The sequence below is a fragment of the Anomaloglossus baeobatrachus genome, chromosome 12 (assembly GCF_048569485.1).
Source record: "Anomaloglossus baeobatrachus isolate aAnoBae1 chromosome 12, aAnoBae1.hap1, whole genome shotgun sequence".
Taxonomy (NCBI): Eukaryota; Metazoa; Chordata; class Amphibia; order Anura; family Aromobatidae; genus Anomaloglossus; species Anomaloglossus baeobatrachus.
In genome coordinates this window covers 133,527,567-133,599,655 of record NC_134364.1, presented here as the reverse complement: position 1 = coordinate 133,599,655, position 72,089 = coordinate 133,527,567, and positions in this window count along the sequence as shown.

The window sequence follows — 72,089 nt, the reverse complement described above, 5'->3', positions numbered from 1 at the left end:
TATCACAAGAGGAATCCTTCAAGCAACTGAAGACGGCCCTAACTGGAGAAGAGATCCTGGCCTATCCTGTTCCTGAGGAACTGTAGCACCTCCTTAACCGTGGTGGGCTGCGGCCAACTCTGGATGGCAGTGATCTTCTCAGGGTCCTGGGCCACACCTTCGGCACTCACCACATGTCCGAGGTACTGCACTCTGGGCTTCAACAGGTGGCACTTAGAGGGCTTCAATTTCATCCCGTACTTGGAGAGGGCGTCAAACACTTCCGCGAGGTGTTCTAGATGGGCTTCATAAATCTTGGAGTAGACAATAACGTCATCCAGGTACAACAAGACTGTCTCGAAGTTGCGATGTCCCAAACAGCACTCCATGAGCCTCTGAAAGGTTCCCGGGGCATTACACAGCCCAAAAGGCATGCTGTTGAATTCGCAGAGTCCCATCAGGGTAGCAAACGCAGTCTTCTTGCGGTCTTCCTCCGCAACCGACACCTGCCAGTAGCCACTAGTGAGGTCAAGAGTAGAGAAATAATTAGCTGTCTTCAATGTGGCCAACGACTCTTCAATGCGGGGGAGAGGGTACGCATCTTTATGCGTTATCTGATTAATTTTTCGGTAATCCACACACATTCTCATAGTGCCATCCTTCTTCTTCACCAGGACCAACGGAGCTACCCAGGGACTACAACTATCACGGATGACCCCTGCTTCCTTCATGTTTCTCAACATATCTTTGACGCACTGGTAGTGTGCAGGTGGGATTGGCCTGTACCTCTCCTTGATAGGTGGGTGTGTGCCGGTGGGAATATGGTGCTGAACCCCCTTAATCCTCCCAAAATCTAACGGGTGTTTGCTAAATAGCTGCTCATACTCTTGCACTAACCTGTACACCCCTTCCTTGTGATGTGTGGGTGTGCATTCGGTGCCTACATGTAACTCCTGGCACCACTCTTCTAGCTGTCTGGAATGGGTATCACCGCCTGGCTGGGGTGCGGTCATAATGGAGGTTGCTGCGTGAATGGCATCTGCATCTACAGTGAATAACTTAGCAATGGTAGTGTAGCGGGGTAGCCTGACCTCTTCCTCTCCGCAGTTCATCACTCTCACGGGCACCCGTCCTTTCTTGACATCAATCACCCCTCTGGCTACCATCACTGTGGGCCAATGCTCGGAAGGCAGAGATTCCTCCACTGCCAGGTAATCCTGTCCACGGGGTCCCACTGCCACTCTACACCAGATCATCATCTCGCTCCGCGGAGGCACCACTAGAGGCGCCACAACCATCACTCGCACACCACCAATCTCTCCACCTGACATGTTCACTTGCTGCCGCTGCAGTAGGGCCCGGATTTCACATTGTAAAGCCCTCTGCTGCCCCCCTCCTGCTGTGACGGACAGATGTTGCAATAGTTGCAGCAATTCTCCCAGTTCTCGATCACGTTGGTCCTTAGAACCATTTTTGGGGTACGGTCACTAGGGTCATTTTGCACCACAATTGGTCCTTCAGCTCTACCCGCCCCACCTTAAAGGTTACCTCCTTAAACCCCACCTGGGTCATAGGGAGTCAAACTGCAATGATGGTCAAACTGGGGTCCGGGGGGGTGAGCTCACTATCGGACCAGTATTGCTTGTACAGTATATAAGGCATAGTTGTTACCTGCGAACCGGTGTCAACAAGAAGGGCGTAGGTCGGGATACCGTCCACAGATGATGGGGCGGCCCCCAACGTATCAATCACGCCAGTCGGCTGGGCCTTGAGGGTCTATTCCTGAGGATTGGCCCATGGCCTCAGGGGTTGCTCGTTTAAAGGGCACCGGCGAGAGTAGGGACCAGTCTTGTTACACTTGTAGCAGACGGGTGGTCCATACCATCTGTCATTGTTCCTCTTCCGCTGCATCCACGGGACGTCCTCCGGGCTGTCGGCGAGCTGTATCTTCTCCGCTGGCTTGGCTTTCGGTGGTAGCTGTAAGGCGGCGAGGATCCTGGCGACGTCATCACTCAGGCGCTGTACTGGCAATGACAGGTCCTTTGAGGTCCCGGCTGCTGCTGCTCAAGGAGCCGGCAGGACCAAAAGGGGGGCGCTACCGAGACGGGACCGGTGTCAGCCGGCCAGGGTAGCGGGTCAGCGGCACTAGCATCGACCGTCTGCAGCGGTTTAATGGCTCTTTCTTTTAGAACCGCAAAGCTCAAGTCCGCGTGTTCCAGAGACCACCGCCGTAGTTGTTTACGATCTTCGGCGGACCCCAGTCCTTACAGGAACTGTTCCACCAGCATTTTGTTGTTCTCGGCCTCATTAATAGGGTCCACCTGCTTCAGGGTGCGTAGGGCCGTCTGCAGCTTCAGGGCGTAGTCTCGGATGCTGTCCTGCGGGCGCTGTCGGCAATTATAAAACTGCACCCGCAGCTCCGCTTCAGTACGGGTCTCAAAAGCGACTTGCAGTTTGTCGAAAATGGCGGTTACCGAGACCCAGTCGGCGTCTGCCCAGGTCTCCACCTCCTGCTCAGCGGCGCCGGTCAGCTGCCCGAGTACCACAGATGCATGCTGCTTGCCGGTCATGGCATACAAATCGAAGATAGTACAAATTTTCTTCCTGAACATCTGCAGGGCATCGGGCTTCCCGTCATACTGGGGTAGCCAGGCAGCACCGGGCACGTATGGCAAGGAGATCAGCATTACCTGTGTGACCGCCGGGGCCACAGCTCCCCCCGCTCCTGCAACCGGAGCGAGAGACGCCACATTTCCGTCAGCTGCCCCATCCGCGGGTGCCGCCACGCCAGCGGCCGGCGCCATTCCGCCATCAGGGTTAGGCGCGGACATCTTCCCGCTGCTCCCCCTTGGTCTTTTGCTGGCACTTCTCTTTCAGGCCTGCTAGTTTCGTTTTGCGACTTTCGGCCTCGCTTTCCAGCCGCGTTCCCAGGGAGCCGGGCTTCGGCTTTCGCTCCCTTTTTGCGGGGAAGAAGACACTGAGCTGTAGTTTTTCGTGCCAAAATGGCGACCAAAATGGCGACTTCTGAAAATTTGGCAACGGATCACCGCTGACTGTCCAATACAAGGCGCACTTCCACAAGGTAAGTGGATGGGTTAGTATCCTGTTCGTAAACGCCAAGTTTCGGGGTGTGTCGCCCCCGTGCCAGCAGCCGACGCTGCTCAAATCCGGGCCTTCAGGGGTGGTGGCTCGAGGGTCTCCGGACCCGGGGGTCTCGCGGACACGCCGAATAAATGGGGGGACGTATATGTACGGGCTGGGCCGTATTAAGTTTGTGACGCCACCCACGGTGTGTAGTGAGGTGGGACACCACTGCTGCTGTTACGGGGCACCCGGGGGAGATGTTGTGCAGCAAGTTGTTAACCCCTCTGTGGGCAGGGATGGTGGCCCCCGGGACCCGGTTAATGCGTGCAGGGGATGGTGACCGCAGGGGGTGCTGGTGTACTCACTGTCAGTAAAACACACAAGTCTCTGGTAAACCAAGGTGATGGTTGCCGGTGCCGTGGACGGTTGCGTTCGGGATCCCCCATCTGGCTGGTGGTCTCTATCCTTTGCTTGCACTGTTGTGTTAGGTGGACTTTCCTAGTGTGAAACTCAGGAGTTCGCTCCCGGCTGGATGTAGCCTAAGGAGCCGTGCCCGCAGACGCTGGCCCGTGGGCCTTTGGCGGTGACCTCTTATCCCTAATCGGTGGGCTGTTGTCTTCTATGAGGTACTTTGGGTGGGACAGGACCTTTAGTCCTGGCCTCAATCGGTTAATTAACCAGTTCCACTTGTTTCTGGTTCCTGGCTTCAGGGTCCGAGTACCACCCTTTGTGCTATGGTTTCCGGGTCGGTTCCCCGTGTCGGTACCAGCGGGCTCCAACCCTGGCCCGGTCCACCTCGGTTCCACTGAGCTATCTTCCCGTTTCCTGCTGATGGAGAGCACCGTCTGCCTCCTATACAGTGGCACCAGGGCTCCTACCCTGGTACCGTTCAACTTGGACTTCACTGCTGGAGCTACTCCTAGCTCCAGCCCGCACTCCTCTCCAAACTGAACTCCAAAGCTTGTCTGCTCTTTTTCCTGCCCCGGGCTGTCTAATCGCCTGGGTGGGCGTGTTCCAACTGCCTGGTCACACCCACTGGTGTGTCTGTTTGTCCCTAAGGGGGGTGACTAGGGTTTTCTGGTTGGCTGTGTGCTTCCTAATGAGGGAAGGTGTCATGCGGGGGCCTATTTGTGGCCACCTCTTTTTGCCAGGGCATCACATAAAGCATCTGGGATCATGCCAGGAGCATGATTTCAGATGCCTCTGTGAGTGCTGCACTGACAGCTATACTGTATTGCAATGATAGAGAATGGCAATATTGTGTATCTACAAACAGAGCAGTAAAAGCTAATGTCCCATATAGGAACAAAGTAAAAAAAACATGGTAAAAAACAAAAAATAAAAAATAAATGAACCCCTCCAGTGAACACGGTAAAAAAATAATTAAAAAAAATAGCAAAAGCTATTTATTCATCATACAGCTTACAAGAAAGTGTAAAATGTGAACATACACACACAGTATATATATATATATATATATATATATATATATATATACTATATAAATGGATAGCTATAGATAGATAGATATATAAAGTACAGACCAGAAGTTTGGACACACCTTCTCATCTCTAGAACAACTGTTAAGAGGAGACTTTGTGCAGCAGCCTTCCTGGTAAAATAGCTGCTAGGAAACCCCTGCTAAGGACAGGCAACAAGCAGAAGAGACTTGTTTGGGTAAAGAACACAAGGAATGGACATTAGACCAGTGGAAATCTGTGCTTTGGTCTTATGAGTCCAAATTTGAGATCTTTGGATCTAACCACGGTGTGTTTGTAGAAAAGGTGAACGGATGGACTCTACATGGCTGGTTCCCACCGTGAAGCATGGAGGAGGAGGTGTGATGGTGTGGAGGGGGCTTTGCTGGTGACACTGTTGAGGATTTATTCAAAATTGAAGGCATACTGAACCAGCATGTCTACCACAGCATCTTGCAGCGGCGTGCTATTCCATCCGGTTTGCGTTTAGGTGGACCATCATTTATTTTTCAACGGGACAATGACCCCAAACACACCTCCAGGCTGTGTAAGGGCTATTTTACTAAGGCCCCCTTCACATGTCAGTGATTCTGGTACATATGTGCTTTTTTTATACGTGCTCGTCGGTGGATGGCTCGAGCTCCTCATGGACCCGGCGTCACGTCGCTCTGAAAGGGGGTTGGCGCTACACGTAGGGACTTCGGTGGGGAGGTCCACAGCCGGAGCTGCGGTTGTATGTAGGGGGATTTGAGTTCGTGACGCCACCCACGGGTTGTGGTGAATGGATGGACACCACCGCTGCCGTTGACTAGGCTCCCGGGGACGGTGTTGCGCAGCTTGGTGTTGACCCCTCCTTTGGTAGGGGGTAGGGGGGATGATGGTCCCGGGGGCCCGAGGGAGGTGCTGAGGCGGGGGAATGGGCGATGCTGCAGGCGTGTCGGTGCGGTGTGGCGCGATGCACGACCCAAAGGCACTAATGTACTCACTATTACAAACACGCTGGAGTCTCTGGTAAACCAAACAAAATGGTGAACGGTGCCCACAGCCGGCTGCGCTTTTCCCCTTTGTAGGTTGGTGGTTTCCGCCTTTCTCCTGCACTTCACTTTTGTAGAAATGATGACTCCTATGCCTGAGCAACGGTAGTCCGCTCCCCAGCCTATTGTGTGCCGGTAGAACCCTTTTGCCCACAGATGCTGGCCCGTCGGGTCTCGATGCCTGGGCGGTGGCTTTCTACCCCTATGGTTGGGCTGTTGTCTTCAGTCGGGTCTTAGGTGGGAAAGGGCTTAAAGTCCAGTCCTCAATCAGTTGATTTGACTCGGCCCAGTTGTTTCTAGGCCTCGTACTGGGTCTGAGTACCCTTGCTGGTGCTCCGGTTTCCAATCGGTTCCCCGGTTCGGTACCGGCGTGCCACCACCCGTCCCCGGTCCTTACATTTCCACTGGCTGTAGTCCCGGCTTTTGCAGGCGACCACCACCGTCTGCCTCCTTGCCAGAGGTGACTGGGCTCCAACCCAGACACCTGGTGTTAGACTCTAGCAGACCTGGGCACAGGTCTGCACTTGAACTCCACTCCACGCCGCTGTCAAAACTAATCTACACGTTTTTCCTGCCTCAGGGCCTGTGTACTCCTCGGTGGGCGTGGCCAACCACCTGGCTCCGCCCCCTGGTGTGAACATCAAACCCTGAGGGAGGTGACAAGGTTTTGTAGGTTGGCTACTGTCACCTTATTAAAGGGGGGAGGTGTTTGTGTAAGGGACTACCTGTGACTACCTGGCTAGTCCAGGGCGTCACAAGTAATGTCCATTTGCAATCACGGATCACGGATTGCACATGGACAACCCACGTGTGCCGTGAATCACTGAACACGGAGGGACATGTACGTGTTTTACACGTCAGTGAAAAACGTCAGTGTTTTTCACTGACGTGTGAAGGGGGCCTAAGAAGGAGAGTGATGGGATGCTACGCCAGATGACCTGGCCTCCACAGTCACCAGACCTAAACCCAATCGAGATGGTTTGGGGGGAGCTGGACCGCAGAGTGAAGGCAAAAGGGCCAATGTAAGGGGGTAGTCGGACCCCCGAGCAGTAAAAGAGAATATTCCCCTGAAGACGCCACCCGGTGTGGTAGTGAATGTTTGTTAAATGTATAACAGTAATGATAAAATGTTATCTGCTGTGTTAGGTAACAGATTCCCCGCTAGGTGTCAGTAGAGAGTGGTTGGTTCCCCTGGTAACAGTGGCAGGGAGGGAGGAGTTGTGTAGCCTAGTTGGGAGATGGGCTGGGAAAGTAGTTCAGTCAGACGTGACAGAGAGTCAGTGTGGGAGCTAATTAGAGAAGTGAAGGTAATACGGGAACGCCTGTAAGCAGAGAAGAGACCTTCGGGAAACAGAAACACCTGTAACCAGCAAACAGAGTAGACCTTTGAGAAAGGTTGGAAAACTTGGAACTTATCCTGAACCGGTAGTATGTACTGGATCCACTCCATAGTCTGAGAAACCCCTGGGATAGGGCTTGACTAAAACCGGGTCGGAGTGCAGCTATCAGGGGGTAACACTTGGCCTCTGCAGGTGAAGGAAAGTGTCCAGAAGAAAGTGTTTAAGGCAGTGAGAAAAGGAAACCGTCAGTAAGACGTGGGCTGTAAAGAGAACCTGTAACGTTAGACTTGTGGTACTGAAGTAAACCTGCTGCAAGCAAAGCATGGAAACCTTGTACAATAAACTGTTGTTTACTTTATCAGCCGCCTGTCAACGACTCTTTCCTGTGAGTGATAAAGGAACCGGCGAGCCGAAGGAGAAAGGCGCTGCTGAGAGCCAAGGTGCTGATATGAATGTGTCCCTGCCACTCACACTCTGCCCACCAAACACTCCTGCTTTACTAGTGACGGTCGGGCCAGGGGTCGGCCTGTCGCCCTTAGGGCAGGAGACCACGACTACACCCCCTGAGGCACCCCCTGCCCCCGTTACACCAACAAGTGCTAAGCATTTCTGGGAACTCCTTGAAGACTGTTGGAAGACCATTTCCGGTGACTACCTCTTGAAGCTCATCAAGAGAATGCCAAGAGTGTGCAAAGCAGTAATCAAAGCAAAAGGCGGCGACTGAAGAACCTAGAATATAAGACATATTTTTCAGTTGTTTCACACTTTAAGTATTTCATTCCACATGTTTTCATTCATAGTTATTTATATATATTTATTTATATGTATATATACAGTACAGACCAAAAGTTTGGACACACCTTCTCATTCAAAGAGTTTTCTTTATTTTCATGACTCTAAAAATTGTAGATTCACATTGAAGATATCAAGTCTTCAATGTAAATCTACAATTTTTAGAGTCATGAAAATAAAGAAAACTCTTTGAATGAGAAGGTGTGTCCAAACTTTTGGTCTGTACTGTATATATACATATAAATAAATAGTGTATATATATATATATATATATATATATATATATATATATATATATATATAAATAAAAAAAAAAATATATATATATATATATATATATATATATATATATATATATATATATATATATATATAAAAATGAAATCAGTGAAAACATCATTTTGTCCCACCAAAAACAAGCCAACATACAGCTCCATCAGCCAAAAAATTAAAGGGAACCTGTCAGGTGCAATATACACCCAGAAACATGAGTAGTTCTGGGTGCATATTGCTAATCCCTCACACACCGTACCTGTATCCAGTAGCATAGATAAAGAGATCTATAGAAAAAGTATTTCTAAAGATCTTTTAAATTATGCTAATGAGTGAGGGGACTAGTCACAACAGCGATATTCCCCCAACTAGCCACCCTCTCAGCATGGTAGTATGCCCACAGGGGCCACAGGGGTGTGCTAACATGCTATTCAATGCAGCGTCACCAGCGGTGCCACGCGTACCTGTGTCTGTGGTGAGCACTGAGCTGAATGCCGTGAACTTGCGCAGTATGAAGCCACGCGTATGTGATGCCCCTGGACTATCAGGTCGTCACAGGGTATTGTACACTCTGCCCTCCCGTGTAGTATCCACCTCCTTCTTGGTTATGGGTCCCCAACTACATGGTGTGGCCTACATCAGCTAGTAAAATCCTAGGTACTCTCTGCACCTCACCCACCAGACACACCAGTGGATGGCCTGAGTGGAATAGGGCCGCGCACTTGGGGGGTTGGCTAAGGGGAGGTCAGGAGTGTCAGGAGTAGAAGAGTGAAGTGTTGGAAGCGAAGGAGAGATGAGGTCAGGAGCCAGGCTGCTTGGAAGCATGTAGGTAGCAGACGGTGGTCTGGGCCTAGTAGGAGCTGGACCACCGGTTGCAGGGGATCGTGAAAAGGGGTACAATCCCCTGTAAATACCCCCCTTCATTTGAGTGGCCGCATGACTCCCGGGTCCGGACACCCCTCGAGCCACCGCGGATCCGGATCCGAGCAGCCCGGCTGCTGGCACGGGGGTGGCACATGTACACGTCCCAGATTCAGAGAGGTTTAGTGCGCATGACCTGAAGTGTGGGACATTTACCTCAGCATTCACCACAGACACAGGTACGCGTAGCACCGCTGGTGACACTGCATTAAATAGCATGTTAGCAGGCCCCTGTGGATGTACTACTATGCTGAGAGGGGGGGCTAGTTGGGGGTAGTAACGCCCTCACAACTAGTCCCTGGCCTCATTAGCATATTATAAAGAATCTTTAGAAATCCTTTTTCTATAGATCTCTTTATCTATGCTAGTGTATACAGGGACAGTTATATACAGGGACGTTTAGGCGGGGATTAGTAATATACACAGAATTGCTCGTGGTCCTGGCTGCATATTGCACCTGACAGGTTCCCTTTAAAAAGCTATAGCGCTCAGAATACAGCACTACAAAAACTTTTTTTCTATAAAACGTTTTTTATGGTGCAAAAGTGGCAAAACATAAAATAATTTATAAATGTGGTATTCCTGTAATGGTACCGACCCGTATATGAACTCCCAGAGGGGTGTAATTTTCAAAATTGTATAATTTGATGGGGTTTCTGTTGTTCTGGCAATTAGGGGCTCTGCAAATGGAGTCTGTAGAGTTTTCTAGGCAATGACATGGGTGATTCCTTACTATCCTTTATTTTTCCATTTGGAATGCCTACCTTGTACTAATATGTTGGACTCATTACTTGTTTTCTTTGTAGCTTTTGGTAGGTTTTTTACTTCGCATGTATAACTCCCAGAATCCTCCAACTGAACGGACTGAACTTCATATTCATTAGATGATGTGAATTCCCGAACCTTCTGTCCATCTCTGTAGAAAGCAAATTGCACTTCTGTAGGGTTTATGTATGGATTCAGAGTCGTATCACACGTCAGGGTCATGGTGTCTCCTTCAACCACTACTTTGTTGGTCCCAGTAATATTCGGATGTGAGAATAGCTCTAAAATGGAAGAGACAAAGGGTAAAGTAGACAGAATAATTTAAAATTTATTCACAGCTAAATTTATCCACTGGTTATGTAATATGTATAATCTCCATCCATTGTCGCCTTCTATCTGGATCGCTTGTCCTTCACTTTTCTTCCTTACTCTTCCATCTATAGTTTCTCCTTCACATACATATTTCCCAGAATCCTTCTGCTGTACAATGTACATCTCATAGATATCAGTGCCACCAAATCCCTGGATAATCATTTTTTCTCCATAAAAAGTAAATCACAGCTGTGTGTTCAGTGTGGAAGGATGCAGACTTGTCCCACATTTTAGGGTCATGTTATAATTAAAACAATGTCTGTGGGGTTGTTTTAATTGTTGGAATCGTGAAAAGCTTTAAAAAAGTAACATAGTGATTTACTGTGCCGATTAAATAGAAGGTAGTGGCATATAGAAATTGTATAGGTATATGAGAATGAGAGAAATAAGTCTATACAAAATATAAATTAAAGGGGTTGAATCACCAGTATGAGATCATCAGGGATCTAACACCTGCCACCCCCACCGATCAGATGAAAGCCACTCAATCGGTGGCAATGTACTGGCAAAACAATGATTGTCATACGTTGTTCAGTTAACTGGTTGCTGCGGCAAGTAAGCAATTTCTGTTGCTGCTGTGTTTCACCCTATAGATCACTCATCCACTGCTGGATTGGATTTCAACTGATTGATAAAGGTGCCAGATTTTAGACCCCTCTATCTTAGGCCCCTTTCACACGTCAGTGATTCTGGTACGTTTGTGCTTTTTTTTATACGTACCAGAATCACTGACATACGCAGACCCATTATAATAAATGGGTCTGCTCACACATCAGTGATTTTTCACTGAACGTGTCTCCGTGCAGCGTGCACCCTTGGCCGTGATTCTGCACGGAGACATGTCAGTTTTTGTCTGGCATCACTGATGACCCAGGGACCACACTATGGTGTGATCCGTGTGTAAATCAGTGAAACACGTACAAGAAAATCACGGACATATTAAATATTAAAAATTTTCAACTTACCTTGCCTGCGATTCGCTGTGCAACCTCTGCTTTCGGCAGCTCCTGCCTGGCTCATGAATATTCATGAAAGCAGGAACTGCCGACCAGGAAGTAGGTGCTGAGAGCGGTGGGCGGTCGCTGCAGAGCCAGAGACTTCAGCACCATGGACAGCAGCAGTGAAGGCAGGTGAGTAATGTCCATGTGCAATCACGGGATCACGGCTTACGGATTGCACATGGACAGCCCACGTGTGCCGTGAATCACGGAACACGGAGGGACATGTGTGTGTTTTACACGTCAGTGAAGAACGTCTGTGTTTTTCACTGACGTGTGAAACGGGCCTAAGGCCTCTTTCACACGTCCGTGAAAACCACGCACATTTTGCATGGATGTGTAAAAGGTGTGTATGGCCCTCCGTGTGCTGTGGTTTTGGCACATGAGTGTTCTCCGTGTGCTGTCCATGATAACACACAGAGAACAGGATCTTTCTGCTCACCTGTCCTTGCTGCTGCTGTCCATGGTGCTGATGTCTGCCGCTCTGCGGCCCTGCTGACTCCCCGCTGCTGCTGCTTCCGGTCCTCAGTGCAGTGAATATGCAATGAGCATAATGAGCGGGGGGTTGGAAGCAAGTGACAGCAGTGTCAGAGACAGCAGGGCTGGAGAAGGTGAATACAGAAATTCTTTTTATATCACAGACACGTGTGTTTTCTCCAGGACGTGTCACACTGATGTCACATGAATCACATCCGTGCGGTCCTTGTAACACCAGTGCTGCAGGAGAATAACGGACATGTCTACATGTGGAGTACATGGATACACCTATACTCCACACAGACACGGTCCATGGGAAAATACACACATGTTCTGCAAACCCATTGATTTTTATGGGTCTACGTGTGTCAATGTCTCCGGTATGTGTGAAAACGGACGTCATACGTACCGGAGACACGGATGTGTGAAGGGGGCCTTAAGGAAATGTGGCGCCCTGGACTGGCCAGGTCGTCACAGGTACTACAACCGACACCCCCACCCCGAGATAGGCACATCAGCCAGACACCAAATCCCTGTTGCCTCCCTCCAGGGGCTGATGTCCACACCAGGTGGGGTGGAGCCAGGCGGTTGGCCCCACCCACTGAGGAGTTAACAGTCCTGGAGGCGGGAAAAGGAAGGCAGATCAGTTAGGGAAGTGGAAGAGTGAAGTAGCAGTAGAGGAGCAATCTGACAGTGTCCGGGTACGTGGCCCGGGCACTAGTGCAAGGTTGGCAGACGGTGGTGGCCGTCTGCAGGAGAGGCAGATCAACGCGGAACCGTAGGACCGGGGATGGGCGGTGGCCCTCCGGTACCGAACCGGGAAGCGAAGTGAAGCCAGCACAAACCGGCAGGGCCTGCGGACCCCGACCAGGCTTGGAATCGCCGTTAAACAAGTCAAATCCATCAGCGACCGGAACCCCAGGGGTTTCCTAACAGCCAAGACCCGATTGAAGGCAACCGTCCAACCAGCAAAAGGGAAATACAGCTACCGCCACAGCTAGAGTTCCCAGGGCCAGAGCCTGCAGGCAAAAGGGCTCCTCCGGCACATATACACGCTGGGGAGCGGGTTACCGGTGGGAAGCCATCGGGACCGAACATACACAAAAGGTGCAGGGAAAGGCAGCCACCACCAACCGTCCGGGAGAAACCACAGCAGCCGGCTGCGGGACCCGTCCATCCAGCCGTTTGGTTTACCAGAGACTTTGCATCCATTAGTGGCTGAGTGAGTACTACTGTGCCATCCGGCACCGCGCTGCACAGTCCAAGCGACCCTGCACCTTGCCAACCCTGCCTCCCCGTCACTCCGGCTGGGCCCGTCCCCCACACCGGCTGACCTGGAGCGGCGGCCATGGCAGCTGTGCCCTAAGACTGCTGCTTGGAGAAAAAGGATGTGGCAGCGGTCCCTCTGTGGCCCCGTTGGGACCACCAGTACCGTTACCTGTTAAATAAAAGTAATCAAACCGAAGTTTTTACCTGATTGGCACTGTGATTGATCCGGCCGTTGCCGGCAAGTAGTCCCCGTAGGGACCCTTTGTACCGTTGCATAAGAAACTGCTTATGGACATGCCTGAGAACTAGCAGGGCACCTACAAGCTAGTGGAAATGTAAATATGTTGGGCATGTTTCCGTTGCTGCCTCCGGAGAGGGTGATTTGGAGGATGGTCCTGGAGGAAAGAGATGGCCCAGGCCTGCCACTACCGCAACCGGTGGCGATCCTCCGGGGGTCAGGGGTCCCCCATGGACGTGGGGTCCCCTGAAGTGACTGTAGGGTACGAGACACCGTACCCGTTCCCGCTCGGGCAGCCTGGATCTGGACTGGGGTCAAGGGGTGCTGCCCACTTCTTAGGGGCAGCATCAGGGCCAGGTTGTTTGGGTGGGAGAGCGGAAGCCGACCGTTATTAATAAAAATGTGTTTGTAACGTTAAAGTACCGTGCCTCTCGTTAAGGGAAGATTCATAAATATGCTTTTGTTGAATGTTTTCATATGTTTTCTACCTTTTACAGTTGAAAAATAAAACCGGTGATGGACGGGCAGCCCGCGGACGGTCTGCATTTAACCAAGGGGGAATGTGGCGCCCTGGACTGGCCATGTCGTCACAGGTACTACAACATGACACCCCCACCCTGAGATAGGCACATCAGCCAGACACCAAATCCTTGTTGCCTCCCTCCAGGGGCTGATGTCCACACCAGGTGGGGTGGAGCCAGGCGGTTGGGCCCACCCACTGAGGAGTTAACAGTCCTGGAGGCGGGAAAAGGAAGGCAGATCAGTTAGGGAAGTGGAAGAGTGAAGTAGCAGTAGAAGAGCAATCTGACCGTGTCCGGGTACGTGGCCCGGGCACTTGAGCAAGGTTGGCAGACGGTGGTGGCCGTCTGCAGGAGAGGCAGATCAAAGCGGAACCGTAGGACCGGGGATGGGCGGTGGCCCACCGGTACCGAACCGGGGAGCAAAGTGAAGCCAGCACAAACTGGCAGGGCCTGCAGACCCCGACAATGCTTGGAGTCGCCGTTAAACAGGTCAAATCCGTCAGTGACCGGAACCCCAGGGGTTTCCTAACAGCCAAGACCCGATTGAAGGCAACCGTCCAACCAGCAAAAGGGAAATACAGCTACCGCCACAGCTAGAGTTCCCAGGGCCAGAGCCTGCGGGCAAAAGGGCTCCTCCGGCACATATACACGCTGGGGAGCGGGTTACCGGTGGGAAGCCATCGGGACCGAACATACACAAAAGGTGCAGGGAAAGGCAGTCACCACCAACCGTCCAGGAGAAACCACAGCAGCCGGCTGCGGGACCCGTCCATCCAGCCGTTTGGTTTACCAGAGACTTTGCATCCATTTGTGGCTGAGTGAGTACTACCGTGCCATCCGGCACCGCGCTGCGCAGTCCAAGCGACCCTGCACCTTGCCAACCCTGCCTCCCCGTCACCTCACCGGGCCCCGGGACCGCCAACCCCGCTACCCACGGAGGGGAGAGAAACATCCCAGCTGCTCCATGCCATCGCTCCCGGGATCCCCGTCAATAGTAGCGGTGGTGCCCCAACCTCACTACAAACCGTGGGTGGCGTCACGAACCAAATCCCCAAACCAAACTACCCCCTTTCACTCACGGGCGAGGAGCGCCGCTCGAGTCCCCGGATCCGGCCCACCGCTCGAGCCACCGAGCAGCAGCAGCAGCGCCGGACCCAAGCGTGGTGAGCGCAGCGCCCCGCTGCCCGCGACAGATAGTCTATCATTATAGCAGTTGTTTGCAAGCCCTTTAAAAAGGTACACTAACGTCCCACAAAAATCCTATCAATATTTCTCATGACTTTCCATGCTCAGGTTCTCAGTACTCCTTAACCCCATCACCCCGGGTGATTTTCCGTTTTTCATTTTTGTTTTTTACTCTCCTTCCTCCGAGAGCCATAACTTTTTTATTTTTTGTCAAGCTTGCCATATGAGGGTTTGTGTTTTGCGGGACAAGTTGTTCTTTTGATGGAAACCATGAGTTTTGCCATATAGTGTACTGAAAAACACGAAAAAAAATCCAAGTGTGGTGAAATTGCAAAAAAGTGTGATTGCACGATTGTTTTTGGGATATTTTATTCACCATGTTCACTATATGGTAAAACTGATGTTAGTGTGATGTCTCAGGTCGGATCGGATAGACAGATTGCTGGGTGGGGCTGGGGAAAACCCGGTGGTCATGGTGCACATTGGTACTAATGACAAAGTTAGAGGCAGATGGAAGGTCCTTAAAAATGATTACAGGGAACTAGGAGAGAAGCTGAAGTCCAGGACCTCCAAGGGGGTGTTTTCAGGAATTTTACCGGTGCCACGAGTGTCACTAGAAAGACAGCGGGAGCTTAGGGAGATAAATACGTGGCTTAGAAATTGGTGCAGGAAGGAAGGGTTCGGGTTCATGGAGAACTGGGCCGACTTCTCAGTTGGCTACAGGCTCTACGGTAGGGACCGGCTGCACCTCAATGGGGAGGGTGCAGCTGTGCTGGGGGAGAAAATGGTCAGACGGATGGAGGAGCTTTTAAACTAGGATCTGGGGGGAGGGAGGGTAGTGGAGCAAATAAGGGGATAGATAGGGCAGATAGAGACAGTGAGACGGTAGGGGTCAATGAAGGATTAGGGGGGCTGGGACATGCAAGGAACGTAGGGAGGCTAGGAGTAATAAAGGTGTTAAAAGTATTAAATGTCTACTGGCAAATGCAAGAAGTCTTGCAAACAAAATGAATGAATTGGAGACTCTTATGTCAACCATGAATTATGATGTGGTGGGCATTACAGAAACCTGGCTGGATGAAAGCCATGACTGGGTGACAAACATACAGGGTTATAGTACATTTAGGAAGGACAGGAAAGACAAAAAAGGTGGTGGGGTGTGTATATTTATCAAATCTAACCTAAAACCTGGGCTGAATGATGACATTGGGGGGAACTGCAACAATGTAGAGTCAGTATGGGTACATGTACATGGGGAGGATAATAATGGAAAAATGCTAATTGGAGTTTGCTATAAGCCTCCTAACATACCTGAACAAATAGAGGGTGAAATGCTGGAACAAATTGAAAAGGCAGCTAATAATAATAATTGGGTTCTTATTATGGGGGATTTCAACTATCCACACATACAGTGGGACATATAATCTTCTGGTTGTGCTAAAAGCTGTAAGTTTTCATCTACTATTCAAGACCATTTCCTCTCTCAGATGGTAGATGAACCGACGAGGGGAGATAATCTGCTAGATTTGGTCCTGTCAAATAGACCGGATACAATTTCAGATCTACAGGTCCGGGAGCACTTGGGCACCAGCGATCATAATATGGTAAGCTTCAACATAATATTCAATAGAACATTTCAAAGGGGAAATGCTAAAACCTGGAATTTTAGGAAAGCTGATTTCAACAAATTAAGGGAAGAGCTTAAAGGTGTAGATAGGGACAAAGTCATGGTAACTGGGGATACCGAACATAAATGGGGTAAGTTTAAGGATATACTCCTAAAGTCCTGTAAAAAAAACTTATACCCTCTGGTAATAAAATGTCCAGGAACAAAAAGAAAGCACTATGGATAAATAAGACTGTACAAAGTATAATAAAACAAAAACAAAGGGCGTTTAAAATCTTGAAGGCTGAGAATACAGAAATAGCATTTCATGAGTATAAAGATATCAATAGGAAATGCAAAAAAGAAATCATGCAAGCAAAACTAGCTACTGAAACAAAAATCGCCAAGGACATTAAAATAAATCCCAAAATCGTTTATAAATACATTAATGCCAAAAGGAAAACAAAGGATAGTATCGGCCCCTTAAAATATAATAAGTTAGTTATAGAGGACAAACAAAAGACTAAGATATTAAATAGGCATTTCTCATCTGTGTTCACCAAGGAACTGACTGTTCCAGGGATCATTCAACAAGTGAAAAATCAAAGTCCACCACCCGATATAATTAATTTAACACAAGAAGAAGTACGCCTACGTCTGAGTAAATTAAACATTGACAAATCCCCAGGGCCAGATGGCATTCATCCACGAATATTGAGGGAATTGAGCTCCGTAATCGGCAGACCGCTGTATCTCATCTTTTTAGACTCGCTTGTAACAGGGTTGGTGCCTCAGGATTGGAGGATTGCTTATGTGGTACCGATATTTAAGAAAGGTAACAGGGTGGATCCAGGCAACTACCGTCCAGTAAGTCTGACATCAGTAGTATGCATAGTTTTTGAGGGCATTTTAAGGGATGACATGAAAAAATATATTGCAGAAAATAATATAATAACTGGCAGACAGCATGGATTCATGAAAGATAAGTCGTGTCTAACCAACCTGTTGGGGTTCTATGAGGGGGTAAGTGCAAACCTGGATATTGGTAATGCAGCTGATGTGATTTATTTGGACTTTGCAAAGGCATTTGATACTGTACCACACAATAGCCTTATACTAAAGCTACAGAAGCAAGGACTAGGGGACACAATATGCAACTGGGTAAGGAATTGGCTAAAAGATAGGAAACAAAGAGTAGTCATAAATGGTACATTCTCTAAATGGGCTATAGTCAGCAGTGGGGGCCGCAGGGATCTGTACTGGGAGCAGTGAGGGTTCTTGATGGTCCCTTTGCTGTGCAGGTGTTAACAGGCCTGCTTGGAGCTTCTCCCTGTCCTAGGGTCCTGTACCCTGTTGGTGCATAGTTCTGGGAATACTCCACCGTACTCCACCGGCAACTACCCTCCTGGGCACCTTGTTACTGCTCACTCCAAGTCAATCCGTCTCTTCACCTCCACCTTCACTACTTCACTCTCTCACACCGACTGCTCAGACTCCCTCCTGTATGCTCACTTTCTCTGTCTCCTCTCCTTCTTTCAACTGTCTTCCTGTGTTCTGTCTGTCTCCAGTCTGCCCCTCCCACCTTGTCAACTAGTGGACTGGATTAGCTCCACCTCTAGGCGGCCATCCATTCGTCTGACCCTGGCCCTGTACTATTGTATGCGGGATTGTTGGGGAAAACTGGGATTTTGTGAAGTGTTTGGTGTTACCAGCACTGGTCTTCCGTGGCCCTAGGGGATAGGCCCTGCATCCTGGTGGGGATACATAACCTTGTAGCTCCCTGATGGCTTCAGGGGTGCTACAATAGCACTTATACAAGATGAAGGGAAGTATGCAAGATGGAACAGAGCTTACTAATCACCTACACTCTCATGGATGCTTCCTAACCTCAAGTCCTCATATAGAGCTGCTATCTATTCTGTCTTGTTGAGTACCTTCCTATGCCTCAAGACTGTCACAGGGGCTTCTTCCATACTAATTATGTTGCTGCTATGACGTGCTCCTATCTCAGGCTTATGATACCAAGAGGAAGTCAAAAGTAATTGTCGCGGGCGGGGAGGGCGCTGCGCTCACCCACTGCTTGGGTCCGGCTGCTGCTGCTGCTCACTCGGTCGGTGGCTCGAGCGATGGGCCGGATCCCGGGGATTCGAGCGGCGCTCCTCGCCCGTGAGTGAAAAAGGTGGTTTGGTTTAGGGATATTGTCCGTGAAGCCACCCACGGTTTGTGGTGAGGTTGGGACACCACGCTGCTCTGTACGGGGATCCCGGGAGCGTTGAAAGGAAGCAGCTGAGATGTTTTCACCCCTCCGTGGGTAGGGAGGTTTTGGTGGTCCCGGGGCCCGGTGGTGGAGGTCGGAAGGTGGGTTGCGGGGCCTGGCCGGGTGCAGGGTCGCGGGGTAGCGCAGTGCCAGACGGCACGGTGGTACTTACTCAGCCAGTAACGCACACGGAGTCTCTGGTAAAACAAACGGCTGGATGGACGACTCCCACAGACGGCTGCTGCGGTCACTCCCGGTAGGTTGGCGGTAACTGTCTCTCCCTGCACCGGTGTTCTGTTCTCGGCCCCAATGGCTTCCCACTGATAGCCAACATACCGCTGGGGAGCGGGCTAAGGGAGCCCTTCCTTTGCCCGCAGGCTCTGGCCCTGGGAGCTCTAGCTCTGGCGGTAGCTTTATCTCCCTCACGGTTTGGACGGTTGCCTTCAGTCGGGTCTTTACTGCTGGGAAACTCCGGAGGTTCCCGTCGCTGACGGATTTGACCGGTTTAACGGCGACTCCAAGCCTGGTCGGGGTCCGTAGGCCCTGCCGAATGGTGCTGGCCTCTCTTCGCTCCCCGGTTCGGTACCGGCGGGCCACCGCCCGACCCCGGTCCTACGGTTCCGCGTCGATCGGCCTCGCCTGCAGACGGTCACCACCATCTGCCAACCTTGCTCTCCGGTGCCCGGGCCACATACCCGTACACGGTCAGTCTGCTCCAGCTCCTCAACTCCTACTTCCCTGACTCTCACTCTCTACACTCCAAACTGTTCTCCCTTCCTTTTCCCGCCTCCTTGACTGTGAACTCCTCGGTGGGGGGAGCCAACCGCCTGGCTCCGCCCCACCTGGTGTGGACATCAGCCCCTGGAGGGAGGCAACAAGAAGGGCAGTGAGCCCCATAGGGGTGAACGGACCCCATGACGATCGGGAGGGTGCAGGGTAGGAAGGGGTTAAGTGGTTTAGTTGGGACAGGGGATATATGGGCTCATAGGATTGGTGGAAAAGAGCTGTAGGGGGGATTGGAGGAGAGCAGGAAAGGGGTGGGGGTGTTGTAGGAGGTATAAGAGAGGTGGTGACCTGGTTACCTCCCTTTTGTCGCCGGAAATTTTGTGTCCCCAGGACGTGTGTGCTGCCTGCTGCGATGTCTGACCTGCATGAGCTGCTGGAGATGGTGCGTGGGGCCTCTGAGGTCCTAGGCGTGGACGCTCTGTGGCAGCAGCTGGCGGCGGTCTGTGGGGCTGGAGCGGCTCTGCCTGCTGCTCCTGCGCCCGGGCCGCTGCTACGTGCTCGGCGGGCGCGACCGCCGGAGCGCTACTCCCCCAGCTGGAGGGGAAGAATGAGATCCAGGAGCCCCTGCGGGGACCCTTCGGGGCAGCGGAGCCCTGCAACTTACCAAGTGGAGCTGCCGGCCGCCGGGAGGAATCCTCATCGGAGATCCCGCGGGTCGGGGGTGGGCGGAGCTTCGGCGAGGCCCACTTCCGGTCCGCGGCCTGCACAGCCCCAGACCAGATCAGTGGTAACGGCAGCCCCCAGTGAAGTGCCGGCCGGGGGTGGAGCCCAGCGTCCAAGACAAACGGAGGAGACTCCCTGCAGGCCGCAGGGGAGAGCTACAGGACAGAGGGCAGGTGCGGATGGGAGCGGCGACTTGAGGAGATCGGAGGAGGGGTACGGTGGCCCGCAGGCACGGATGAGGTCCACAATTACGGTCCCCCCCAGCGAGGATCGGGCTGGGGGGTGTTCCCAGCGAGGGTCAAATTCAGGACGGCCTTCCTGCAGTCGGCAGGGAGGGAGCCCACTGAGATCAGAGGGAGAAGCGTCGGCGCAGCAGTCGGACATGAGAACGGCGAGGAGGGATGGCGGCAGGGCGCCACGTCGCGCAAAAAGGAAGAGGCCTAGCAGGAGTCGCACGGAGGAGCAGGGTGCGGTGACTGTGGGGGTTGACGGCCGCCAGGTGCGGGCTGTCCCCTCGCTGGTCCCCCCTGAGGACTTCGGCAGCACGTCAGACTCCGGCGAGGAAGAAGGGTCGATGGCAGCGGCGGGTCGGACGAAGCGGCAGCAGGAAGATCGTGGTACGGCTGTTCCAACTTCAGTTCAACGGCAGCCTGGTGAGCGGACGACAGAAATGTTTAATGCTGTGGGTAGTGCGGGCGGGGATTCCTCTGCGGGGAGTGTTTTGCAGGGGGCGGGTGTGGTCGGACAGTCAGGTTTACCGGGCCCGGAGTTTTGGGGGCAGCTTTTGGGGGTGTTGCAGGCGTTGTCTGCAGAGCGGGTGAGTCGGAGTGGGCCTGGGGCTCCGGTGGGGGCGTGGGTGGGCCCTTCGGAGGTGGTGCAGACAGGGGCGGTGGTGCGCGAGGTCGCGGTGCTGGCTCCTACCTCGGCGGTAGGTGCGGAACAGGCGGTCAGTGGGGCGGCTGAAGTGGGTGTGAGTAAGGAGGCGGAAAAGGAAAAAGAAAAGGAGGATGAGGTTGTGCGGTTGGACGATAGGGCGCGGAGTGAAATTTACGTGTGTTTTGAAAGTCCATTAGGGGTCCATTTGAAAAAGGAGGTGAGGGAAAAGATATGGAAAGGGGAGTATGTGGAGATTTTTTCCCTGCTTCCCTTGGAGAAGTTTAATTTGGATAAAGTGAAGCCCAGTGATTCAAAAAAGGAGAAAGAGGACGAAGAAAAACGAAGGTAAGGGTTGATCCCGAGGACGTTTACTAACTGGCTACAGGCCTTTGCGATCTTAGCCAGCGTGATTGGGGAGAAGGAGCCGGAGCATTGTTCCGCCCTATTTGGATATATGGACGCGATAGGGGAGGCGTATAGAGGGTACGGAGGTCTAGGGTGGTTGAGGTACGACGAGCAGTTCCGGCAACGGAAGGCTCTGCGGCCTGGTGTCTGGTGGGATCACAAGGATATTTCCTTGTGGATGCGGTTAATGACGGCTCAGCCCTTTCGAGGGGGTGCCGGGAGCCCGGGTGCGAGTGGCGGGTCCCCGGCTGGGCAGAAAAAAGGGGCTTGTTGGCAGTATAATGGGGGACAGTGTAAGTTTGGGGCCTCATGTCGGTTTAAACATGAGTGTTCCGGATGTGGAGGTTCCCACTCCTTGGCCAGGTGCTTCAAAAAAGGTAAAGGAAAGGCGGGGGAGGGGACTGGAAAGAGGGAGGACGCTAGTGAGGGTAGAGGCGATGCTTCCCTATTTAAATAGATACCCGGATGTCCGGGCGGCAGAGTTGTTGGCAAGTGGTTTTTCAGTTGGTTTTCGGATTCCGTTTGAATCTGAGGCACCGGTGTTTCGCCCGGGGAATTTGAGGTCCGCAAGAGAACATCCGGAGGTGGTGAAGGAAAAGCTGCAAAAGGAGGTGGTGTTGGGGAGAATGGCGGGCCCATTCCAGGACCCGCCATTCTCCAACTTACGGATTTCCCCCCTGGGGGTGGTACCTAAGAAGGAGCCGAACAAATTTCGGCTCATTCATCATTTATCTTATCCTGCAGGGTTGTCAGTGAATGATGGGATATCACCCGAGTTGTCGGCGGTCTGTTATGACAAGGCCTTGGAGTTGGTACGGGTAGCGGGGTGGGTGTGGCTGATGGCAACGGCGGATGTGGAAGCAGCTTTTCGTTTACTCCCGGTGCATCCAGAGAGCCTTCATCTCTTAGGGTGTATGTGGGATGGTGAATACTATGTGTATCGTTGCCTGCCGATGGGCTGTTCCATTTCGTGTGCTTATTTTGAGGCATTCAGTACTTTTGTGGAATGGGTAGTCAAGGAGGTGGCAGGAGTTCATTCAGTGATTCACTATTTGGATGATTTCTTTTGCGTGGGTCCGGCGGGCTCTTCGGTTTGCTCCTTGTTGTTATTCACGTTAGAGTGTATCGCGGGGAGCCTCGGCATTCCCTTGGCGAAAGAAAAAACGGAAGGGCTGGTGACGGCCCTGTGTTTCTTAGGTATCGAAATTGTTACACTGGCGATGGAATGCCGGTTGCCGGAGGGGAAGCTTTTGGATTTGAAGGCGTCGGTGCGGTTTTTGTCTCGGGCTAAGAAGGTGCGGTTGCGGGAGTTGCAGTCAGTGCTCGGAAAATTGAATTTCGCTTGTCGCATTATGCCGATGGGGCGGATACTTAATAGGAGACTGGCGAGCGCAACCGCGGGGGTAAAAGCGCCGAATCACTTTGTCAGAGTGACTAAGGTGATGAAGGGGGATTTGTTGGTTTGGGAGGATTTTTTGGACCGGTATAACAGGCGGACCCTTTGGATGAGCAGGGCATTATCCAATCGCCAGTTGGAATTGTTTACTGATGCAGCTGGCGCTACGGGTTTTGGAGCAATTTTTCAGATGCACTGGTGTGTGGGAAAGTGGCCGCAGCTTTGGGTGGAAAAAGGTTTGGTAAAGAATTTGGCGCTGCTAGAACTGTTTCCCATTATTGTGGCGGTGGAGTTGTGGGGCCCCGTTTTTTCCGTAAGACGGGTTTGCATGCATTGTGACAACATGGCGGTGGTGCATTGCATCAATGCGTTGTCGGCAAAATCTCCACCGGTGGTGGGGTACTTAAGGCATCTGGTGTTGCGCTGCTTGGAGTTAAACATTTGCGTGGTTGCTCGGCATGTGCCCGGAGTTCAAAACGAGGTGGCTGACGCGCTATCATGGTTTCAGTTTTGCAGGTTCAGGAGGCTGGTGCCGGGAGCAGACGTGGATGGAGAACCCTACCCGGAATGGCTGTGGGGCCTGGCATCGGTATAGCATTTGAAGGAATTAGGAGATCGGTGACCGAAGCTACTTGGTGCAGATACCAGGCGGTTTGGGAGGAATGAGCAGAGTTGGAAAGTGGGGACTTTATGGAGTCAGGTTATAGGGGCCGAGTGTTGGGGGTCCTGACGTTAATTAGTGGGGATTTTTCGGCAGGTCGGTCCGTTTCGGTGATTGGTTACAAGTTGGCGGCGTTGGCCTTCTTGTTTCAGATGCAAGGGGTCAGGGATGCGACTAAGGATTTTTTGGTGCGGCAGGCAATGAACGGTTTTCGAAAAGGGGCTCAGTCGCGTGACATGAGGCGGCCGGTGTCATTGCCATTGTTGGTTCGTTTAGTGGGGTGTTTAAGGGAGTTGTGTTCGTCCCCTTATGAGCGGGTGTTGTTTTCGGTAGCTTTTGTATTGGCGTTTTGTGGGGCCTTTCGCATTGGTGAATTGGTCAACCCGACTAAGCAAGCGATAGGTGGTTTGCTGATGGAGGATGTAATGCTGGGGGAGGACAGGGTGGAATGTCGGCTTTGTTTTTCAAAGACGGATCAGAGGGGCCGGGGGCGTTTAGTAGTGTTGTTTGCATTACCGGGACACCAGTTATGCCCGGTGGTACAGGTTGCGGAGTTTTTAAGGGTGCGCGGTGGTTACCCCGGCGTTTTCCTGAGGCATATAGATGGATCTGCTTTATCACGTTACCAATTCATTGCGGTGCTGAAGACGGCTTTAGCACGGGTTGGGGAGGAGCCAAGTGAGTACGGGTCTCACTCCTTCCGGATCGGGGCGGCGACGGAAGCCGCTAGGTGGGGTTTGAGCGAGGATTGTATCCGGCGGATTGGGAGGTGGGAATCTTCCAGGTTTCGCTTGTACATTAGGCCTCACTTGGTCAGGTGAGGGTTTGTGGGGTGGGGGTTTCCTTGTTTGTGTTTTATTTTGGTATGCGATATATTTTTCTTGTTCTGTTGCTGTTTTTATTCGTGGTCTTTGTGTGACGCCCTGGGCAAGCCAGGGGTCACAGGTCATCACACCACCACACCCTACACCCCAGTTAGGAACACCAAGGCTACCAAAATCCTTGTTGCCTTCCTCCAGGGGCTGATGTTCACACCAGGGGGTGGGCCAGGCATTTGGCTCCGCCCACCGAGGAGTCCACAGCCCTGGAGGCGGGAGAACCAGGCAGATTAGCTCAGGGGGAGCTTGAGTGAGGAGCTAAGTGAACAGATATAGAGTTTGGAGGAGGAAGAGAAAGGAGTTGAAGTCTAGCTGAGGGCTAGAGAAGAGTCAAGTTAGGGAAGTGAAGGAGTAAACAGTGAGAGTAGAGACAGAGAGAAGGAAACAGTAAGAAAGCCTGAAGTTGGTCCGGGTGTGTGCCCCGGACAGTGACAGCAAGGTCAGCAGATGGCGGTGATAGTCTGGAGGGGGACTGCTCGGAGGTTGCTGGAAGGACCGCGGACGGGTGGTGGCCCGGCGGTCTGGAGCAGTATACGAAGAACAGTCAGCACCAGGGCAGGGGCCTTTCGGATCCCGGCAAGGCTAGGAGTCACCATAATTTGCCATATCCGTCAGTGAAGGGGACGTCTGTCTCCTAACAACCAAGACCCGATTGAAGGCAACAGTCCAACCGTAACAGAGAGACACCGCCACCGCCAGGGCACCAGTTTCTCAGGGCCAGCGCCTGCGGGCAAAGTAGGGCTCCTCCGGCCCATATCCAAGCCGGGGAGCGGGTTACCGGTGGGAACCCATCGCAACCAATATCCACTTAGGTGCAGGACAGAGAGACCGTCACCGTCACCTACTGGGGAAAGCAAGTGCAGCCGTCCGTGGGAACCGTCTTTCCAGCCGTGTGTTTTACCGAGAACTGTGTCATCGTCTCAGGCTGAGTGAGTACCACAGTGCCGCAAGGCACAGCACTGCCCCCGCGTCCCTGCGCCCACCAAGCCCTGCATCTCCCACCTCATCACTGGGCCCCGGGATCACCAACCCCTACCCACGGAGGGGCAACACAACAACTAGCTGCTCCATACCATCCCTCCCGGGATCCCCATACTAAGCAGCGGTGGTGTCAACAAATCACCACAACCGTGGGTGGTGTCACGGACAATAAACAACCCCCACACCCAAAAACCCCCTTTCACTCACGGGCGAGGAGCGCCGCTCGAGCCACCGAGCAGCGGCAGCAGCAGGCCGCAGTGCCCGCCGGACCCGAGCAGAGGGAGAGCGCGGCGTCCCCTCCACCGCCCGCGACATTTGTATTTTGTAGGTCCATGCCTTGTGTGGATCCTCGGGCACTCCTATGTGTATTGGGGAGCGTTGCGGGCGGATGTTCATCGCGACGGTCGGCAGCTTGGAGTGGCGGTGACGGAAGCCCGAGTAAAATGGCTTGGAATTCGGGGCATGACCTGGGGTAGAGTGCGCCCCGAGGTGGCTTATTATAGCCGCATGGATCGTGACCCGGATGTGTTAATTTTACATGTGGGAGGGAATAATTTGGGAGTGAGGTCGGCGAGGGAATTAAAAAGGGACATAAAGCTGGACCTGTTACATTTGTGGAGGGCGTTCCCGGGCATTGTTATTGTTTGGTCGGACATCATAGCTCGGACGCAGTGGCGTTTTGGTAGGTCGGTGGACCGTATTAATAGGGCTCGGAGCAAGCTGAACCGGGCAATTGGTATGCTTGTGGCGCGGAATGGTGGTTTGGTGGTGCGGCATAGAGAATTGGAGGAGTCCACTGAACAGTATCTACGGCGAGATGGGGTCCATCTCACGGATGTGGGTTTAGATTTGTGGATGCTGGGGTTGAGGGATTGCCTGGAGCAAGCGCTGTGGGTGTGGAGGGCCCGGGCCAAGTAAGGTGTCACTTGGCCGGTCTGTGGCGGGGTGATAGGTCCGTCTGAGAGGTTGGGAGTACCGACAGTCGGTTTGTTGGTTCGAAGTCGCTCAAGGGGAGTGGCTTCGGATTGGATGGGAACTTGTGGGCGGAGGTCCCGCAGGTTCTGGGTAGGGGTAATTAACGATGGAACGTTGTTACCCCTCACCTTGGGCCGGGTGGTCACGGCCGAGGTGGTCCTCTGGGCCGGTTGGAGGTTACGGCCGGGGGGTTAGGAATGATGGTTGGCCTCTCGGACGGATCTATCGGTGGTTTTGGTTATACGGGTATATATGTACAGTTAGGTCCAGAAATATTTGGACAGTGACACAATTTTCGCGAGTTGGGCTCTGCATGCCACCACATTGGATTTGAAATGAAACCTCTACAACAGAATTCAAGTGCAGATTGTAACGCTTAATTTGAAGGTTTGAACAAAAATATCTGATAGAAATTGTAGGAATTGTCACATTTCTTTACAAACACTCCACATTTTAGGAGGTCAAAAGTAATTGGACAAATAAACCAAACCCAAACAAAATATTTTTATTTTCAATATTTTGTTGCGAATCCTTTGGAGGCAATCACTGCCTTAAGTCTGGAACCCATGGACATCACCAAACGCTGGGTTTCCTCCTTCTTAATGCTTTGCCAGGCCTTTACAGCCGCAGCCTTCAGGTCTTGCTTGTTTGTGGGTCTTTCCGTCTTAAGTCTGGATTTGAGCAAGTGAAATGCATGCTCAATTGGGTTAACCCCTTCACCCCCGGCCACTAAAACACCCTAATGACCGGGCCATTTTTTGCAATTCTGACCAGTGTCACTTTGACAGGTTATAACTCTGGGACGCTTCAACGGATCCTGGCGATTCTGAGATTGTTTTTTCGTGACATATTGTACTTCATGTCAGTGGTAAATTTAGGCCGATATTTTTTGCGTTTATTTGTGAAAATTTAGGAAATTTGGCGAAAATTTTGAAAATTTCGCAATTTTCAAACTTTGAAAATTTATGCCCATAAATCTGAGAAATATGTCACACAAAATAGTTACTAAATAACATTTCCCACTTGTCTACTTTACATCAGCGCAATTTTCGAAACAAATTTTTTTTTCGTTAGGAAGTTAGAAGGGGTCAAAGTTCATCAGCAATTTCTCATTTTTCCAACAAAATTTAGAAAATAATTTTTTTTAGGGACCACATCACATTTGAGGTGACTTTGAGAGACCGAGGTGACAGAAAATACCCAAAAGTGACCCCATTCTAAAAACTGCACCCCTCACTCTGCTCAAAACCACATCCAAAAAGTTTATTAACCCTTTAGGTGCTTCACAGGAACCAAAGCAATGTGGAAGGAAAAAATGAAAATTTTACTTTTTAACACAAAAATGTTACTTTAGCCATAAAATTTTCATTTTCACAAGGGAGAAAAGAGAAAGTGCACCCTACAATTTATTGTGCATTTTCTCCTGAGTACGCCGATACCCCATATGTGGTAAAAATCAATTGTTTGGGTGCACAGCGGAGCTCGGAAGGGAAGGAGCGCCATTTGAATTTTTGAACGCAAAATTAGCTGCACTCATTAGCGGACGCCATGTCGGGTTTGAAGACCCCCTGAGGTGCCTAAACAATGGAGCTCCCCCACAAGTGACCCCATTTTGGAAACTAGAGCCCTCAAATATTTTTTCTAGATGTTTGATGAGCACTTTGAACACCTGGGGGCTTCACAGAAGTTTATAACGTTGAGCCGTAAAAAGAAAAAAAAATTTTTTTACCACAAAACTGTTGCTTCAACTAGGTAGCTTTTTTTTTCACAAGGGTATCGGGAAAAAATGCAACATAAAATGTATTGTCCATTTTCTCCTGAGTACGCAGATACCTCATATGTGGTGGAAATCAAATGTTTGGACACACGGCAGTGCTTGGAATGCAAGGAGCGCCATTTGAATTTTTGAACGCAAAATTAGCTGCACTAATTAGCGGACGCCATGTCGGGTTTGAAGACCCCCTGAGGTGCCTAAACAATGGAGCTCCCCCACAAGTGACCCCATTTTGGAAACTAGAGCCCTCAAATATTTTTTCTAGATGTTTGATGAGCACTTTGAACACCTGGGGGCTTCACAGAAGTTTATAACGTTGAGCCGTGAAAAGAAAAAAAATTTTTTTTACCACAAAACTGTTGCTTCAACTAGGTAGCTTTTTTTTTCACAAGGGTATTGGGAAAAAATGCAACATAAAATATATTGTCCATTTTCTCCTGAGTACGCAGATACCTCATATGTGGTGGAAATCAAATGTTTGGACACACGGCAGTGCTCGGAATGCAAGGAGCGCCATTTGAATTTTTGAACGCAAAATTAGCTGCACTAATTAGCGGACGCCATGTCGGGTTTGAAGACCCCCTGAGGTGCCTAAACAATGGAGCTCCCCCACAAGTGACCCCATTTTGGAAACTAGAGCCCTCAAATATTTTTTCTAGATGTTTGATGAGCACTTTGAACACCTGGGGGCTTCACAGAAGTTTATAACGTTGAGCCGTGAAAAGAAAAAAAATTTTTTTTTACCACAAAACTGTTGCTTCAACTAGGTAGCTTTTTTTTTCACAAGGGTATCGGGAAAAAATGCAACATAAAATGTATTGTCCATTTTCTCCTGAGTACGCAGATACCTCATATGTGGTGGAAATCAAATGTTTGGACACACGGCAGTGCTCGGAAGGCAAGGAGCGCCATTTAAATGCAAAATTAGCTGCACTAATTAGCGGACGCCATGTCGGGTTTGAAGACCCCCTGAGGTGCCTAAACAATGGAGCTCCCCCACAAGTGACCCCATTTTGGAAACTAGAGCCCTCAAATATTTTTTCTAGATGTTTGATGAGCACTTTGAACACCTGGGGGCTTCACAGAAGTTTATAACGTTGAGCCGTGAAAAGAAAAAAAATTTTTTTTACCACAAAACTGTTGCTTCAACTAGGTAGCTTTTTTTTTCACAAGGGTATTGGGAAAAAATGCAACATAAAATGTATTGTCCATTTTCTCCTGAGTACGCAGATACCTCATATGTGGTGGAAATCAAATGTTTGGACACACGGCAGTGCTCGGAAGGCAAGGAGCGCCATTTAAATGCAAAATTAGCTGCACTCATTAGCGGACGCCATGTCAGGTTTGAAGACCCCCTGAGGTGCCTAAACAATGGAGCTCCCCCACAAGTGACCCCATTTTGGAAACTAGAGCCCTCAAATAATTTTTCTAGATGTTTGGTGAGCACTTTGAACACCTGGGGGCTTCACAGAAGTTTATAGCGTTGAGCCGTGAAAAGAAAAAAAATTTTTTTTACCACAAAACGGTTGCTTCAATTAGGTAGCTTTTTTTTTCACAAGGGTAACAGGAAAAAATGCACCATAAAATGTATTGTGCATTTTCTCCTGAGTACGCAGATACATCATATGTGGTGGAAAGTAATTGTTTGGGCGCATGGCGGGGCTCAGAAGAGAAGGAGCGCCATTTGACAGCAAAATTGGTTGGAATCATTAGCGGACGCCATGTCACGTTTGGAGACCCCCTATGGTGCCTAAACAGTGGAGCTCCCCCACAAGTGACACCATTTTGGAAACTAGAGCCCTCAAATAATTTTTCTAGATGTTTGGTGAGCACTTTGAACACCTGGGGGCTTCACAGAAGTTTATAGCGTTGAGCCGTGAAAAGAAAAAATTTTTTTTTACCACAAAACGGTTGCTTCAACTAGGTAGCTTTTTTTTCACAAGGCTATCAGGAAAAAATGCACCATAAAACGTATTGTGCAATTTCTCCTGTGTACGCAGATACCTCATATGTGGTGGAAAGTAATTGTTTGGGCGCATGGCGGGGCTCAGAAGAGAAGGAGCGCCATTTGACTTTTCAAACGCACAGACGCAGTGCACTGATCGGCCGCTGCAGGACGCACGGTCGGATGCGATAAAAAAAGCGTCGGGGATACGTAAAAAAAAAAGTCACGCCAAAAATTGACCATGGATGCAGATATGTTATGTGCATCCCTGATCAGCGCTCGGCGGGACGCACAGACGGATGCCATACAAAAATTGTCGCGAATACGGAAAAAAGTCACGCCAAAATTGAGCAGGGATGCCGATCCGTTATCTGCATCCCTGATCAGCGCTCGGCGGGACGCACGGACGGATGCGATACAAAAAGCGTTGCGAATACGGAAAAAAGTCACGCCAAAAATTGAGCAGGGATGCCGATCCGTTATCTGCATCCCTGATCAGTGCTCGGCGGGACGCACGGTCGGACGCGATACAAAAAGCGTCGCGAATACGGAAAAAAGTCACGCCAAAAATTGAGCAGGGATGCCGATCCGTTATCTGCATCCCTGATCAGCGCTCGGCGGGACGCACGGACGGGCGCGATACAAAAAGCGTCGCGAATACGGAAAAAAGTCATGCCAAAAACTGACCACGGATGCAGATCCGTTATCTGCATCCCTGATCAGCGCTTGGCGGGACGCACGGACAGATGAAGTGTAAAAATGGACAGGATACAAGAAAAAAAAAAAAAAAAGTTATACTCACAGTACCAAGAGGATCACTGACCAGAAGAGTTGCAGAGGAACAAGAAGGCAGTGAGATAGACAGCTTTACACCAGCAGCAGGCAGGACGTTGGACAGATCAGCAGAAGGACCCAGCGATGGAGGCAGATGTGATCGGGCCAGTGAAGACCTCGGACGACCCGTGAAGGCAGGTAAGAGGACGTCGGGGGGGGCAGGGGGGGATGGGGAGTGGGGGGGGGCAGAGGGGGGGTAGATGGGGGGGGTTAGAGGGAGAGCAGAGGGGGCGGAGAAGCAAAGGCAGAAGGAAGGAACCTTGGAAGCAGAATAGAGATGACAGAGGAGGCAGGCAGATCGCGTGGGGAGCAGATCGGGATGCCGGGGGGCAGATCGGGGCGTAGGGGGGCAGATCGGGGCGTAGGGGGGCAGATCTGGGGGGGCACGGGCAGGGGCCTTCACGGGAGCGCGCAGGGGCCTTCACGGGAGCGCGCAGGGGCCATCGCCGGAGCGCAATACTTACCTTTGGAGCTGGCGCGGTGACAGCAGAGGCGGCGTCTGCGGCGGCAGCAGCGGTGGCGTGGTACCAAAAGTACCAGCCACTCCACGCTGCAGCCATGTTGGGGGAGGGTCCCCAGAGCAGCACAGGCCTGGGGAGGGCGGCCACCGGCAGATCAGACCGCCCCACTGCACACTGATTGGAGCGATTGCGCGTCATAGCACGATCGCTCCAATCAGTGCTGCAGGGGCTGGGGGCGGCATGTTTGAGGTCCACCTATGATATGCTGCAGCAGCTGCGGCATCTCATAGCTGGATCTCACAGGATCGCACTAATTCGGGCATTATTTTTGCCGAAATTAGTGCGATCGATGTGGTTGGCGGTTCAGATTTGAACAGCCAATCACATCGATCGTCGATAGGGGGTGGCGATGCCGCCCCCCCTGGGGTCAAGCAAAGGTCCCCTGCTGTAAGAAACAGCAGGGGACATCATTTGAAAGCCGTTGCTATGGCCACGGCAATCAAATGAAGTTTAGGCCGTAAAATTACGTCCCTGGTCGTTAAGTCACGTTAAAATAGGACGTAATTTTACGGCCCGCGGTCGTGAAGGGGTTAAGATCTGGTGATTGACTTGGCCATTGCAGAATGTTCCACTTTTTTGCACTCATGAACTCCTGGGTAGCTTTGGCTGTATGCTTGGGGTCATTGTCCATCTGTACTATGAAGCGCCGTCCGATCAACTTTGCGGCATTTGGCTGAATCTGGGCTGAAAGTATATCCCGGTACACTTCAGAATTCATCCGGCTACTCTTGTCTGCTGTTATGTCATCAATAAACACGTGACCCAGTGCCATTGAAAGCCATGCATGCCCATGCCATCACGTTGCCTCCACCATGTTTTACAGAGGATGTGGTGTGCCTTGGATCATGTGCCGTTCCCTTTCTTCTCCAAACTTTTTTCTTCCCATCATTCTGGTACAGGTTGATCTTTGTCTCATCTGTCCATAGAATACTTTTCCAGAACTGAGCTGGCTTCATGAGGTGTTTTTCAGCAAATGTAACTCTGGCCTATCTATCTTTGGAATTGATGAATGGTTTGCATCTAGATGTGAACCCTTTGTATTTACTTTCATGGAGTCTTCTCTTTACTGTTGACTTAGAGACAGATACACCTACTTCACTGAGAGTGTTCTGGACTTCAGTTGATGTTGTGAACAGGTTCTTCTTCACCAAAGAAAGTATGCGGCGATCATCCACCACTGTTGTCATCCGTGGACGCCCAGGCCTTTTTGAGTTCCCAAGCTCACCAGTCAATTCCTTTTTTCTCAGAATGTACCCGACTGTTGATTTTGCTACTCCAAGCATGTCTGCTATCTCTCTGATGGATTTTTTCTTTTTTTTCAGCCTCAGGATGTTCTGCTTCACCTCAATTGAGAGTTCCTTAGACCGCATGTTGTCTGGTCACAGCAACAGCTTCCAAATGCAAAACCACACACCTGTAATCAACCCCAGACCTTTTAACTACTTCATTGATTACAGGTTAACGAGGGAGACGCCTTCAGAGTTAATTGCAGCCCTTAGAGTCCCTTGTCCAATTACTTTTGGTCCCTTGAAAAAGAGGAGGCTATGCATTACAGAGCTATGATTCCTAAACCCTTTCTCCGATTTGGATGTGAAAACTCTCATATTGCAGCTGGGAGTGTGCACTTTCAGCCCATATTATATATATAATTGTATTTCTGAACATGTTTTTGTAAACAGCTAAAATAACAAAACTTGTGTCACTGTCCAAATATTTCTGGCCCTGACTGTATAAGGTTATGTTTAACAATCGGGTGGCATGTTGAGCCACGAGTTTTTGGTATACATATATACGGTTAAATAAAGCTGTGGCCATTCCTGCAATAAAGTCGTGGTTATCGTCTTTATTTAGGTAAATAGGGTACGAGGGGTGTTTAGCATGGTAACCTGCTTATCCCTTATAGATGCGTCAAGAAGGGCAGTGAGCCCCATAGGAGTGAACGGACCCCATGACGATCGGGAGGGTGCAGGGTAGGAAGGGGTTAAGTGGTTTAGTTGGGACAGGGGATATATGGGCTCATAGGATTGGTGGAAAAGAGCTGTAGGGGGGATTGGAGGAGAGCAGGAAAGGGGTGGGGGTGTTGTAGGAGGTATAAGAGAGGTGGTGACCTGGTTACCTCCCTTTTGTCGCCGGAAATTTTGTGTCCCACCCGCCCGCCCTTATATATATAAAAAAAAAATAAAAAAATAATAAATAAAAAAATAGTGCAAGGGTGATGGTTTTAAAAAAAAAAAAAAACTAAAAAAAAAAAATATATATAAAAAAAAAGAAGAAAAAGAAAAGAAAATACAAGGTTGATTTACCAATTTGATTGTTGTCACAGCGGGGTGATAGGTCCGTCTGAGAGGTTGGGAGTACCGACAGTCGGTTTGTTGGTTCGAAGTCGCTCAAGGGGAGTGGCTTCGGATTGGATGGGAACTTGTGGGCGGAGGACCCGCAGGTTCTGGGTAGGGGTAATTAACGATGGAACGTTGTTACCCCTCACCTTGGGCCGGGTGGTCACGGCCGAGGTGGTCCTCTGGGCCGGTTGGAGGTTACGGCCGGGGGGTTAGGAATGATGGTTGGCCTCTCGGATGGATCTATCGGTGTTTCTGGTTATACGGGTATATATGTATAAGGTTATGTTTAACAATCGGGTGGCATGTTGAGCCACGAGTTTTTGGTATACATATATACGGTTAAATAAAGCTGTGGCCATTCCTGCAATAAAGTCGTGGTTATCGTTTTTATTTAGGTAAATATGGTACGAGGGGTGTTTAGCATGGTAACCTGCTTATCCCTTATAGATGCGTCAAGGATTTGTGTCTGACTTAGATGTTCCTAACCGGGGTGTAGGGTGTGTTCTTGCAGTACCTGTGACGTCCTGGCTTGTCCAGGGCGCCACATAATGGCCAGATTTCAGGCTACCAGGATGCCAGATAAATCACTCAAAGGCTATCTGCACACGGAGCCTTTTTGCTGAGGTTTCAGAGCAGAATCTCAAAGTTTCTGAGGTGTTTGTGAAGTTGAAGAATTTCTGCTCCAAAAAGTACTTGAAAAACTCTGTGTGAACCAATGAAGCCTATTTGTGTCTATTGTAAAACTTCTTTGCTGTTCAAAGGTTCAGCCGTTTGAGTGTTTTTGTTTTGATTCAAGTTTTAAAAAGCTGCGTGGGAGAAAAGAGTGCATGTCACTTCTCTGAAGCGGCTCCTGATGGAAGCTTGGCACTGTCCAAGCATAAGTTTGCAAGGAAAACTTTATGGAAAAAAAATCTGTGAACACTTGAAAATTCTTCAATACTGCTTTAGGAAATGAAAACAACTCCTCCAAAAATGAGTGTTTTTTTTAACAATTTACACTAGACATCTTGTCGTTTTGAACGGCATCATGAAACCTTGGACATTGCCTTTCAGTTTCAAGGTTTTAGTCTGTAAAAATCTTCCACAAAGTAGACATTGTTGAATACAAAAGGGACATGTTGCTTAGATCAGCTGAGTGTACTAATGATTGACTTGGCTTCCATCTGCCTACTGTGATGCTCAATCACTAGGTGTAAGTAGATATAACTAGTAGAGGAGTAGTCAAACAGGCCGGAGGTCAGGGTACGAGCCAGAGGTCAGGCAAGGAGGTCACGTATGGAACACAGGGAGAAAGCAGAGCCGAGGTCAGGGTACAAGCAGGAGGTCAGAAGCCAGGAAGTCATGTATGGAACACAGGGAGAAAGCGGAGCTGAGGTCAGGGTACAAACTGGAGGTCAGAGACCAGGAAGTCATGTATGGAACACAGGGAGAATGAGGAGCTGAGGTCAGGGTACAAGCAGGAGGTCAGAGGAAAGGAAGTCACGTATGGAACACAGGGAAAAAGCAAAATCGAGGTCAGGAGCCAGGGGGTAATGTTAGAGTCAGGGGCACGGGCGGAGAAGGGTAACTAAGGTCCGGGGACAAGAGACAGGATTAGAACAGTACAATTACAAGAGTCAGAAGGTCAGAAGCACTTGCAGAACAGGAGCGTTTCGGGTGAGGTTGCTCCCTAATGAAGCTGTGAAAAGACCCCTCCCAGCACCAACGAGGACCTGAGGCCGGGAAGCAACCCAGCCACTGGAGCACAATACAACAACTGAGCATCGGCTCAACAGTAAAGGCCCTGTCACACACAGAGATAAATCTGCGGCAGATCTGTGGTTGCAGTGAAATTGTGGACAATCAGTGCCAGGTTTGTGGCTGTGTACAAATGGAACAATATGTCCATGATTTCACTGCAACCACAGATCTGCCAAAGATTTATCTCTGTGTGTAAAGTGGCCTTAACTCTACCCACCAGTTGCTGATTGGACAGAGGAGAACCATATATCTGTAATAATTGCTGATGAATTGTTAGCAGACAGAGATACTTGAACTGTATTGTACAATCAATACTCAAATAATTCCTCTTGGATTTACCTTCAACAGATACAAAAACATCTTCATAAAGCTCATAGACTAGGTGATCCTTTGATGAAGAGACTCCTTTTGTACATTTGTATGTCCCGGCCATGGTCCTATCTACATTTGCAAAATGATAGTAAAGAAATTACTTTCCAGCACATACACCACCATGATAAACCCAATAACACCACAATTTATATCAGTAACATGGTGTGTGACATAGTAGGACCATGGAAAAATCGCCAGTCAACAACATACACAAGAAAAGAAGCGATCAGACTTCCAGTACCAATAATAAATATTTATTGTGAGCATTACATAAGGCACAGTGACAGGCATACAACAGGGTGCTCAATCCGGTGAAACCATAGATGGATGGTTGGGAAGGAAGGAAAAGATGGTAAAAAGCCCCCAATCCGTATCACAGTGGTTACTCAGAACCTAATATGGTGATTATATACTCCAGGAGTGCTCAATAGACAAATCTCCATATCACATTGGTTACTGTGAACCTAATATGCCGATTAGAACTCCAGGAGTATACCATGCTCAAACCTCCCATGTGAGACATTACCACAATTAAACCCAATGGTAGTATGGAGTGTTGCAATAACTTACCAGGGAAGATCTCTCAGGTAACACCGGATGGCACCCCCACCCGACGAACGTCCGTTTCGGCGGATGCCTACGTCAGGGGTGGTGTCATGCCAGAAATTGTGCGTGTGTTAAAAAGGGCCCGCAAACCAATCAAATGCGCGATCTGTCTCTGTGGAACAGGGCGTTCCTCAGTAAATATCTATCCAAAAACCTCGTACCCAGAGGTCTCAGAGTACGGGTCATTCCCACGTTTCCTGTTACAGATGAGGAATTTATGAACAAATGGGAGGAGGCATGTGACAAATGTTCTAAAATATTTCTGGAGCTACTTATGGAGTTAAATTCTAAAACGATTGCTGACTTAGATAAAGAATTAGACACCATACAGGCTAAATTTAGGTCTGATTGTCCTAGTGAAAAATTGTCCTCGTATGAGAGCCAATTGGAAAAAGTTTTAGATTCTGTGGTCAAGAAAATTCAACAAACTCAGACAAGTAAATTTGGCCGTGACCAACGTGATTACCAACAAAAACTGGTGTATTTTTGGAGGAAACCCACTATGGATAATTCTGCATCTATTACATCAGGGTCTTCAGTAAGTGATGTATCTGATTCCAATCTATCATCACTCTCCATGAGATCTGGTCGCCAAGTCCAAAGGGGGATGACATCCCCCTCTGTGAAAAATCGGAATTATAAACTGTTTGACCGTCCGCGTGGAAGCAATAACAAGGTAATTAATCTGAGCAACCATCAATTATCCTCAGCTGATCTTGCTCTGTTGGAAAGGGGTTTTACCTTTTCCCCGGCTGCTAGATTTGATGTATTTTCAGCAGTGAAGGATCTCAATTTATTTGCTCGATCCATGATCTTTAGGAGGCACTTCTTTGATCCTAACATTGAAATCCTCTTCCCTACAGAGGAGGAACAAGCAGCATTACGCGAATTAGAAGAACTGGCGATTGAGCATAATTCCACGGAAGGAGGTAAGATCCCTCTGTCCATTCGTCCCAAATCCAAAAAGTTCCCTCCTCTCTCTACCTGCTCTTGTGTTGATTTATTTGTCAAAATAGTTAGCAGTGATTTTGAGAAGATTCCTACTTCCATTGCTAATGACAATTTGTCTAGAACTGAACGTGCAAGGTTGAGGGAGCTGCGGTCTCTGCCGGATATAGTGCTGAAGCCCGCAGATAAGGGAGGAAATGTGGTCGTTTGGCCGAGAGTGTTGTATGAGAGGGAAGCTTTCAAACAACTTAACAACAAACTGTGTTATAAGAAGATAACCTACAACCCTCTCATCACATTCTCGGCCCAGTTAAAAACGATTTTAAATTCTGCTGTATCTAATAATGTGATCACGAAAGACCTGGCTTCGGCACTGTTGGTGGCTGAGCCCGTAGCTCCCACCTTGTACTTATTACCAAAAGTTCATAAAAATTTACAATCACCCCCTGGAAGACCCATTGTCTCGGGTAGAGGGAGCTTTTTGGAAAACATTAACAAATGGATAGAATCGATACTGCACCCTTTTGTGGAAGGATTGCCTTCTTTTATCAAAGATACAAGTGACTTCCTGAGGAGAATGGATGGACTCTTTATTGAGGATGATGCATTGATGGTTGCGGGTGATATTGAATCACTGTATACCAGTATTCGTCACGCCGACGGCCTTTCAGCTGTACAATATTTTCTCCGGGGCTCCAACCTGTCCTCAGGGTTCACATCATTAGTCATGCAACTCTTGGAATTTTCATTGACCCATAATTATTTTGTGTTCAAGGGGTCCTTCTATCTGCAGCTCCAGGGAACAGCGATGGGGGCCTCCTTTGCCCCCTCCTATGCCAACCTGTTCCTGGGGCTGTGGGAGAGGGACCTCCCCCTGCCGGATCTGGAGTCGTCAATGGGCCGTGTCCTTCTTTGGACACGGTACATTGACGACATTTTCCTGATCTGGCGGGGCTCTGAGGGTCAATTAAATGAGTTTATGGGGACACTTAATATCAATGACAAGAACATTAAGATTACATATCAATTCAGTGCTAACTCTTTGGATTTTTTGGATGTTGCAGTTCGGAGGGATGATCAAAATATTGTACAAACAGACATATTTAGGAAGGCCACATCATGCAATATGTTGCTCCATGCCTCTTCTGCTCATCCCCGATATATGATTGACTCGGTTCCGACCGGACAGTTCCTTCGTTTGCGAAGAATTTGTTCGGTTGATTCTGACTTTAATCATCGTGCACAGGAACTAAAAAACAGGTTTTTGGAACGTGGATATAGTAGGCGTTCTATCAAACGTGCCTACAATAGAGCAAAATATGCGTCCAGGGATACCCTCCTATATACCCCTAAGAAATCCGTGGGTCCGGAACCACTTAGGTTTGTGACTACATACCATTCTAGATTTTCTCACATGAGAAGATGTTTAGAGAAGGCATGGCCTATCTTGTTGACGGACCCAGTACTGTCAAAAATATTACCTGATAGACCACTTATCTCTATTCGAAGATCTCAAAATCTACGTGATCTTTTAGTCACAAGTCACTATGAAACTCAGGAATCTATTTCATCTTTTCTTGATGTCAGTAAACGACCTTCTGGTTCCAGACCTTGTGGACAATGTCTGGCTTGTGCTAATATGGACCGACACGACCATTTTGTCGATTCATCAGGGACAAAAACCTTTAAGATAAAAAAATCCATCACTTGCACCACCACTGCGGTTGTGTATTATGCGGTTTGCCCTTGCCAGAAAATATACGTTGGTTTGACCACACGTCCATTTAAAATTCGGATTAGGGAACATGTCAATGGAATCAATTCCGCAATAAGTGAAGTGGACATCTCCAGTCTCAAAACGTTGCCCAAACATTTTAAGTTACATCATCAGTCTGATGGGACTCTTTTGAGATTTCGCGGCATTGACTCCATTGAGACTAACATTAGAGGAGGGAGAGTTGGTACTAATTTGGCGCGCCTTGAGGCCAAGTGGATCTGGCTTTTAAAAACCCTACAACCTATGGGTTTGAATGAAAACAGTGGTTTCTCTGCTTTTTTATGATCACTTTCTATGTCATGTCTCTTTTTATGTGTTTTTAACTTTTTCCATTTTCGTTATTATTTTAGTTTTGCCCGACCTGGAATTTATCTTCTTGGAAATCCAATTTATGGCCGATATGAAATGTTACTTCCATCTCTTCCATCGACATGAAATCCTTGTCATATGGACTACACAGCGCTTTACTATTGTAATCTCTATGTATTGTGATATAATGCATTATTAACATCGATTTTAAGAGGTTGTGACATTAGTGACAGTTGTCACTAATATTGTTCTAGGCCTAGATCAATACTCTTATGTTGCGCTTATTATTATTATTGGATACAATTGTCCTGCGTATACATTGCCTGCTGTTCACATGCTTGATTCACTTAATATCGCTGTGATCACTCTGACGCATGCGCGCCCGGCGTTGTCATGTTCCTCCCTTCCTCGGCCGTGTCTCCAGGGGCGGCTCTACCTGTCCGATCATGTGACCTCCTTGATCTGGCGGGCGGAGCTTAGCCCTTGACGCGGCGGCGGAAGTGGATGATCAGCTGCTCTGGGCTCGCCTGCGTCACAGAGACAGATCGCGCATTTGATTGGTTTGCGGGCCCTTTTTAACACACGCACAATTTCTGGCATGACACCACCCCTGACGTAGGCATCCGCCGAAACGGACGTTCGTCGGGTGGGGGTGCCATCCGGTGTTACCTGAGAGATCTTCCCTGGTAAGTTATTGCAACACTCCATACTACCATTGGGTTTAATTGTGGTAATGTCTCACATGGGAGGTTTGAGCATGGTATACTCCTGGAGTTCTAATCGGCATATTAGGTTCACAGTAACCAATGTGATATGGAGATTTGTCTATTGAGCACTCCTGGAGTATATAATCACCATATTAGGTTCTGAGTAACCACTGTGATACGGATTGGGGGCTTTTTACCATCTTTTCCTTCCTTCCCAACCATCCATCTATGGTTTCACCGGATTGAGCACCCTGTTGTATGCCTGTCACTGTGCCTTATGTAATGCTCACAATAAATATTTATTTGCAAAATGATGTTCCGCATCATTTTTTCTGTCGTCAATGAATTTGTTCTCTTTGTAAAATTTTGTCCATGATCCTCTATATCCAGGATAATGGTGACATCTTAACTTTGCTTGATCTCCCTCATAGATATATAGCGGGGTCTGCAATATGACCCAATCTGCAATAATAAAGCATAAGATGTGTGATCAGTCTATGTGTGATATAAGTTGTCACCTTGTGTGTAGATTTGTGATCTGGTGGATTTTCTCACCATGAATAACATCCAGTGGAGCAGGGTCACTTATTTCTCCAGTTCTGGTCTGACATCGGTAACTTCCGCTCTGTGATGTTTCAGCATTTTGTATTCTATAGGATTTTCCACTGTGAACGGCAATACTGTCCTTGTACCATATATAATCCCCATCTCCTATAGCAGATCTCCCCACATCACAGGTCATTGTTATCTGCTCCGTTGTAAATATCTTCTTGTAGTTTGGAGTGAAGGTCAGCACAGGTCTGATGGCTGTTCCTATAAAACATCATGTATTATCGAGAAATTAAAGGCACAATGATCTACAAATTCTTCATTACTGATTACAATTATATTATATACATATGTTTTTATGTGTTGCGTTTCTGCATATAACTCTTTCAAAGACTAGTCCACAAATAACTTACTTGGCATTTTCATTTCTCTTTTACTAAATAATTAGCATTTTAATTGATATGCAAATGAGGCTGAAGCCTTTGTCACTTCAGCTCTATTCCCTGTCCAGCACCACCTCCTCCTGATTGACTTAAGTCACATATTATACAGGCTGTTTATGAAGCACTGGATGAGGAATTGAGCTGGAGGGACAGATGTACCGCCCCCATAGCAGCAACCGAGCCGCTCAGATCCGGAGCCGCGGTGGCTCGAGGGGTCTCCGCAGCCGGGGGTCTGCGCAGACACTCGAATTAGAAAAAGGGAGTGAGGGAGTTGAAACGCACTGGAAACCCAGGTAGTTGTACATGTAGGCCCCCGCATAACACCTATCCCACGAAGGGTCAAATCAGCCGACCTGAAACCCTAGTCACCCCCCTCAGGGAAGGACGGACACACCAATGGACGGGACCAGGCGGTTAGGAAACACCCACCTTGGGGTCTGGAGAGCCTGGGGCGGGAAAACAGTCAGTGAGAGATGAGTTAAGGTAGAGTTCAAGTGAGGAGTAGAGTCTGGCAGGTGCCAGGGTCGGAGCCTTGACACCTTAGATAGGTGGCAGATGGTAGCCAGAGTCTGCAAAAGACGGGAAGACGGCTGCCGGAGATCTGAGGTGGACCGGGATAGGGTTGAAGCCCGCCAGTACCGACACCAGAGAACCGACCCGGAAACCGTGTGCACAGAGAGGGTACTTGGACCTGAAGCCAGGACGGCCTAGCTAATTAACCAATTGAGGGCAGGATTTAAGGTCCTGTCCCAACCTAAGTCCCGAAAAGTAGACAACCACCCACAGAGAGGGATAGGGCAACCGCCAGGGCCCGTAGATCCCAAGGGTCAAGCGTCAGATGGGCACGGCTCCCAACCAAAGGACCGCGAGCGGACTCCCGTGTTTCACACCAGGAAGTCTTACCTACAACACACTGAGTGCACAGGAGAGAGACTTTGACTACCAACCCCGGTGTGGGGTCAGATACACCCGTCTGCGGCAGCCGGTCACCATCCCCTTGGTTTACCACAGGACTTTCTAAAACCAATCCCATATAAATACGTCCCCCTTTTATTCGGAGTGTCCATGCGACCCCCGGGTCTGGAGGACCCCTTGAGCCGCACCGTAGATCCAGATCCAAGCAGCACCGGCTGCTGGCATGGGGGCGGCACACCGAAAACTTGGCGTAACAGGATTCTTACCCATTCACTTACCCGGTGAAAGTGCACTTTGTTCTGGACTGTCAGCTGTGCTCCGCTGCAAAATTTTTGAAAACCGCTATCTTTGCCGCCATTTTGGGGCGCGAAAAAAAACAACAACCCAGCGTCTTCATCCTCGAGAAAGGGCACGAAGCTGAAGCCCCGCCCCCTGGGACCATGGCCGGAAGGAAAACCCTGAGGCCAAAATCAAAACTAGCAAGCCGCATCAGAGGACTGCTCCCGAAAAACCAGGTGGGCGGGCGAGAATAGCGGCATGTGATCCGAGGAAATAAGAGGCAGGGACACCAGGACTCTGCCATCTTCCATTCCTGGACACCACCTTGAGAGGATGTCTGACCGGTCCGGTAACCCGAAGATGGAAGGATTTGCCCCCGGGACTGCCGACTGGGTGGAAGCCCAGACAGAACGGATGTGCCGAAGAATCCAGGCCCAGGCCAACTTTCTACTAAAGAGATGGACGGCCGAGATGCAGGAACTGGCTGCAGCTGTCCGGGCCCATGAAGTGGAGGTGACCTCGGAGGAGCGGGTGGGCGACCCACGCCCCTATGTCCCACCGGGACAGGCCCAACAAGCTAAGGAGCTCGGTCTGCCCCTGTCCGCCATGCCGCCTCCCTCGCTGCCCGTACCTGTAGCTGGCGCCCCGCTCAGTCCGCTGCCACAAGCCACGGCAGCGGTACCCATTCCATCTGCCTGCGAGGACCCGGCAACGGGGTCCTCGGGCCATGAGCACGCCACCACTCCGGCACCCGTAACAGCCCCGCAAAAGACCGAAGCCTGGAAGACATCCCGTCCGCTGCACCAGAGATTACATCATCCCCGATCCTGGAGAAGGCAGCGCACTCGATGACGTCGGCCCCGGCAATCCGCCCGGCCGCAACAGAGGCGACGCCTGACCAGAAGTCAGCAAAGGCGCCGGTCGCTCCCCAGTACCCGGTCCTGGCTGAGGCGCAGCCGGGATGCTCCTGCAGGGTGGCTGAGCAGGCTGCAGATCAACGGAGCCCTCTTCCACTTCACGTGAGCCCGGTCGTAGCCGGCAATGAGGGCGTCCGGATGGTCCAAGCCCCTGAGCAGGAGGAAGCAGAGTGCGGACCCGTACTCTGTATTGGGAGCAGCAGCAGCTGAAGACGGAGATCGCGGCCAGGGAGAAGCAGAAGGCCGAAATATTGAACTGGACCATCCAGGAGAAGGATAAGCTCCGGCAGGCAACTTTCCGGGTGCGGGGCCCAACGTTCCAAGGACAGGTCCGGCACTTTAACCCCTAGATGGGATGGGGCTTTATTTACGAGCCAGGCCTGGAGGCCGAGATTTTTGTTTCCCGGAGGGATGTGGCCCCTCATTTGCCTACGGGTCACCCGGATCGTGACCTGGAGCCAGAAGAGCTGGTCTCCTATACTCAGCACTGCGGAGAGAGGGGGTGGTTCGCCCTCGATGTGAAAAAGTGGGGGAAAATGGATGAGAAGGTGTGCCTCCACCCCCCTCCGCCATCTTCAAGCCAAGAAGATTATTACTGGAAAGCCAACCCAAAAACTTTTGGGCCTTGTAAACAATTCATGGCTACCTTTCTTGCTCACGGCAGCCTCTGGAGAGGCAGATTGGAGGAAGGGCCTGTGGTGGAGTCGGCCGAGGCCCAGTTACCACTAAAACCGGTGACTAACCTCCAGGCCAGGGGTCCCCGGACATGGGAACCCGTGACAAGGACTGCCGGGTAAGGAACTTTTTACCCGACCCGTGTGGGCGTCACCCGGACCCGTTCCTGGACTTGGGAAAAGGGATGTGCACCAGTGTTTAGTTCTGGCACCGGCTGACTTGGGAACAGGTTGTTTGGGTGGGAGCAACAAGAAGGTGGCTCGGTCCGTCCCGTTCAAAGGTCCGTCCCGTTCAAATGTGCAACGTTTAAGAAATGTGCCTCCCGTAAGGGAAGAAAATGTAAATATGTTATTATACTTGTAAATTTGTGTTTTTTTTCTACCTCTACAGTTTCTGTTAAAAATAAATGGTGGTGGTCGGACAGCCCGCGGACGGTCTGAATGTAGCGTCCTGGAAACCCAGGTAGTTGTACATGTAGGCCCCCGCATAACACCTATCCCACGAAGGGTTAACTCAGCCGACCTGAAACCCTAGTCACCCCCCTCAGGGAAGGGCGGACACACCAGTGGGCGGGACCAGGCGGTTAGGAAGTGCCCACCTAGGGGTCTGGAGAGCCCGGGGCGGGAAAACTGTCAGTGAGAGATGAGTTAAGGTAGAGTTCAAGTGAGGAGTAGAGTCTGGCAGGCACCAGGGTCGGAGCCTTGACACCTTAGCTAGGTGGCAGATGGTAGCCAGAGTCTGCAGGAGACGGGAAGACGGCTGCCGGAGATCTGAGGTGGACCGGGACAGGGTTGTAGCCCGCCGGTACCGACACCGTAGAACCGACCCGGAAACCATGTGCACAGAGGGGGTACGTGGACCCTGAAGCCAGGACCGGCACCGACGGCCTAGCTAATTAACCAATTGAGGGCAGGATTTTTCTTACTCCCGAAAAGTAGACAACCACCCACAGAGAGGGATAGGGCAACCGCCAGGGCCCGTAGATCCCAAGGGTCAGCATCAGACGGGCCCAGCTCCCAACCAAAGGACCGGAGCGGACTCCCGTTTTTCACACCGGGAAGTCCTACCTACAACACACTGAGTGCAGAGGAGAGAGACTTTGACTACCAACCTGGGTGTGGGATCAGATACACCTGTCTGCGGCAACCGGCCACCAACCCCTTGGTTTACCACAGGACTTGTGTGCTTTATTCGACAGTGAGTAACATCCCCGGCCTGGCCGGGTGAGGCGGCCCCTGCAATCACCATCCTCAGCATAGAGACATTGGGCCCCGGGACATCCATCCCTACCCACGGAGGGGTTAACATCCATCTGCCAGCCCAAGGTCCCCGGGATCCTCGCAACGGCAGCGGTGGTGCTACATCTCACCACACACTGTGAGTGGGGTCACAGACATTCTACAACCAATCCCGTATAAATACGTCCCCCTTTTATTCGGAGTGTCCGCGCGACCCCCGGGTCCTGAGGACCCCTCGAGCCGCACCGTAGATCCGGATCTGAGCAGCATCGGCTGCTGGTCCGGGGGTGGCACAGAGTATGTACACGGGATTAGGAAAGTTTGTGACGCCACCCACGGTGCATGGTAAGATGGTGTACCACCGCTGCTGTTGGTGGGGGAGCCCGGTGGCGATGGTGTAGCAGAAAGGTGTTTAACCACTCCGTGGGTAGGGGGTTGTGCCCCAGGAGCACGGTGATGGTGGTGAAGGGGGGCCATTGGGGAGTAGGAGAAGGTTTTTCAGTGTACTCACTCAGTCCCGAAATAACCACACCGACAGCTTGTAAACAGAGTTCTGAATACCACTGCAACTGGGAGGGAGGAGTACGCTTGGGTCCGTGTCCTTGGTGTTGCGGTTAGCCTGTGGCCCTTTCCTTGGCACCTGTGTTTTCTCCTTTGAACCCTCAAGTCAGAAACTTTTCGGGTCCCACTCACCCATGTGTGTGGCTAATGGTGTGAGAATGCTCTCAGGGTTCATGAGTAGGTTTTCTTTGGACTGTATTGGGAAAGTCCTATCCCATCGGTGCGCTAGTACCCCGAATTTGGAGCAGGTTGGGGATGACACTTGAAGTCTTCACCCCCGTCGGGTAAATTACCAGGACGCGTGAAGCTACTTCTTGGCCTAGGGTCCACGTACCCCATCGTGCCCTGGCCCCTGCCCGGTGATAGCTCAAGGCCGCCGGCCACCCTCCTCCACAGTCCGTGCCCCCTGACACTATCCCCTGCAACCGGGGTTCCAGCTCCTTCCAGGCCCAGACCAACGTCTGCCACCTAGTACTCAGGAGCCCTGCTCCACCTGTGACCTCTCCTCATGAGAGTCACTTCCTTCTCTTCCCTTACTCAACTGTCACTTTCCCACTCTCCCCTACCAACCCCCCATGTGGGCGGCCCTATTCCCTTCAGGCCCCCCAATGGTGTGTCTGGTGGGTAAAGTGTAAAGTGTTCCTAGGGTTTTGATTGGCTCAGCTGTTAGCAACACTAAAGAACCAGGACCCGTAACCAAGGAGGATTGGATACTGTACAGAAGGGCAGATTGCACAATACCCTGGGATGACCTGATAGGCCAGGGCGTCACACAGAGGCTTCAGATATACCATAGCCCTTTAGCCTTACAGTATTTGCATATCATTTCAAATGCTAATTAGTAATAGAGGAATGGACTGGTCATGTAAAGGTATTGCTGGACTTATCTTTGAAAGAGCTACATGCACATATAAGTAGGTGTGAAATACTGCAGAGAGATTCCATTATAGCGGTTTTACATGGATTACGCTATTGTCGCGGGCGGAGGGGCCGCGCTCGCTACGCTCGGGTCCGTGGCTGCTGCTGCTGCTCGGTGGCTTGAGTGGTGGGCCGGACCTGGGGGACTCGAGCAGCGCTCCTCGCCCACGAGTGAAAAGGGGGTGGTTTGTTTGGGGAGATAGTCCGTGACGCCACCCACGGGTCGTGGTGATAATGGGTACCACCGCTGCTGGTGACGGGGATCCCGGGAGCGATGGCAGGGAGCAGCTAGGATGTTGGTTCCCCCTCCGTGGGTAGGGGTTGGTGATCCCGGAGCCCGGTGGTGATACGGGGAGGCAGGGTAGCTGGGGTGCAGGGTTGCAGGGGCAGCGCGGCGCGGTGCCGGATGGCACTGTGGTACTCACTCAGGCACAAATTCACAGAGTCTCTGGTAAACCAAATGGCTGAATGGACGGGTCCCGCAGCCGGCTGCAGTGTCTTTGCTCTCCCCGGACAGGTTGATGGTGGCTGTCTTTCCCTGCACTGTTGTGTGTGTATTGACTCCGATGGTTGCCCAATGGTTGTTCGCTCCCCGGCGTGTATGTACCGAAGGAGCCCATTTTGCCCGCAGGCGCTGACCCTTGGATCTCTAGCCTATGGCAGTGGCTTTTTATCGTCACTGTGTGGACTGTTGCCTTCTGTCGGGTCTTGGGTGTTAGGGAACCCCTGGGGTTCCGGTCACTCTCGGACTTGACCATTGTCGGCGGCTCCTAGCCTTGTCGGGATCCGATGGCCCTGTCTTTGTGCTTGGTACAAATCTGCTCCCCGGTTCGGTACTGGCGGGCCACTGCCCGTCCCCGCTCCTACAGTTCCGCTGACTTGCACCACCTCCTGCAGACGGCCACCACCATCTGCTGACCTTGCTGACAGTGCCTGGGCTCCAACCCAGACACCAACAGTTTCTGTCCTCTCACTTTCAACTCCAACTCGAATCTGTCACTTTTCCCGTCTCCAGGCCTGTGAACTCCTCGGTGGGTAGGGCCAACCGCCTGGCTCTGCCCCACCTGGTGTGGACATCAGACTCTGGAGGGAGGCAACAAGGGTTTTGTTTGACTGATGTAGACTATCCAGGGGAGGGGGTGTGTGTGATGTTATGTTTGTGACTACCTGGCTAGTCCAGGGCCTCACACTATCAGGAGAACAATGTACATTTAATATGCACATCAAAAGAAAAAAAAGAGAATGCATCAAAAGAAACAAAAAAATGTTGCCAGAAATCAGTGTGGAAAGGAAACTTTAAAATGAATACCCTTTTCAGATCTACAGCTCAGTCTACAGCCTCTGACCCATCATCATAGATAGAGAATCTGTCACTAGAAATGACTAGTGATGGGAGGACCCAGACAGTAAAAATCCAGATCCACAAGGTTTCAAAGTTGCCCAGGTGCCGGACTCAGGTGTTTGATCCGGATCTAGGACTTGAGAAATTAAAAAAAAGGAAAAATAAAGAAAATAAGAATGAAGTGAGTGCTTCATACTTACTGAGGCTCCGTCGCGGCTGTACGCTGCTCCCGCGACCTCCCTGGGCCGCTCATTATGCTCATACATATGCACTGCTTTCCCTGTTTTCCCCGTCTAATGGCCGGCCTGACCTCTGTGATTGGTTGCAGTCAGACGTGCCCCTAGCCTGTGTGACAGCGTCTGCCTGCAACCAATCATTGCTCATCACAGCTCATTCATTCTCTGGAGCTCACAGCAGGCAGTCATGTTCTATGGCTGCGCACTATGACTCAGATGTAGCAGAGCTGGAATCACTGTGGAACCTTGTGTGGATTACATCGGAACTGCAGGGGTGTTTTCGGTTTAATAAAGTGGTGAAAGAAGGTTCTTTTTTGTATTTTATGCCAAATAAAGGATTTTTTCGGTGTTTGTGTTTATTTACTTTTACTTACAGATTAGTAAAGGGGGGGGGGGTCTCAGATGCCTGCCATCACTAACGTAGGGCTTAGTAGCAGCTGTGTGATCTTATTAACTCCTTATTACACTGATTGCCACTGCACTAGGGCAATCGAGAAGAGCCTGTTAAAGCTCCGGACTTGAAACATCTCATGGATGCGACAATTCCGAGCAGCTGGAGGCTGAAATTTTTAGGCTGGGTCTCCCTAGCCTGAGAAGTACCAGGACCAAGCTGTTGGGCTTTATCTTGGCTGGGTATCAAAATTGGGGGGATTGCACGTCAGTTTTATTAATTATTTAAATAATTAAAAAAAAAAGTCGCATGCGGTTCCTCTTCTTTTGATACACAGCCAAGATAAGTGCAGTGCTGGAGCTGCAGCCTGTAGCCATAGGTTTTATCTGTGTTGGGTATCATAATATTGGGGGACCCTGAACCAATTATTTTACTTTCATACCATGATACTGATGGTAGGTGCTAGAGTGTACGGGCGCTTTTCAGGTATGACATCATTTCAACACGCCCCCTATCACATGATAGGGGTGTGTTCAAAGTTATTTTAAGTGCATGTGGGCAAGGAGTTGTTTATAATAGAAGCGAGTGTGTGGGGTAAGAGCCCTAAATAGAAGTGGTGCAGGGGGGGCAAAGCTCCCCTTGCTTGATTATGGTGAACGAGAGGAAACCTCGTGATGCCCACCAACCAAGCCAGTCATGCCCACTAATCTGGAATGAGCTGGAGAGGAGATGGGGAGAAAGTGCTCCATCCCTCTCCTCTGCATCTGTAATATGATCGCAAGATCCCATCACACTCACATGACCCTCGTCTGACGCTCGCAGCAGTGTCATTAGCATATCGCTTTCGATGCTCTCGCACCATAAGCTATGTGCAAGTGCAACTGTCCACTAACAGTGAGCTCCAAAGATCCTGGCTAACTTCATAGCAGCACTTGCAAACTCAATAGAATAGAGCTTGTATGCTGGTCATGTTTGGCTGATAAACAGGAGTGGTGGTTATTCTCCTAGCCAACAAAGTTGTAAACCAAAGAAAAGTGTTAATATTTCAAGAATATCAAAAAATATTAATAAAAAGTAAATTGCAAAATAAACTTTTTTTTCAAGTACTATTCAATAATACTTATATATAAAGCTGGGAAAAAAAACCCTTTAAGATAATGTTACAGTGGGTAAATGCTGCCATAAGTTACGTAGTAAAAGAACTTCACTCAAAACTTAAAATTTAAGGAGACCCCTATGTTATTACACTAATTATAAAATGGCACAATGGGCAGAATATGCAATAAATCCACGAGACTAAACTCCCCAGGATGTGACACAAGTGACATCACTATTCTCCGTCTCTTACCTTCCTGTATAAGAAGCAGCACTATAAAATAAAAGAGAAGAAGGGTTATCAGATATAATATAGGTTTATAGATATAATAGGAGGTTAGTACAGTTGTGAGACTAAAACTTGGCAGGCTATTCACAGGCGGCACTTGGCTGTGATGTCATGCATTGCCCATCGCTTGCATGCTAAAATATTTTGCCGTCATTAATGATGTCACTGTTGGTGAGAAATTCCAGGCGACCAATCAACATGCTTTTTGGCATGGGGAAGATGCCTGGATGCTGCTGGGAATAAAATAAATAATAAAAAATGATATGTTTGAGAAATTCTGTGCCTGCAGCTGACCACGAGTGACCTATGCAGCCTTGTTCTGAGACTGAATCTCCTTAGGAATTAATGGGCATTCTGTGACATTACACCATTGGATTACTTTGGAACTACAAGGATTTTTTTTTTAATTAATAAACTGGTGAACGAGGAAGTGTAGAGAAGTATTTATTCAAATATACAACTTTTTCCTGTGCATGTTTTTTTACCTTTACACTTACTGGGTTAGTTATGGGGGTGTCTGATAGACCCCTCTCTATTGGTAACCCCTGGACTTGATATCAGCTGTCAATTTATAGCTGACATTAACCCCAACTACCATTTCTCAGATTGCCAGGGTAATCGAGAATAGCTGGGCAAAATGTCAGAATTGGTGCATTTAATGGATGTGCCACTTTTGGGGTGGCTGCAGGCTGCTATCTTTAGGCTGGGAGGGTCCAAAAACTCATGGGCCTTCCCAGCCTAATAATACCAGCCCACAGATGTCTGCTCTACCTTGGCTGGTTATCAAGAATAAGAGGGATCCCATAATTAAATAATTATAAAAAATAACATAGGGTCCCCACAATTTTTGATAACCAGCTAAGGTAAAGCAGAGAACTCAGGGCTGCAGCCTGCAGCTGTCTGCTTTACCTGTGCTGCTTATCAAAAAAGGATGACCTCACAATGTTTTTTCATTTATTTATTCCCTACTAGATGCAGTACCCAGTCGTTGCCCGGGATAGTAACTGTCTCTCTGTGTAATACTTATATATGTTCTGAGGATTTCGATAGCGTAGGGCAATGACAATCAGAGACAAGTTCCTGGTACAAGATGTTTTATAATATGTAACCACGGTAGATACACAACGGAAAACACAGCAGTACAAATACACAAAATACCTTTCCGAAAAGTTGCGAAGGGAATTCCCGGGGCCACGCACCGGACTCCCCCAGGGAGACCACCAGAGCGAACCCCTATACAGGGACTGTCCGGCAATCACCCCGGAAGGCCTAAATGCGCCGCAGCCGGGACACAAGGGGCAAGCGGTAAAAGTCCAGGAGTGTCCGTACGGAATGATTGTCCAGAGTGGTTACGAACCAGAGAGAACCGGGCAGAGTGCTGACCGAAGATGGCAGACAGAATCCGGGCACAGCTTAGAGAAACCGGGTAAGGTCCAGAGTCGGTCGGTCGGTAGTCTTTAGGAGGGGTCCAAAGGCAATCAGGATTAGCAGCAGCAAAGCAGGAGCACACAGCAAGCAGTATACTCAGGCACTGGACTAGGCTTAGAGGCGGCCTTTTAAGCAGCTGGACAGGAAGTAGGGCAACAGAACAGTTGTGAGGCAAATCCTGGGATATGAAGAGGAATTATGACTGGAAGTCATAATCGCTCTCATCACTCCCTGGCAGTGCCCCCCTCCCTTCTTGTTCTCAATGTCCAGCATCTGTGAAGGTGTTACACCTCCATGGCCATCTCCTGTGATATGGAGATGAGATGATGTGGGAACAATGGACACAGGATGACTCCCTGCCGTGACCCTGTGGTAGGAGCTGCTATCTCATTAGCAAGCTTGGAAGTATCCAGACAGAACGACTCCAGTAAAAAATGGTTCATATCTCGCAAGCCATATTTCCGATAAATATGGCAACCATAAAAATGGTGTCTCCGCATGCGGACGATGCTGGCACACCCTTTTTTATGGGAGCGGGAGCTTGGGAAATACCCCAGGCGTGATATCAGCCAATGTGGAACTAGTAGACAAGTCACGAGTCCTCTCATTCTGTAGCTAAATTCATAGCTGTCACAATGAGAGCGTTGGCGTCCGCCTACGACGCTCCCAGGCCAAGTTATGGCCATATTCCATGTTGTGGATTTTGTCCATAACTCCAGCCAGGGGTGGAGCAGTGCTCCCTCTGAGGTCACTAAGGTAGGAGGGGACCTGGATTTGCCCAGGTTGATAACCCTACTTCGGCCATTTTCCAGTGTTCTTTCGCTGGGGGTCACGTGCAGGAAACATCTGTGGGAGTTCCTAGAAACCTGGTCTACAGCGCCCCCCTGTGGCCAGACGCACAAGGTAACTGATTGAATTGCATACCTGTTTGTAAACCATGCTTTATCTGTAACTGTACTCTGACACATGTATATTCTGTAGATTCCCTATTGTATATATTGTAGTTTCTAGTGTGCTTTAGGCTGATTAAATTATATAATTAATCTTGGGCTGTTCTGTTATCTCGATCTTGAATCCCACGTCTGTGTGTTCGGCTAATAGTTACCGTGAAGCGGTTGGTGGCAGCGAGTTGTGCCAAGGATTATTGTGGGGAGGCCAGTGAGATCCGGGGAGATTTTATATATTCCGCCCGCGGAGGTCGGGGGAATATATACCTTACTCTCACCGGGGACCCTTCAATAATCGGCATAAGTAGTATAGCGGCCTCCTTGCTTATGGTCGGGCAATTCCATAATTGGCCTGACTATAAGAGGGGCGCTAGAGAGCGCGTCACGTGCTCTGTCTGTCGGTCGGGAGGTATAAAGGAGGGGTGACCCCCACTTGTTACCCCCCGATTGTGACGTACTGGTAGCCAGCGCGGGGGATTTCTGAGTGACCCCCCCGGTGGTTTGTGACATATTGGTGGCATAGCGGTGGGATCGAGATAATAGTGTGTGTGAGTGTGAGACCCATACTCCCAGACACTAAAGACTGCCTGCAGCAGCTGTGGCTGCTGGGGTCTTCAGACTAGCTCAACACTAGAGTGTCAGAGTGCAGATACTGTAAGGTGTGTGGAGGCATCAGGCGTCAGTTCTGTGTCAGTGACCAAAAGTCTGCAACAATGGCTGAGAGCACCAGGAGCAAAGCCAAAGGAATGGCCGATGCTCAGGCCAGAGACGATGAGGAGGTTGTCCACGAGCCCTCCAGGAGCTCGACGCCAGAGAACAGCTCTGCAGAGGACATCGCACAACCTGGCACTGATGGACAAGATGAGGAGCAGCTCACCCAAGGGTCCTCAACGAGCCAGATGCCAGCCCTCCGCTCTGCAATGGACAGTGAAGCACCAGGCTCCGCAGCGGGCCGCAGATCACCACGTGCCATTCCACCGAGCCTGGGAGGCTCGGATAGCCTTCTTCAAATGGCTATGGCCCTTCTCCAGGCTGGAGACCGGGATACCTACGAGATACTCATGGCCGAGCGTGAGCGACAGGCAGCGCGTGACGCTGAGGCTGCGGAGCGGCAAGCAGTGCGTGAGGCTGCGGAGCGGCAAGCAGCACGTGAAGAGCGCCAGGCAGAGCGTGACTACCAGCTGCAGCTAGCTCAGCTCCGGCCCTCATCAGCCACACGTGACCTTCAAGACACCAAACTTCCAAAGGTCCGTGTTGAGGACTTCCCAGTGCTGGAGAAGGATGGAGACTTGGACTCTTTCTTGACTGCTTTTGAACGGACTTGTCTGCAGCACCATCTGGACAAGGACCAGTGGGCCAAATACCTGACCCCCCGTTTAAGGGGTAAGGCCCTGGATATCCTTGGGGACTTGCCTGCTGAGGCAGATCAGGGCTACGACACCATCAAGCGGGCCCTGATCCAACAGTACAACCTCACTCCAGAGTCCTACCGCAAGAAGTTCCGGAGCCTACAGAAGGGACCAAAGGACTCCTGGGCTGACCACCGGCGGGCACTTGCCCGAGCTGCCGACCACTGGACCCAAGGCCTGCAGCTTTCCACCGGACCGGAGATCCTGGACTTGTTCATCACGGAGCAACTCTTGTGGAACTGCCCTGAGGATCTCCGCCAGTTCATCCGAGACCAGAAGCCAAAGGGGTCCACGGCTACAGCTGCCCTGGCCGATGACTACACCAACAATCGGGCTCCTGAGGCCAGGAGAGCAACCACCAGCAGCACCTGGAGAGGGGGTAAGATGAACTCTGCGACTGCCCCACCTGCCCCTAGACTGCAGGGGGTGTCCCCCTCAACTCCCCTCTCCAGGCCCGTGGCAGAACCAAGACGGTGCCACCAGTGCAACCTACCTGGACACTTCAAGGCCATGTGCCCTCAGCGTCCCAAGGCCCCGGCTCCGTCCCCGTCCCAAGGGCCGCCCAAGGTGTATTGTGTGGGTGGGGGTGGTGGTAGGTCCCTGGACAGCTTCCAACCTGTCACCGTCGGCCGGTCTGTGACCATAGGACTGCGAGACAGCGCCTCGGAGGTGACTCTGGTGCGGCCTGACATGGTGTCCCCCCAAGACTTGATCCCGGGAAAAACCCTCGCTGTCTCCGGGATTGGAGGCATTGACCCGGCGCTGCCTGTTGCTGACATTTATGTGGACTGGGGCGCAGGGCGAGGGGTGAGGGAGGTGGGGGTAACTGATCGGATCCCTGCAAACGTGCTACTTGGGACAGATTTGGGGCAGATAACCTCCCAGTTTGGGCCCCCCCCAAGGGCTGAACCTTCAGCCCGTACTGACATGACTCCTAACAATGTTAATGTGTTATCTATGAATGATGTAAGGGAGGAGGGAGTGAACTCTGATATTTCTGCTTGCATAGACACCATAGACACACACTCAGCTGCAGCTGTGACAGGGGAGGGGGTCAGAGAAAGGTGTGACAATGCCTCTACAAGTAACCAGCCAGTGAGCTGGGATCTGTTGCCCTCTGCAGGGATAAGCAGAGAGCAGGGTGCTGCAGGGGGAGGACCAGTGTGTGGGGTGGGGGCTACCACAGCAAATGTGGGGTCCCCAGAGATTTCACAGCGGGGTTCTGTTGCTGCAGGAGGGGAACAGGCAGGTGAGATGGGGCCGGTCCAGGAGCGGAAGTGCTCCCAGGTAAGATCTCGGTGCATGGTTCCCCCACAACCGGGGTGTCAGGAAGCCAGGTAGGTCTGCCTGAACCGGCGACTTGGTCAGGAACGGAGGAGGAGCAGGCACGACCCACGGTCGCAGCGGCTGTGGCCGCTGTCACCCGCAGTGGGAGTGCTGGAAGCCAAGGGGCCTCCCGGAGGTCCGATAGCTCTTCCCCTTCTGACCAAGTGGCAGCCGAGTCAGGTGGAGGCCAGGACACAGGTCCCGGGGTACTGACTGAAGATGTGACAGTCTCGTCGATTCTGGCCACATCTAGTCAGGGGTTTCAGGCAGCGTTAGAAGCTGACGACAGCCTGAAAGCTCTTAAGGAGCAGGCGGCACAGCCTCCCTCGGACTCGGACCCGGAGCGAGTGGTCTGGGACCAAGGACGGCTGTACCGGGCCACGGTCCAGCAGGGTTCACCGGAGGCGTGGCCCAGGGACCGACAGTTGGTGGTACCCTATCCGTTCCGGACGGAGTTGTTGCGGATCGCACATGAGATTCCGATGGCCGGACACCTAGGGATCGCTAAGACCAAGGCCAGGTTAAACCAGCATTTCTACTGGCCAAAAATGGGGGCCGATGTGGCTGCCTACTGCCGTTCGTGTGAAACCTGTCAGAGAGTGGGAAAGGCGGGGCCACGCCCCAAAGCCCCACTGGTATCTCTGCCCATCATCGATGAGCCTTTCAGGAGGGTGGCTGTGGATCTGGTCGGCCCGCTGGCCATCCCCAGCAGCTCCGGGAAACGCTTCATACTGACGGTAGTGGACTATGCCACCCGGTACCCAGAAGCAGTGGCCTTGTCGTCCATTCGGGCTGACAAGGTGGCCACCGCATTGCTGGAGATTTTCTCCCGAGTGGGTTTTCCCCAGGAAATGCTCACTGACCGGGGGACCCAATTCATGTCCCAGCTGATGGAGGCCCTCTGTAAGCAAGTCCAGGTGCGACATCTGGTGGCCAGCCCGTACCATCCACAGACTAATGGCCTGTGTGAGCGGTTTAATGGCACCTTAAAGCAGATGCTTAAGATGTTGGTCGACTCCCATGGGCGTGACTGGGAGCGGTATCTCCCACACCTGTTATTTGCTTACCGGGAGGTTCCACAGGCCTCAACAGGATTCTCACCGTTTGAGCTCCTGTACGGGCGACGTGTGCGGGGCCCCCTGGCTCTGGTGAAAGAGGCTTGGGAAGGGGATTTGGCCACCCCTGGAGTGTCGGTTATCGAGTATGTCATGCGCTTCCGGGACAAAATGCAGGCCTTGACGCAACTGGTACACGACAATATGGCTCAAGCCCAGGCCGATCAGAAGCGTTGGTACGACCAGAACGCTTGTGAGAGGACCTACCAAGTGGGTCAAAAGGTGTGGGTACTGGTCCCCGTACCACAGGACAAGCTTCAGGCAGCCTGGGAAGGCCCATACCTCGTGTACCAGCAGCTCAACCCTGTGACGTACCTGGTCACCCTGGACCCTGCCCGTGGAAGGCGGAAGCCCTTCCATGTGAACATGATGAAGGCACATCATGAGCGGGAGGCATGTGCGCTCCCCGTGTGCAACCTGCCCGAGGAGGGAGAAGCGGAAACCCTCTTGGATATGCTAGCCCAGGTTAGGGCAGGCGGATCCATTGAGGATGTGGAGGTTGGCCACCAGCTCTTGGAGGACCAACGGTCCCAGCTGTGGGCCACCCTACACCCCTTCCGGGGGTTGTTTACCAACCAGCCCGGAAGGACTAACTTGGCTGTCCATCACGTGGACACTGGGGATCATCCCCCGATCCGGCGTTCAGCATATCGGGTCTCCCTGGAGGTGCAGCAACACATGCGCCAGGAGATTGACGAGATGCTGAAGCTGGGGGTGATCCAGGCATCCAACAGCGCTTGGGCCTCGCCTGTAGTCCTCGTCCCTAAGAAGGACCGAACCACTCGGTTCTGCGTGGACTACAGGGGGCTCAATGCTGTCACGGTCGCCGATGCGTACCCAATGCCACGCATCGATGACCTGCTCGATCAGTTGGCCGGGGCTCAGTACCTGACCATCATGGATCTGAGCCGGGGATATTGGCAGATCCCCCTGACTCGCAAGGCCAGGGAACGCTCTGCCTTTATTACCCCATTTGGACTGTACGAGTCCACGGTGATGCCATTCGGGATGAGGAATGCCCCTGCCACTTTCCAGCGGATGGTCAACACCCTGCTCAAGGGACTTGAAGGGTACGCGGCCGCGTACCTGGATGACATTGCCGTCTTCAGTCCCACCTGGGAAGATCACCTAGAGCATCTAGCACAGGTGCTCAGGCGGATCCACCAGGCAGGTTTGACCATCAAGCCGGGAAAGTGTCAGCTGGCCATGAGCGAGGTCCAGTACCTCGGTCACCGGGTAGGCGGGAGAACACTGAAGCCCGAGCCTGAGAAAGTGGAAGCCATCGCATCCTGGCCCACCCCCAGGACCAAGAAGCAGGTGATGTCCTTCTTGGGGACCGCTGGGTACTATAGGAGGTTTGTTCCATGCTATAGTAGCCTGGCAAAGCCCTTGACGGACCTCACCAAGAAGAAGCTGCCCTCTGCAGTCGATTGGACAATGGACTGCGAGACAGCCTTCCGGGCCCTAAAGGACGCCCTGTCCAGCCCGCCCGTGCTACAGGCAGCCGACTTCACGCGGCCGTTTGTAGTACAGACCGACGCCAGTGACTTCGGCCTCGGTGCGGTGCTCAGCCAGGTGGACTCTGCGAGCCAAGAGCACCCAGTCTTGTACCTGAGCAGGAAGCTGTTACCACGGGAAGTGGCCTATTCCACGATGGAAAAGGAGTGCCTGGCCATAGTGTGGGCCCTGCAGCGTCTGCAACCCTATCTATACGGGCGCCACTTCATCGTGGAGACGGACCACAATCCCCTCAGCTGGTTGCACACCGTCTCTGGGACGAATGGGCGATTGTTGCGATGGAGCCTTGCGCTCCAGCAATACAACTTCACCATTCGCCACAAAAGGGGCCGGGACCACGGTAACGCAGACGGGCTGTCCCGACAAGGAGAGGTCGCGGACGGGCGCACGGGGGAACACCGGAGTGTGCTGCCCCCTAGCGCCCTCAAAAGGGGGGAGGTGTGAGGCAAATCCTGGGATATGAAGAGGAATTATGACTGGAAGTCATAATCGCTCTCATCACTCCCTGGCAGTGCCCCCCTCCCTTCTTGTTCTCAATGTCCAGCATCTGTGAAGGTGTTACACCTCCATGGCCATCTCCTGTGATATGGAGATGAGATGATGTGGGAACAATGGACACAGGATGACTCCCTGCCGTGACCCTGTGGTAGGAGCTGCTATCTCATTAGCAAGCTTGGAAGTATCCAGACAGAACGACTCCAGTAAAAAATGGTTCATATCTCGCAAGCCATATTTCCGATAAATATGGCAACCATAAAAATGGTGTCTCCGCATGCGGACGATGCTGGCACACCCTTTTTTATGGGAGCGGGAGCTTGGGAAATACCCCAGGCGTGATATCAGCCAATGTGGAACTAGTAGACAAGTCACGAGTCCTCTCATTCTGTAGCTAAATTCATAGCTGTCACAATGAGAGCGTTGGCGTCCGCCTACGACGCTCCCAGGCCAAGTTATGGCCATATTCCATGTTGTGGATTTTGTCCATAACTCCAGCCAGGGGTGGAGCAGTGCTCCCTCTGAGGTCACTAAGGTAGGAGGGGACCTGGATTTGCCCAGGTTGATAACCCTACTTCGGCCATTTTCCAGTGTTCTTTCGCTGGGGGTCACGTGCAGGAAACATCTGTGGGAGTTCCTAGAAACCTGGTCTACAGCGCCCCCCTGTGGCCAGACGCACAAGGTAACTGATTGAATTGCATACCTGTTTGTAAACCATGCTTTATCTGTAACTGTACTCTGACATATGTATATTCTGTAGATTCCCTATTGTATATATTGTAGTTTCTAGTGTGCTTTAGGCTGATTAAATTATATAATTAATCTTGGGCTGTTCTGTTATCTCGATCTTGAATCCCACGTCTGTGTGTTCGGCTAATAGTTACCGTGAAGCGGTTGGTGGCAGCGAGTTGTGCCAAGGATTATTGTGGGGAGGCCAGTGAGATCCGGGGAGGTTTTATATATTCCGCCCGCGGAGGTCGGGGGAATATATACCCTACTCTCACTGGGGACCCTTCAATAATCGGCATAAGTAGTATAGCGGCCTCCTTGCTTATTGTCGGGCAATTCCATAATTGGCCTGACTATAAGAGGGGCGCTAGAGAGCGCGTCACGTGCTCTGTCTGTCGGTCGGGAGGTATAAAGGAGGGGTGACCCCCACTTGTTACCCCCCGATTGTGACGTACTGGTAGCCAGCGCGGGGGATTTCTGAGTGACCCCCCCGGTGGTTTGTGACAACAGTAAACTCCATGTTAACCGAGGGCAAGCTCATTCAAAAGAGAACTGGAAAACCTTGAAACCTGACATTACTCCCCCCCCCAGAGACGGCCTCAGGACGGATCAGGGCCAGGCATGTCCGGGAAATGTCGATGAAACTGGGCAATCTTCCGGGGTGCCCGAATGTTACCCACCGGTTCCCAGGAATCGTCCTCGGGGGCGTACCCCTGCCAACGTACCAGATACTGGAGCCGACGACGATGGAGCCGGGAGTCAATAATGTCCTCAACCACGAACTGCTCCTCGCCGTCGACCATCACAGGCGGAGGAGGGGGCACAACACGACCATGAAACGTATTAGGGGAAACGGGTTTGAGGAGAGACACATGAAAGACCGGGTGTACCTTTAGATGGTGCGGTAACCGTAGCCGACAGGCCACAGGGCTCACGATCCCGGTGATCTTGAACGGACCGATGAATTTCTGACCCAGCTTCTGCGAAGGAACACCCAATCTCAGGTTTTTGGTGGATAACCATACAGAGTCCCCTACCTTGTACATGGGTGCCGGTTTCCGGTGAGTGTCTGCCGACCTCTTGTAACGCTCCTGGGCCATAGCCACAGTGTCCTTTAGAACCTCCAGATTTTGTCGTAGTTCTGTCAATCTGTCCTCCACCGCTGGCACCGAAACCGCAACCGGTGACCTAGGCAAAACAGTCGGATGGTAACCCAGGTTAGCGAAAAAGGGCGTTACCTTAGTGGAGCTGCTCTGAGTGTTGTTATATGAGAACTCCGCCAATGGAAGCATCTTCAACCAATCGTCTTGGAGATGGCTGACATAACATCGAAGGTATTGTTCCAGGGTTTGATTCGTCCGTTCGGTTTGCCCATTTGTCTGAGGATGGTATGCAGAAGACAAACAGACATCAATCTGGAGTGCCGTACAAAACCCCTTCCAGAATCTAGACGTGAACTGCACGCCCCGGTCAGAGATGATCTCGTCTGGTACCCCATGCAATCGGAATACGTTCTGGATAACCAAATCCACTGTCTCTGCGGCTGAGGGAAGACCGGTACACGGAATGAAGTGAGCCGCTTTAGTCAATCGATCCACCACCACTAAAATGGTATTGTGCCCGCCTGAGACTGGCAACTCCACAATAAAATCCATGGAGATAGACCCCCAAGGGCGAGATGGCACGGGTAACGGTTGGAGGAGTCCCGTAGGAGCCACACGAGGGACCTTGCACCGGGCACAAACCACACATGAGTGGACATAGTCCTTCACATCCTTTAAACAGGTAGGCCACCAGAAGAAACGGCTCAGAAATTCCTGCGTCTTCTGTACCCCCCTATGACCAGCCAACATGGAGTCATGGACCAACTTGAGAACCCGAAGTCTTACGGCCTCCGGGACATAAATGCGTCGCTCTCTCAACCACACACCATTCCGAAGAACAAGTGTTACATCATTCGGGGGGGCAGCAAGAAATACGTCACCATCATAGGCCAGCTTGATGTCCTTCCACAAGTCCTGGTCCTGTACTAATATTGGCGCTGAGGTAAAACATACCTTGAGACGATGGAATGCTTCCTGGGCCTGGGCGGACCACACAAACTTCTGTCCTTTCTTGGTCAACAGAGTGATGGGACGAACAATCTCCGAAAAGTTACGGATAAAGCGTCGGTAAAAGTTGGCAAAACCGACAAAGCGTTGTACCTCTTTGATGTTTCCCGGTTCCGGCCAGTCTAGAATGGCTTGTATCTTGCTAGATTCCATGTTCAGTCCCTGAGGAGAGATGACATAACCTAAGAATTGTATTTGTGAGCAGTGGAACTCGCATTTCTCCAGTTTAATGTATAGGCGGTTTTCCCTCAAACGGGTAAGTACGGTCTTGACGTGCTCCTGGTGGTCCTGTAGAGAATCAGAAAAGATTAGGATATCGTCCAGATAGATCACCATGAATTGGTCCATGATATCCCTAAAAATATCGTTAACTAGATGTTGAAATGCCGCGGGAGCGTTACAAAGTCCAAAAGGCATCACTAGGTACTCAAAATGTCCGTACCGACATCGGAACGCGGTCTTCCACTCGTCTCCGGGACGTATACGAAGCAGATTATATGCCCCACGGAGGTCTAATTTGGTGAATATTTTTGCCTGTTGGACCCTCTCCAATAGCTCAGGAATCAACGGTAACGGATACCGGTTCCGGATGGTTATCTTATTCAGTTCCCGGTAGTCAATACAGGGTCTTAGAGTCCCCTCCTTCTTTTTCACGAAAAAGATGGGTGCCCCTGCGGGTGAGGTAGACGGACGAATAAATCCCTTGGCTAGGCTTTCATCAATATACTCTTTTAGTGCTTCTAGCTCAGGTGCCGCCAACGGGTAGACATGACCAAACGGAATCTCCGCCCCTGGGAGTAAGTCTATGGGGCAATCATACGGTCTATGCGGGGGAAGCTGATCGGCTTTTCTTTTGTCGCATATATCAGCGAAGTCACGGTAAACCGGGGGTAAAACAGGTACCTGTACAGTGCCCTCCGTATTTGGTGTTACTGGAACCGGAACGGCTGGACAAATGGTCGGACCACTCTGCGGTGGGAAGGATATTTCCTTAGTCTCCCAATCGATGACCGGATTTGTAGACCGTAGCCACGGAATACCTAAAATAATCGGAAAATGAGGAGAAGAAATTATCATGAAAACAAGGGTCCCCTGCTGACCTGGCTTCATCACGCATTCGAGCGGTACTGTTTCCCGATCCACTGGTCCAGAGATTAACGGAGATCCGTCTACCGTCTCCATGGTAACCGGTGAGGATCTTTGCTGAGTCCGGATACCGTGTTTCCTGGCAAAGGAAGAGTCCATGAAATTTCCCCCTGCCCCGGAGTCTATCATTGCAGAGGTAGGAATTAGCTGTCCCTCCCAACGGATCTGAATGGGGAGTAAGCAATGGGTATATTTCCCCTCTGAGTCCTTCGGTGAGGTAGACATTACAGTCAAGGGAAATACCGCATCCAAGTGTCCACTTGCCTCAGAGATATCGGACTCTGCATCCGTGTTGTCACACTCTGCCATGGCTGCCAATACCTTATTTGGGCGATTTGGACGTTTCGGGCAGTCGATCAAGAAATGGTCCGATTGACCGCAATAGAAACACAAACGCTCACGGAGCCGGTGTTCACGACGTTCGTTGGTCTCTCGTTTTTGCAAAGAGTCCACTTGCATAGGTACGTCCTCGGCCTCCCGTGGCGTCCTGAGAGCGGGTTCTCTGGAAGGAAACGCAATATTGTTTACACGGTTTACAGCTGCCCATTTTTCCTGTCTACGTTCCGTCAAACGAGTATCAATGCGCACACAGTGCTGGAGAAACAGTTCAAAATCCCCTGGAGATTCGGAACGGGCTAACTCGTCCTTGATGGTACTGGACAAACCTTTTCTGAAAACAGATAATAATGCATTGTTTCCCCAGTCGGTGTCTACCACTAACCTCTTGAACTCAGTGGCGTATTCAACGACAGAACGCTTTCCCTGACGTAAGGAAAGGAGAGCCGATTCAGCGGTAGCACGGCGATTCGGATCATCAAACATTTGCGCCATTGCGGTCAGAAAGTCATCCAGGTGGTTCAAACGGATGTCCCGATTCTCTATCATGGGATTAGCCCAAGCCAGTGCTCGTGAGGTTAATAACATGATGATACATAACACCTTTGACCGATCAGAACGGTAATAATCAGAATGTACATCGAAAAACAGTATACATGGGTTAACAAATCCACGGAACTGACTACGATCACCATTGAAACGGAATGGGGGTAACCTAGGCATACCGGCAGCTGATACGGACGTAGTGGGGACGGCTTCCTGAGCCTCCACTCTGACTTGCAAATCCTGTATAGCCGGCCCCAGTACCTGGTGATCATGGCCCAGCTGTGCCTCCACATCTCTAAGTTTATTCTGCACCGCCTCCATCTCCTGCTGCAGGGAGTTAATCATGGAGAAGAGCTGATCTACTCGTGTCTCAGTCATTGCCCCAGCGAAATCCTCCTATGGCCTGAGTATAATGTAATACTTATATATGTTCTGAGGATTTCGATAGCGTAGGGCAATGACAATCAGAGACGAGTTCCTGGTACAAGATGTTTTATAATATGTAACCACGGTAGATACACAACGGAAAACACAGCAGTACAAATACCCAAAATATCTTTCCGAAACGGAGCGAAGGGAATTCCCGGGGCCACGCACCGGACTCCCCCAGGGAGACCACCAGAGCGAACCCCTATACAGGGACTGTCCGGCAATCACCCTGGAAGGCCTAAATGCGCCGCAGCCGGGACACAAGGGGCAAGCGGTAAAAGTCCAGGAGTGTCCGTACGGAATGATTGTCCAGAGTGGTTACGAACCAGAGAGAACCGGGCAGAGTGCTGACCGAAGATGGCAGACGGAATCCGGGCACAGCTTAGAGAAACCGGGTAAGGTCCAGAGTCGGTCGGTCGGTAGTCTTTAGGAGGATCCAAAGGCAATCAGGATTAGCAGCAGCAAAGCAGGAGCACACAGCAAGCAGTATACTCAGGCACTGGACTAGGCTTAGAGGCGGCCTTTTAAGTAGCTGGACAGGAAGTAGGGCAACAGAACAGTAAACTCCATGTTAACCGAGGGCAAGCTCATTCAAAAGAGAACTGGAAAACCTTGAAACCTGACACTCTGTCTCTCTCCCAGTCTCTGTATGTGTGTCGCTGTCTGTCTGTCTCTCTGTGTCTCTTTCCTTGTCTGTCTATGTCTATGTCTCTGTCTGTCTGTTTCTAGCTCTCTGTCTGTATTTGTATCAGTCTGTCTCCATCTCTGTGTCTGTCTGTCTCTATCTCTGTGTCTGTCTCTATGTGTGTGTCTGTCGATCTGTCTCTTTCCCCGGTCTGTCTCTTTCCCCGGTCTGTCTCTTTGCCCGTCTGTCTCTTTGCCCGCCTGTCTCTTTGCTCGTCTGTCTCTTTGCCTGTCTGTCTCTTTCCACATCTGTCTCTGTCTCTCTGCCTCAATATCTCTGTCTCTTTCCCCGTCTGTCTGTCTGTCTTTTTCTGTCTCTCTCTATCCATCTCCCCACCGACATCTTATTACCTCACACATAAGCTTCTTATACTAACAGTTTATTTTGTTCATATAGCAACCACTGACAGTTGCTATTAACCCCTTCACCCCCGGCCACTAAAACACCCTAATGACCAGTGTCACTTTGACAGGTTATAACTCTGGAACGCTTCAACGGATCCTGGCGATTCTGAGATTGTTTTTTCGTGACATATTGTACTTCATGTCAGTGGTAAATTTAGGCCGATACTTTTTGCGTTTATTTGTGAAAATTTAGGAAATTGTGCGAAAATTTGGAAAATTTCGCAATTTTCAAACTTTGAAAATTTATGCCCATAAATCTGAGAGATATGTCACACAAAATAGTTACTAAATAACATTTCCCACTTGTCAACTTTACATCAGCGCAATTTTCGAAAGAAATTTTTTTTTCGTTAGGAAGTTAGAAGGGGTCAAAGTTTATCAGCAATTTCTAATTTTTCCAACAAAATTTACAAAATATTTTTTTTAGGGACCACATCACATTTGAAGTGACTTTGAGAGGCCGAGGTGACAGAAAAAACCCAAAAGTGACCCCATTCTAAAAACTGCACCCCTCACACTGCTCAAAACCACATCCAAGAAGTTTATTAACCCTTTAGGTGCGTCACAGGAACCAAAGCAATGTGGAAGGAAAAAATGAAAATTTTACTTTTTAACACAAAAATGTTACTTTAGCCATAAAATTTTCATTTTTACAAGGAAGAAAAGAGAAAGTGCACCCTACAATTTATTGTGCATGTTCTCCTGAGTACGCTGATACCCCATATGTGGTAAAAATCAATTGTTTGGGCGCACGGCAGAGCTCGGAAGGGAAGGAGCGCCATTTGAATTTTTGAACACAAAATTAGCTGCACTCATTAGCGGACGCCATGTCGGGTTTGAAGACTCCCTGAGGTGCCTAAACAATGGAGCTCCCCCACAAGTGACCCCATTTTGGAAACTAGAGCCCTCAAATATTTTTTCTAGATGTTTGATGAGCACTTTGAACACCTGGGGGCTTCACAGAAGTTTATAACGTTGAGCCGTGAAAAGAAAAAAAGTTTTTTTTACCACAAAACTGTTGCTTCAACTAGGTAGCTTTTTTTTTCACAAGGGTATCGGGAAAAAATGCAACATAAAATGTATTGTCCATTTTCTCCTGAGTACGCAGATACCTCATATGTGGTGGAAATCAAATGTTTGGACACACGGCAGTGCTCGGAAGGCAAGGAGCGCCATTTGAATTTTTGAACGCAAAATTAGCTGCACTAATTAGCGGACGCCATGTCGGGATTGAAGACCCCCTGAGGTGCCTAAACAATGGAGCTCCCCCACAAGTGACCCCATTTTGGAAACTAGAGCCCTCAAATATTTTTTCTAGATGTTTGATGAGCACTTTGAACACCTGGGGGCTTCACAGAAGTTTATAACGTTGAGCCGTGAAAAGAAAAAAAAAATTTTTTACAACAAAACTGTTGCTTCAACTAGGTAGCTTTTTTTTCACAAGGGTATCGGGAAAAAATGCAACATAAAATGTATTGTCCATTTTCTCCTGAGTACGCAGATACCTCATATGTGGTGGAAATCAAATGTTTGGACACACGGCAGTGCTCGAAAGGCAAGGAGCGCCATTTGAATGCAAAATTAGCTGCACTAATTAGCGGACGCCATGTCAGGTTTGAAGACCCCCTGAGGTGCCTAAACAATGGAGCTCCCCCACAAGTGACCCCATTTTGGAAACTAGAGCCCTCAAATATTTTTTCTAGATGTTTGATGAGCACTTTGAACACCTGGGGGCTTCACAGAAGTTTATAACGTTGAGCCGTGAAAAGAAAAAAAATTTTTTTTACCACAAAACTGTTGCTTCAACTAGGTAGCTTTTTTTTTCACAAGGCTATCAGGAAAAAATGCACCATAAAATGTATTGTGCATTTTCTCCTGAGTACGCAGATACCTCATATGTGGTGGAAAGTAATTGTTTGGGCACATGGCGGGGCTCAGAAGAGAAGGAGCGCCATTTGACAGCAAAATTGGTTGGAATCATTAGCGGACGCCATGTCACGTTTGGAGACCCCCTATGGTGCCTAAACAATGGAGCTCCCCCACAAGTGACACCATTTTGGAAACTAGAGCCCTCAAATAATTTTTCTAGATGTTTGGTGAGCACTTTGAACACCTGGGGGCTTCACAGAAGTTTATAGCGTTGAGCCGTGAAAAGAAAATTATTTTTTTTTACCACAAAACGGTTGCTTCAACTAGGTAGCTTTTTTTTCACAAGGGTAACAGGAAAAAATGCACCATAAAACGTATTGTGCAATTTCTCCTGAGTACACAGACACCTCATATGTGGTTGAAAGTAATTGTTTGGGCGCACGGCGGGGCTCAGAAGAGAAGGAGCGCCATTTGACTTTTCAAATGCACAGACGCAGTGCACTGATCGGCCGCTGCAGGACGCACGGTCGGATGCGATAAAAAAAAGCGTCGGGGATACGTAAAAAAAAAGTCACACCAAAAATTGACCATGGATGCAGATACGTTATGTGCATCCCTGATCAGCGCTTGGCGGGACGCACGGACGGATGCGATACAAAAAGCGTCGCAAATACGGAAAAAAGTCACGTCAAAAATTGAGCAGGGATGCCGATCCGTTATCTGCATCCCTAATCAGCGCTCAGCGGGACGCACGGACGGATGTGATACAAAAAGCGTCGTGAATACGGAAAAAAGTCACGCCAAAAACTGACCACGGATGCAGATCCGTTATCTGTATCCCTGATCAGCGCTCGGCGGGACGCACGGACGGATGCGATACAAAAAGCGTCGCAAATACGGAAAAAAGTCACGTCAAAAATTGAGCAGGGATGCCGATCAGTTATCTGCATCCCTGATCAGCGCTCGGCGGGACGCACGGACGGATGCGATACAAAAAGCATCGTGAATACGGAAAAAAGTCACGCCAAAAATTGACCATGGATGCCGATCCGTTATGTGCATCCCTGATCAGCGCTTGGCGGGACGCACGGACGGATGCGATACAAAAAGCGTCGGGGATACGGAAAAAAAGTCACGCCAAAAATTGAGCAGGGATGCCGATCCGTTATCTGCATCCCTGATCAGCGCTTGGCGGGACGCACGGACGGATGAGGTGTAAAAATGGACAGGGGATACGGGAAAAAAAAAAAAAAAGTTATACTCACAGTACCCAGAGGACTAGCAGGAGGATCACTGACCAGAAGAGCTGCAGAGGAACAGATGGCAGAGAGATGGACAGCTTTACAGGAGCAGCAGGCAGATCAGCAGAATGCCCAAGAAGGACCCAGCGATGGACGCAGATGTGATCAGGCCGGTGAAGACAGGTAAGAGGACGTCGGGGGAGAGGGGGGGTGAGAGCAGAGGGGGGGTTGAGAGCAGAGGGGGGGAGAGCAGAGGGGGGAGAGCAGAGGGGGAGGGGGGAGAGCAGAGGGGGAGACCGGAGAGGGAGCTGCAGAAGCAGAATAGAGATAATGGGGGAGGCAGTCAGATCGCGGGGGGAGCAGTTCGGGATGTCGGGGGGGGGTGTTGGGGGAGCAGATCGGGATGTCGGGGGGGGCAGATCGCAGGGGGGGCACGGCAGGGGCTATCACGGCAGCGCGCAGGGGCACCACGGGAGCGCGCACGGGCTGCAAAGTGAGCACAGTACTCACGTGCAGCAGCAGCGGTGACCTCAGCTACGGCGGCGGCGGCAGCAGCAGCGGTGGCGTGGTACCACAAGTACCAGCCACTGCGTGCTGCAGACATGTTGGGGGAGGGCTCGCAGGCCAGCACAGGCCTGGGGAGGGAGGCCACCGGCAGATCAGACCGCCCCACTGCACACTGATTGGAGCGATTGCGCGTCATAGCACGATCGCTCCAATCAGTGCTGCAGGGGCTGGGGGCGGCATGTTTGAGGTCCACCTATGATATGCTGCAGCAGCTGCGGCATCTCATAGCTGGATCTCACAGGATCGCACTAATTCGGGCATTATTTTTGCCGAAATTAGTGCGATCGATGTGGTTGGCGGTTCAGATTTGAACAGCCAATCACATCGATCGTCGATAGGGGGTGGCGATGCCGCCCCCCCTGGGGTCAAGCAAAGGTCCCCTGCTGTAAGAAACAGCAGGGGACATCATTTGAAAGCCGTTGCTATGGCCACGGCAATCAAATGAAGTTTAGGCCGTAAAATTACGTCCCTGGTCGTTAAGTCACGTTAAAATAGGACGTAATTTTACGGCCCGCGGTCGTGAAGGGGTTAATAGCCTGTAGCTCTTCAAATTCAATTTGATATATTCCAGGGGTTAATTTTATCTCAAAAATATATTATAAACCCCAACTTTTTATAAAATTCCTTTATTGTACCAAAAGCTAAACAGACTCATAGACATAAAAACATACAGTGTCTCTGCTGGATTCAACCAATAAGGGGGTAGATACATTGCAATATACAATTCATCCTTCTTTCACGATTCGATACCTATTTCCCCTCATCAAAAATTCCTCAGAGGGAAAAATTGCAATTTTTCAAAGATTTGTATACTTCATACCATTATTCACATTATATATATATTTTAATGAATATCTATTAAACTCACCGTCACACAGTGGTTTAGGAGCTGAATACAGAGACAAAAAGATATTTCGTCTCTATATCTAGTTCCAACCCCTATCCAGTTTTAGAGACCATAAAAACACATTTATGATAATGTCATCCCTGGTCACTCTTTTTGATATTTTTGTTGACAACTACTCGACATCCAAATCACATCCTCAACTGGTCAATTGAACAGAGGAAAAAACAGGGATAACTTTTTGGAAAAAAGGCACATCCTGGAATACCCAAAGTTATTCCTAACAGAACCGACACCCAATATATGGTGCAAACTCATCTACCGAACTGTTATTTTAGATACCATGCACCCTATAGAATGCCAAAGGTCATTCTCTACAGAACAGAGACTTAATATCAGCCCAAGGCCATCATCTGGACTGTTAGAAAAAAGATTTTTTCAGTAAAGCAACAAACACATATATGCCAAGGATGATACAGAATAAAAAGTCCAGTAACCATAATTTGTTCCTTAATAGGATTCTTGATAGATGAAGTATTTATCACATATCCACTTGAGATTGTCATATAAAATAATATCCTTCTTCATAGAGGTAGTTGATTTCAGACATGTGACATGTCACAGGTTCCTTTTGGTAATGGTTAGACACTCTGTGCTTGATGGCTTCACACTCCTGGGATACAATTTACACCTTACACCTCGACGCGTTTCCCCCCTTGTATGATAGAGCCAAAGGGTTCATCAGGAGGTTTTATTGATCCATGAGTTTAATATCAATATTCAATATGGATCTAAAAGAGGAGGAGAGAAATATATACAATCTCTCAGTATAGATAAGAAACGCTTCCCAACATACACATAAGAAGACTACACCGTCAAGATCTTACTCAAATGATGTTGGTGGGGCAGGAATGCTCCCTTTTCTTTGGAATTGGCCCTCTATTTATTATAAATACTACATCAATATATGTATGCAGTAAGGCCCCTTTTATTTTAAGCATTTTCTCTTATATATCCATAAATTCTAGTCAGTTAGTAGGCATTAACCCCCATGTTTGTGACCCTTTTGCTATGTGGAATTGTGTTTCATTGTGAATTCAGCCTATGTATGCCTTATGCCTCGGGCGCATGCGCGGCACTGCGCTATGGGAACTTTCGTGGTGCCGTTTGGAGAATATGGGCGGCTGCGTGGTTGGCGCAGGTTTGCGCAAGCGCGGTGGCTTTAATGAGGTATACGCTTGGGACACATGCGCGGCGCTGTGCTATGGGAACCTTCGTTATGCCGCTTTGAGAATATGGGCGGCTGCGTGGTTGGCGCAGGTTTGCGCATGCGCGGTGGCATTGATGAGATATACGGGAAGTGACATCAGGTTTGTGTATGAAGCAGAGTGAATAACGTGACTGCACGTGTGCGTGGTCGCAATGAATGATGGGAGGCGGCTGGGACCGGAAATGTAATGGCTCCCGCACTCATTTAAAAGGTTGCCGCATGGTTGCTGGTTGGCGTGCTGGTGTCCTCATTTGGGGATTTTTTGGGACGGAGGCTATCATGGCGTTTAGCCAGTTTCTATTGTCTCATCTTATTTGGACCCCTAAACGATTGCTGTAGTGGTCCGGTTTGGCATACCATACTTTATCTGAGGTGATTTTGGGGTAAGTGATATTGTCTATATCTATTGTTTTTTAAAATCAGCTGACTGACTTGGTCTATATGATTGTTTTTGGGGTTGCCGATATAGTTATAAGCATACATATTAGTGCTCTCCTTTTCATTTGTAAGGAGTAGACCTGTTTTGATGTAGGGAATATGTATATGGAATGGGGCAATTGGTATCTAATGGGATCATTTATAGCCTCATTTTGAGTAAGATCTTGACGGTGTAGTCTTCTTATGTGTATGTTAGGAAGCGTTTCTTATCTATACTGAGAGATTGTATATATTTCTCTCCTCCTCTTTTAGATTCATATTGAATATTGATATTAAACTCATGGATCAATAAAACCTCCTGATGAACCCTTTGGCTCTATCATACAAGGGGGGAAACGCGTCGAGGTGTAAGGTGTAAATTGTATCCCAGGAGTGTGAAGCTATCGAGCACAGAGTGTCTAACCATTACCAGAAGGAACCTGCGACATATCACGTGTCTGAAATCAACTACCTCTATGAAGAAGGATATTATTTTATATGACAATCTCAAGTGGATATGTGACTTCATCTATCAAGAATCCTATTAAGGAACAAATTATGGTTACTGGACTTTTTATTTTGTATTATCTTTGGCATATATGTGTTTGTTGCTTTACTGAAAAAATCTTTTTTCTAACAGTTCAGATGATGGCCTTGGGCTGATATTAAGTCTCTGTTCTGTAGAGAATGACCTTTGGCATTCTATAGGGTGCATGGTATCTAAAATAACAGTTCGGTAGATGTGTTTGCACCATATATTGGGTGTCGGTTCTGTTAGGAATAACTTTGGGTATTCCAGGATGTGCCTTTTTTCCAAAAAGTTATCCCTGTTTTTTCCTCTGTTCAATTGACCAGTTGAGGATGTGATTTGGATGTCGAGTAGTTGTCAACAAAAATATCAAAAAGAGTGACCAGGGATGACATTATCATAAATGTGTTTTTATGGTCTCTAAAACTGGATAGGGGTTGGAACTAGATATAGAGACGAAATATCTTTTTGTCTCTGTATTCAGCTCCTAAACCACTGTGTGACGGTGAGTTTAATAGATATTCATTAAAATATATATATAATGTGAATAATGGTATTAAGTATACAAATCTTTGAAAAATTGCAATTTTTCCCTCTGAGGAATTTTTGATGAGGGGAAATAGGTATCGAATCGTGAAAGAAGGATGAATTGTATATTGCAATGTATCTACCCCCTTATTGGTTGAATCCAGCAGAGACACTGTATGTTTTTATGTCTATGAGTCTGTTTAGCTTTTGGTACAATAAAGGAATTTTATAAAAAGTTGGGGTTTATAATATATTTTTGTAATAGCCTGT